Source organism: Mytilus edulis, chromosome 13, assembly GCF_963676685.1.
Source record: "Mytilus edulis chromosome 13, xbMytEdul2.2, whole genome shotgun sequence".
In the NCBI taxonomy this organism is placed as follows: domain Eukaryota; kingdom Metazoa; phylum Mollusca; class Bivalvia; order Mytilida; family Mytilidae; genus Mytilus; species Mytilus edulis.
Window position 1 is genome coordinate 23790240 of NC_092356.1, and position 72089 is coordinate 23862328.

The 72089-nt window shown below is 31.8% G+C and overlaps 3 protein-coding genes across 3 annotated transcripts; 1 reads left to right on the forward strand and 2 right to left on the reverse strand.

Annotated features, from left to right (window-relative positions):
* The first annotated feature begins 27525 nt into the window (after positions 1–27525).
* LOC139500188 (THAP domain-containing protein 2-like) lies at positions 27526–30390 on the forward strand. The gene is made up of 5 exons (XM_071288927.1): positions 27526–27726; positions 28977–29183; positions 29754–29815; positions 30100–30205; positions 30337–30390. The coding sequence occupies exons 1-5, from the start codon at positions 27526–27528 to the stop codon at positions 30388–30390; spliced, it is 630 nt and encodes a 209-aa protein (XP_071145028.1).
* Positions 30391–32039: 1649 nt separating this feature from the next.
* On the reverse strand, positions 32040–33993 carry LOC139500189 (uncharacterized). The gene is made up of 2 exons (XM_071288928.1): positions 33210–33993; positions 32040–32215 (listed from the first exon to the last, which is right to left on the reverse strand). Exons 1-2 carry the CDS (start codon positions 33814–33816, stop codon positions 32040–32042), a joined length of 783 nt encoding a protein of 260 aa, XP_071145029.1. The 5' UTR covers positions 33817–33993.
* Positions 33994–43371: 9378 nt separating this feature from the next.
* On the reverse strand, positions 43372–55407 carry LOC139500190 (acetylcholine receptor subunit alpha-type acr-16-like). Its single transcript, XM_071288929.1, has 7 exons — positions 55385–55407; positions 51956–51966; positions 50880–51031; positions 46024–46068; positions 45002–45111; positions 44200–44735; positions 43372–43463 (listed from the first exon to the last, which is right to left on the reverse strand). The coding sequence occupies exons 1-7, from the start codon at positions 55405–55407 to the stop codon at positions 43372–43374; spliced, it is 969 nt and encodes a 322-aa protein (XP_071145030.1).
* Positions 55408–72089: the final 16682 nt, after the last annotated feature.

Genomic DNA, 72089 nt, shown 5'->3' on the forward strand with positions numbered 1-72089 from the left:
ATCGGAATCAAAATAAAACCATCGTTTTGGGCAACTCAGACAGCAACTTAAATCAAGAGGTTATAAGAACAAAAATATTTCAGAAGCTTTCGATAAAGCAAAAGGAAAAGACCGAACAAACCTACTTGAATACAAAGTAAAGGCGGCCCAGACAAATAAAATCCCGTTTGTTGTTAGCTTTCATCCTGACCTGACAATTCTTTCATCCATTGCCCACAAACACTGGCGTCTAATTGAAAATGATCCTTCCTTGAAAGGGATTTTTCCATCACCTTCCGTTATGGCTTACCGCAGACCCAAAAACCTCAAAGATATTCTAGTAACATCCAAAGTATCTAAACAGGAGATATCAACAATTGGAAGTTATAAACCATGCGGAAGGGGCAATTGTAAGTGCTGCAAAGTCGCCAACATTGAAACCCAATTCATCAGCACAGTCACAAAGAAAAAAATACAGCATATTTATTACATCAAATTGGAAAACACAAAATTATGATCTAACGTGTGGAACTTTCAAATTTCTATATGTTGGTGAAACAGAAACACCATTTAACATCTGACTAAATAACCATCGTTCATTTTATACAAAAGAAAGAAACTGCCCAATTACCAGACACCTTTTAAGAGCATGACATGATTTTGAAAATCATTTATAAAAATCAAAATTGGGACACACAAGGAAGACAAAAGAGAGAGAGATTTTGGATGCACCAGTTACGAACTCTTGAACCTGATGGACTCAATGAGAGAGACGAAAAAAGATTTAAAAGCAAATCAAAACCATAATTATCTTGAAATGGTACAAATTAATTTATAGAAATTCATACAATTAATCGAACATCTATCAATCTGTTAATTTTTTATTCCATTTTTATGTAGTTGTAGCTACAAACATATTTTATTCAACATCAATAAATATGTTACACTTTTCCTCAAATTGTATATAGATTAAGGTACAAGAAAGTTTTTTTTGTCATGCATCCGATTTCACCTTGAGATATGGACACGCCTGATGAAGCTAATTTGTTTAGCGAAATATTGGGTATTTCTATTTAAAATCTAATAGAACTTTTTAGCCTGTTAATTAATTAGCGTGTTTAAGTTATATTTTTAGACATTTATATAAATTAAATTCAGTAACTGTATCAGTTTATTTTCACAAACTAATCCACGCTTACATAGATTGAATTTTGTTTGTTGCTATTTTTAGACATTATACATATATATCATGTATATATTTAAAATATTTCAAATAGTCGGTTATCAGCAGTTTTACAGTATTTACTATACCCATTCCTTAAAATAAATAGACCTGCAACACTTTGGACATTGATTACACTATAACTGTCCGACTACAGGTTGTTTTGGCCTAGAAACCTTAAAATCAAGAACAATGACAGTTGACCTTCTATTTTCATATTTATGTTTTTTAAGATATTTGTGTTACTAAATATATGTACATTGATGGTTTGTTTTTCATAGGAGTGTACTGTATTATGTATCTTTGCTTTTTAAGCCTCTATGTCTTTATGTATTTAAAGCTGTCATGAAACATCCAGATTTTAAAAGATATAAAAGCTGCATCCTCGTTAAACTTCATCTAAAACTAGGAAAAATAAACCTTCATTAGGTTAATTCCCAGGGATGAAAATCTTAAATAAAATGGAAAGTGATTATGAACATGATGAAGATATATACCAGTAATAAGTTGGTATGACAAATTAGAAAATTAAGAAACCACTAATAGACAGTGAGAATAAAAAGTTGACGAAAAAATACACAAATTCTCCGTTGATGAATACAGGTGAACATGTGATTGACACAGTAATCATAGCAAAGAACCAAATGAAGTGTGACTATTGGTGTCACCAAGACACGTTTTCATAAAATTCTAACAGATTATTTGGATAACATCTTCCTTATTTATCATGTTTATACGATACAATTTTGTGATGAAATGTTTATTAGTACTTGTTATCATAATTAAATCTAAAGAAATCAACTTTTAATAGTTTGCAAATATTTTTGAATCCTTTTAAATCGACAGTAAACATGGTAAATACACGAAAGAAACATTATTATTATGTACAAGTGAGTCCTAGAAAAAATCAATTAGGTTCGGAAGCTAGTGTAGTTTTATCCCTGTCACTATTTTTTAAAACATAAAAAATGGCATATGGCAACGATTTTATAATCTGGCTTATGACTTTCGAACAGCGGTATACTACAATTGCTTCTGTTTAATTATAAAAACGCCTGACATGAGTAATTTAGCATGTCTATAAAATACTGCAATTTTACCTAGAATTGAAGGATATTCTGTAGATGAAGGCAGTGTGTCTGCAAATAATGTCAACAAAACCACTAAAGCAAGTACCACTGTAAGAATATATCCAATTCTGACTCCGGATTTAATCGGTAGAAAAAATGTAACAAATGTTAGCAATGCAGTAAGAATGGTCGGAAACATAACGATCATTATGTAATGACCAGGAAACCTCCTTTTTAAATATAATCCGAAAACAAGCCTTGGGATCCACACGTCCTCTAGCTTTAGCGAGTATGCCTCATAACTATAGGTCCATTCAACCGTCCACTCTCCCCGCGATGAGTATATTGCTAGATTTACTGGCTTCTGTAAGAAGCTTAAGAAATACTCAAACAAATGGTGATTTAAGCTTGCTAATTCTATTTTGCAAAATTGTCCGTCAAATGGGAAGGACACGACAGTAGTGTAACATGATGTGGACAGCATTGCAATTGGGTTCCAAACTATTGTTCCGTCTTTAGTTATTTTGACTGGTCTTTCAGTACCAAGATTCTTCCCTAAGTCATGCATTCTAAATTAAAATTATAAAATTCTTAAGTAATACTTTATGCAAAAACATAAAACAAATAAGATCAATTTGTTTGTATAAATTGTTAGTGCTTAAAATGAAGATGATTAGTAAACAGTTCTAAAACGCCAAAAATATTTGAAAGATATATAGAGATCTTCAAGTATATGGTTACAGAAGACTTTGATAGGTTTCCAAAGCTCGTCAAAATATATCATGATTGAGTGCCATTTTTGTTGTGTTCATCCATAAACATTTAAGCACTATAATATAAAACCATGTATGTAAGCTTAATAACACTTTTTTTTTTACGAATTCTTATAGTGAAAACCGTTTAAAAAACATACGAATTCAGCACAACCAAGTCCGGAAGCCACACTTGATCTTCTGGTACATATATATTTTCAATGTTTCCATAATCTGTTGACCATTTCAAACGGTCGTCCTTCCATTCCTGAAATAGCATCACAATAAACATAAATGTTGGCGTCTAGTGCTTCATTCTTCACAAGACTAATCCAGAAGTGTCTTTACCGTACGTCATTGTATTGTTGCACTACTTTTGTGCATCTTTATTTTTCTCGCGGGATATTTGGGTTATGAATGTTCATTATAGGTTTTGTATAAAATACTTTTTCATTTGCTCTCTGTATGAAAGAGATATTTTTACAGAACAGGTAAGCCATTGGATTTATTATTTCTGTATCGTGCTGATGTGTTCATTGAATTAAATCTGCTAAGTGCTAATATATATGAGCATAACGCGCTAACACCTGCAATAATGACATTCTTAGTCATTTATATATGTATATAATAGTCAAAACTGCTGAAGAGACCACTGTATTAAGCAAAAAACTGTATTAAAAGACCACCCTCTGTAGTCAATTCATATAAATAAATAAAAAAGACCACCGGGCTTAAGAGGCCACTTTCTTGCTCCCCATGGCCATGAAATGGTTACTTAAAACAGGTTTGACTGTATATATGTAGGGCCTCTAAAGTGCGATGGGGACGCTAAAGTACGATGTTCACGCTAAAGTGCGATGGTCTACGCTAAAGCGCGATTCCTACATACGCTAAAGTGCGATTCCTACATACGCTAAAGTCCGATGGTCAGCGAAAGTATAGACGTTAGAAATGTATTTGGATTATGACGTTATCATTCGTTTATACAAACTAAAAATGAACACGCCGAAAGACAAATTACAAATATTTGATTAAGAACTTTTCAACCACATGTCAACGACTTAATTAATTTAACCTTACCGAGATTTGTCGGCTAAAGCAAAGGTGTTTTATTTTGGTAGCTGGAAGAAGAACTTGTATCCTGTAGTCGACCGTTTTACTTTATTACCTTTAGATACAAGTAGTATTCACATACATATCCTGAATCATGCTTTTATTGGAAGCGAACAGATTCATTATCATCATTGTTTATGTTGCAGTTTATTTTGCGGTCCCCGTTAAAATATTGTCGCTTTATTGAAAAGTAACGACAGCAAAATAAAGGTACATATTTTCATGCGTACATTAAAATTGTCGGCTAAAACATTATTAAATTGTACATTGCAGAAATATATAACATAGATATGTAGTCGCTACAAAAAAGGCGAAAATTAAGCTCGGCAAACATCGCCTTACTCTCTCATTTAAATTTAACAAATAAATGTTACATATTCCGACAATAACCGAATTTTGTATCTTTTATTTTACAAGCACGATTGTAAGGAGAGATGTTCCCATAAGCAATAGACTGTGTACGGCAAGCTACATCAATTATAACAATATTTGATACGCACGAGTTGTCAAAAATTCATTTACAAGAAATATATAGTATTCTGTGACACCTAAATTACCTTTATAGCAATTATTACGTGGTCTGTCTTTGAGAATCATGCACTTAAGAATACTGTTAAATTATAATGCCTTTAACATACATGGTATTCACCTTAGACCGTGTTCACACCAAACGCCATGAACAGTAAACTTGTTTAAAATTAGTTCAATGTACTGGACATTGGTTGCACATTAAATTTGTTCACATCTATACACCTTGTTTAATTACCTGTACATAAGATTTGTTCACACTTGTAAACTCTATGTCATTTAAATGTTCATTACGTAGAACCGAATGCAAAGTTTTCGGACAACTTTTTTAGCAGTAAGGGAACGACCATTTGACTTCAAATCGGGGGTGGGGTATCCATGGAAATATTCCGAACCCCAATTGGATAAAAAAAGGTCCTACAGATGATACAAAAATATTCTAAATCAAGAGTTTCCACATACATTATAGTGTTAAATGTTGAAAAAAAAAATTGATTACCATCATCGAAAAAAAACCCGGAATAAAACATTTGCGTTGAAAAATTTCGGGCTAAGATAAATTGACAAAATACCCCCCCCCCCCCCCCCCACCACACCTTTTTTTTTAAAGTTAAGTGGTTGCTTCTTTATGAAAACCATTTTGATGATTTGCAGTAGTTTAAAAATAATAAAGATGTCTCGATTAAGCATTAGAAAACGTAGGCTGCAGCGGCGTGCTTACAGGCGAAGAATATTTGTATTCTCATAAAGCCAATGCATTACATCGGTACAGAGATTGAAGGAATGATATATAAGGGATCACTATATTCCTATCGTTTCTGTTTGTTTTAAATGGTATTTGGCAAAGGGAGTGGGTAATGGTTTTTTTAGTTTTAAGGGTAATTTAACGGATCCGAGATACATGTACTAGACAAACAATACATTTACCTCACACTTTTTAAGTAATGCATTTATCATGTTTATGAGTGAATCGTTGTTTGAGTTTAGACAAATATTTCTGAAAAAAAACATTATTAATAATTGTTATAAATATCAATTTTATATAAAATTTTTATTTAAAATTGTTTCTTCTTTAAACATACACGGTGAATCTAATGTTTTAAATGCCTAGTTTTGTGTACACTTGATCTACACAAGGCTTACATCGAGTATCGACTGCATTTAGACAAAACATGTTTTACACTACATGTAAACATTGAATTTTATCAATGGGAACGTAATTTTGTTTAGTTTACGTGTGAGTTATACTTACACAACACCGAGTTTAGGTCAATGTGAACACGGCCTTATACTACTAGATTATACAAAAGAATTATTTTTACATCGAGTGTTCTGTAACGTTTTTTTTATAAAGCCCTCGAATCTTACCCTTTTAGTCAATCGCACTTTAGCGTGATATACCATCGTACTTTAGCGAACAAACAACCATCGAACTTTAGCATGAGACATCATCGTACTTTAGCGTGAGACATCATCGTACTTTAGCGTATACCATCGCACTTAAGCGTGACCATCACACTTTAGAGCACCATTGCACTTTATAGTCCTACATATATATACCAATGCAAAATGTTCTCATGTACAGAATAATATTTTCCAGACAAAAAAAAACCAAAACAACGAATATTCTTCCACTATCGCATTTATCAATTTGTAGACTCGGGTAACGTTGTTGGGGGTATTCATACCTTATTAGTGTTTATATTTTCGTGTTAAAACTAGTAATTTATGATAAAAAACTTGATAACCAAAATGATAACAAAGTCACAAATATATCAATATAAGGAATGTGGTATGATTTACCATAAGAAAACTATCAACCAGAGTCACAATGTGGTGAATGCAAGCAACTATAGGTTAACGCGTGGTCTTCACCTAACAAACACCAATATAGTCAATTCAGTTCTTTCAGGAAGGTCCAACTCTAAAATTATTTTTAGCTGTTTTCCTATGAAATTTACTAGAACACACACGCGAAATAGCGGGCATTCAGAGCGTAGTTTAAAGTATGTAAAGTGTTGTTGGAAGAATTTTGTAAAATATTGAATGACTGGAGAATTTCAGCAAAAGTATCATAAGTCATAAGTCAGGATATTGAGGACAGGAAAATGCCTCTTTTTTTTGTATCCCTCCTCCTTTTATATTTCCAAAATTCCAAATTTTGGTTTTCTATCAATTTCAATATGAACATACATTTAGTATGTTATGAAAATTTAAGTAAGGAGCCTGTAATTCAGTGGTTGTCGTTTGTTTATGTGTTACATATTTATTTTTCGTTCATTTTTTGTACATAAATAAGGCCGCTAGTTTTCTGGTTTGAATTGTTTCACATTGCCAGTTCGGAGCCTTTTAAAGCTGCGTATGCGGTATGGGCTTTGCTCGTTGTTGAAGGTTGTACGGTGACTTATAGTTGTTAATTTCTGTGTCATAGTGGTCTCTTGTGGAGAGTTGTCTCAACATGACAATCATACCACATCTTCTTTTTTTTGTAATCAATAAATTTTGTAAAATATTTAATAACTTGAGAATTCAGAAAAGGTATAAAAAGTTCACATGAATACTTTTAGCGCTTATCTGTATATTATGAACATTCATTAGTATATAAAATCATATAAATATAGTGAATTTACTTTCAATTCTAAGTTAACTAATCGATCCATGGTGGTCCTTGATATAGTATACAGACCCTCTCTATTTAATAAACTCTGTGACCACCTTGGATAGTAAACTTGAAAATGATAGCAGATAGAATTCTGAAAATACACTTTATTCTTTGTATATGTATGTTCAAAGTATACAGAAAAACGCAAACCGGAAGTCTAATCTGACTTAAAATTTCGTCCAATGACGGGACATTATCCGGATGCCTTTTTTCTCGTTTTTCTCCCAAAATAACTCAATCTGAATAACCATATGAATGGATGACAAATGCGACTATGCACTGTACCTATAGGACACAAAGTCGTGTTGATTAATTTATTGTGGAAAGAAGAGAAGCGACACACAAAATGAGGTCTTCTCGTTTAATAGTATAGATATTGATCACAATTAAATTCAGGATTTAAACATACACAATTATAATATTTGTCAACTCGAAACAGTTTATAAAGTGACCTTTACATCTGCTCATATGCAATGTGATAAACATAAAAACATTTACTGACCAACGTGAAAATACCTGATGTCGATAATGTCTGTGCCTTTATATCCTTAAATAAATAAAACGAATAACAGATTAACAGATCTTTTAAGTTAAAGCAGGAAAATATATAAGTTCAAACGTTACATGATACTGTCAAAAGATTAGTAGTCGCAATAGAATTATAAATTAATTGCATGAATTAAAAGATTACTACCTAGCAGGACATCAAGTGTATTCTTAAAGCAGAACACCCAATAATTTCTTATAGCAGAACGATAGATACATTGTTATAGTAAGACACAGGTACATTTTTATAACAGAACACTTGGTACATTATAAGAACAGAACAAATTGTTCATTCTTATAACAGAGCACTAAGAACATTCTTATAACAGAACAATATGAACATTCTTATCATGCTTATAGCATAGGCTTGGACTTCTCTTAAACTGAGTTTTACTGCGCGTATTGTTGTACGTTTGTTTTATTCTATATTTTCTAGAGGTATAGGGGGAGGGTTGATATATATAAAAAAAATGCTTAGCCCCGCAGCAGTCTAGCGACTGTCCGGAGTCGGGAGCCTCTTGCTTTGTTTGTCCTGTATAATTTCAATTCTAGTTTCTGAAGAACGCCTGCAGGTGCGGGCGTTTCTCGTTACATCAAAGGCCCATTGTTAGCCTTCGGCTGCTCTATCATGTCTATGGTCGGGTTGTTGTCGATTTGACATATTCTCCATTTCCATTCTCAATTGTATTATAGGTACATCCTTAAAGCAGATCACTATGTAAAATTCACAGAAAAACACTAGGTATATAATTATAGTAAGTCACGGAAAAATTCTTATAACAGAACACTAGATACCTTATTACAGCAGAACACTATGTACATTCTAATAGCAGAACGATAAGAACATTATTTTAATTGAACAACTTGTACATTTTTATAGCATAATACTATGTACATTTCTAAAATACAACACTATGCAATATTCCCAGCGAACACTAGCTACATTATTATAGTAAGAAACGGATATAACTTAGTAAAGCATAGCACTAAATACATTCTTATTTGAAGAACGAAGATAAACTCTTATAGGATAATACTAGTAACATTCTTATAACAGAACACCAGGAACATTCTTATGACAGACCAATATGCCAATTCTTATATCAGAACGCTATGCATACTCTTATAGCAGAGCAATATTTACATTTATATGCATATTTTTTACAGTTGACCACTAGGTACATTCTAACAGCAAAAACCAAATACCTTTTTATTGAAAGACACTAGATAAACCCTTATAGCAGAACAATAGATACATTTTTACAGCAGAACACTGTGCACAATCTTATAACAGAACTATAATGCACTTTATCACTTCAATGTGTGCGTACTTGAATGTTCCAACAACATAATATCATATCCAAACATTATCTATTTGTAAAACTGTATTATGCAGGCAGCCAATTTTTGTACAAATTACAGGTATACAACTATTTTTTTGATATATTTGTACTTGTACTTGTAGAAATAAAGTCTCTTATTATTCCAGCTTCATTGAGTAAACGGTTTTTTCAATGTTTTGGAATACAGTTTATTTTAGGGATATCTTCGCTGTCCGCGTTTAATATATCTTGGTTAATTTGAGAGATCATAAACAACTAATTTTTTTTTAAACAAATACAATTTTGTGTGCCGGTTGTACATTTTTAAATATAAAAAAGCAGTATGTGCATCGTCAGAAATACGAAATATCTCGCTTTGAAATAGGAGAAACGGTCGGCGAACCTCGAAGTCTGATACTTTCTGACAATATTCATATACATTGTATGCTATATATATGAGTTTGTGTAATTTGATTAAGAGGCATTGTCTCTATTTCATACGAAGGAAAATTTATTGCTTCAAATACGCATTTTGACAATAATGTAGCTTTCTCATTCATAGCTATAATTTGTTGTTTTTATGTTGCTTTACTGTTGGTTCTTTTTGGTCTGGCATCTATCCCTTTTTGACATAAAACATCACTGGATATATGCTAGATGTTGACATACAAACCCGGTGGAGTTATATTTTTATCGTAATATATAAACGGTTTTAATACCACTTGGTTTATACTATTTCCGAATGCATTTCTTTCCTCGAGAGAATGTGTAATCAAAAAGATAAACAAAACACAATACGCATGTGCAATTGATGTTCAACAATTTGCCATAAATATTTCCTTGCTTTCTTTCAAATAAATCTCACTATTTGTGTCATGCATGTTCATATGTATGTAACCAGCCTCTTTCAAAGATCTAGTTTTCTCAAGTTGAAATGATGAAATAAAGTTTCTTTATGATAAATCGATAGGAACGATTTGCTTTTAGTGCCACAACAAATTGGTAAAATAAATGCAAAAAATGTTCGTTTGAAAAACGTGTTTGTAAACAATACACTTTTGTCTGGACTTATAGCTGGTATGTATATTTTAAAACGTACTGCCGAACAGAACACAGTCCTGGATTAACCGTAGTCACTTTCAATCGGAACAGCGCCTGAATAGTTATCAAAGGTACTAGGATTATAACTTAATACACCAGACGCGCGTTTCGTCTACATAAGACTCATCAGTGACGCTCAGATCAAAATAGTTGTAAAGCCAAACAAGTACAAAGTTGGAGAGCATTGAGGATCAACATTCTAATTCTTAGATTTTCGAAAAAATTGGACAACAGGAAATTTATTAAATGACCATATAATTGATATTCATGTCAACACCCAAGTGCTGACTACTAGGCTGGTGATACCCTTGGGGACGAAACGACCACCAGCAGTTGCATCTAGCCAGTGGTTTAAATAGTTATCAAAGGTACCAAGATTATAATTTAATACGCTAGACGCCCGTTTCGTCTACATAAGACTTTTAATATATGTTAACAAAGTCTTGACGATTTTCTCTTGTAGAAAATTCATACATGTAAGATGAAGACCTGTACGATACTGTTTTTGCTTTTCCGATTTACCCAATTTTGATTATATTAGTGATATTATATAATTCAATGCTCAATTTTTTTTTAATCGCATTTTTCACTTATATATTATCTTCCAATGTAATTTTATTTGTTCTGAAGTGTACAAGAATCTTTCAAACGCCCGGTATTTACATTTGATTTTTTGTTTACGAAAACATACTTGTGACGTTATCTTGTTTCGTTGCCATGCCAAGACAATAATATTATTTCGTGGTATTTTCGTTTTATGAAATTTTACCGTGAAAAATAAAGAATATCTGGTAATATAAATAAGTTTGTCGTAACGCGGAACAGCCATTTTTATATATTACTGCGTTTGCATATATCATCATTATTTGTTTCATCCATAACTGTCATCATGTGTTCCTGGTGTTTTAAGAAGTGTGTTATTGCTAAAATAGGGACGACAGATTCCAGAGGGACAGTAAAATTCATAAATCGAAAATAAACTGACAACGTCATGGCTAAAAATCAGAAAGACAAACGAACAAATAATAGAAAACATGACACAAACATAGAAAACTAAATAATAAGCAGCACAAACCCACCAAAAACCGGGGGTGATGTCAGGTGCTCCGGAAGGGTAAGCAGATCCTGCTCCTCATGTGGCACCCGTCGTGTTACTCATGTTATAACAAATCCGATAAATAGTCTAATTCGGTAGGTCACATTCATGGAAGGGAAGGGGGTTGTAGTTACAACGAAATGAACATATCCGATATCATTTGTGAAACGGTTATTCCATAACGGTCAACCAACTCGTGATGGCTTCCGTAAAATAAACGAAGGGATGATTTCAACTTCACCATGTGGAACTCTTGGTTTAATAGCTTCCTTGTTATCAGCAACCCTCTAACCTTGAAGTTAGGTGAAAACAAAATGTAGATATACTCACCAATGAATTGACGTACTGCAAGTTGTATCGTACGTTTATTCTTATTGGGTCACCTGGTAGGACATTCTTATTGTATCTAGATTGATTAAATAACATGGCGTGAAGATTAGTTGCGTCACTTGCATTGTATGAGGCTGAACATTGGAATAAATCTAAAGAGAAAATAATTAAATATTACAAGAAGCTGCAGTACTAATCTGCACACATGTTTAAATACAACTGTTTTGAGAATACATTATGATATATTTGTACATGTATGTTACAAATGTAGTATGTACATGTTTTTGTATTTTTCTGTGTGTTAGGACACGGAAATATTGGCTTCCGTTAATGAGACAGTAAATAACTAAAAGACATCCATCTTATTAATATCAAGACATAAGTATCGAATCAAATATCAGGACTATCAAAGATCACAATTAAACACCAACAATCCAAATAAAAAAGGGAGTACTTCTAATTCTAAAAAGTACGGAAAATTAAGGTATTTACTTGTTAATAGGATAAGTCGAGTCAAAAAGCTGAAAAAGAAATTAGGCTAAACATGTTGATTTAAGGAAACATTACATTCAAAAGACATTGTCTATTAGAAATATAGCAAAAAAATATGCAGTTAAAAGATTTCTATCAGAAACGGATCCTGGTTTCATGGTCACAATGTATCTCTTGAAAAAATATCATGTGTAATGATTTTTTCAAATTAACACGATCAATAATTTCTCAATTCGTAATCAATGAATCGGAGATTGGTATACTTATTTACCACCATGTCGTCCTGCTTATTTAACAACACATTGTACTAAACAAAATTACAAATTCTTGATTTCTAGTTTTGATAATTGTCACGGATAAATGGACACGCACAGTAAACTTATTTTATATGTTTTTAATTTTGCGAGATAAAATGATCTTTTGAAATCAATTGCATTATCATCTTTTGAAGCGCTGAAAAAAAAATCAAAGCATTAAGCTGAATGGACATTTTTTTACTATATGGTTGAAAAGTAAATGTAATAGGGACTTAACTGCTAACCTACAGTGTTGGTAAACGTGGCCATAAAAAGGCCAAAACATGTCGCATGACTTTACGTTTTCATTATTGCATAAAAATACGTTTGCTTTAATGCAATATTTGTGAAACTTTTGATTTTTAAAAGTATCTTTTTGGTTGAATTTTTATGTCTTATCATTTATAATATTTATTACTTTTTATTTGTATACTAAAGTGCAGCTATTTATAAGAACCAGGCAAAGTGCCATGTACATGTGATATATGAGGGTTTCCGAATTTAATTTTAAATGGCTTCTTAGAAGCAGTAACTGATATAAATTTCAATGGGAAAATATGAGTGGTTCTCATGGTAACGGACACCCTTTTTTTCGGTTATTAAGCGTTGAAAAATCTTTCAAAATCAGCTAAATCACTACAATTCAGGAGTCGGTTTCACAAAAAAAAACTTACGACTAAGATTGATTGTAAGTCATGAACAATTCAGTATACTTAAGATCAATCTTTTTTGTGAAACCGACCCCAGAGCCTGATTATAAATAGAATCAAACTTTTTTCATTTATTTCCACATGTAACATTGATACAACTTAGTGTTATCGTTATTGTAGTTAAGATTGCATGTCAACCAAATTTTTTGTTATTCGTTTACTTTTCTACATTGGCTAGAGGTATAGGGGGAGGATTGAGATCTCACAAACATGTTTAACCCCGCCGCATTTTTGCGCCTGTCCCAAGTCAGGAGCCTCTGGCCTTTGTTAGTCTTGTATTATTTAATTTTAGTTTCTTGTGTACAATTTGGAAATTAGTATGGCGTTCATTATCACTGAACTAGTATATATTTGTTTAAGGGCAAGTTGAAGGACGCCTCCAGGTGCGGGAATTTCTCGCTACATTGAAGACCTGTTGGGGACCTTCTGCTGTTTTTGTCTATGGTTGGGTTGTTGTCTCTTTGGCACATTCCCCATTTCCATTCTCAATTTTTTTTTATGTTATTTAAAAAGCAAAAATATAAAAAAATGCATATTTTCAACTTTTTTGAATTATTGATTTTTAAAAAATTATCAAATGTTCTAGAGAGTCTTTCAGAAATCTGCAAACGTGTACAGCATAGTTATCACTGTAGTTATTTAGTTTGGATACTACAAATTTAAACAGAAAAATCCGTGGGACTCTCTTTTGTTTTATCACCATAGCAACCAATTTGTTCCTTTGAAACTGACTTAGTATTTGCAGAATATTGCAGTTTAAGAGCTTAAATGTCCTTAATTATTTCATAACCGATATACAAATACATGAAATAATTCGATAACTCTAAATTACCATCGTTAAGTGTTCCTGACTTCAATAGTTACCATGAAAACACATATTATCCATAGCAACATCAATTAAAAATGTATCAATGGAAATTAATTTAGAAAACAAATACATATATAGATGGTGTTTATATTCAAATTGGAATATGACTGCATGCTTTGCTTCATTCACAGTCTTGTTTGTTCATTTCAGAAGGTTCAACATATGTAATATATAATTTGGGGTTGGCGGTTTAGAAAAAAACAGGGGTAGGTTTATTTAAAAAAAAATCATACATGTCTTGAAAAGATTACGATTGGTAGGAATTTCGGGAATTCAATGTTTCAACTGTTTCGAAACCATTAAGAAAATACATAGACGCATATATATATATATATATATATATACTTTAACTCTAAACTACAATCGTTAAGTATTATTAACAACAGTTACAAAAATCAACCATAACAACATCCAATCAAGATATATAATATGAGTTTATGTAAAAAATTAGATATAATTATGTAAATGATGCTCAATTTTCTAGTGGGAATATAACTGCATGCTTTGTTTTCGTTCTTTCACTCTCAGTCTTGTCTTTGAGATACTACAACAAATTTAAATATATACACTGTGGCATTTTGGGGAAGAGTGGAGGTATGGTAGTTTTTGTTTGACTCTAAAGTGCGATGGTCTACACTTAAGTGCGATTGTCTCCGACGCTAAAGTGCGATGAATGTTTGTTTTGCGATGGTATGAAACGCTAAAGTGCGACGGTATATGACACGCTAAAGTTCGTTGGTTTTATACGCTAAAATGCGATGGTGACACGGGAATGGGGTTCAGGCAGTGGTTTTTGTTGTTTGCTGTGTTGATATTAGTCTTTCGTCTATTATTTATAAATCAAGCCGTTGTCTCTTTCTTTTGAATTGATGTACACGAGTCATTGCGAGGTTTATATAACTTGCTTTTCGACTAGAGCAGAAGTTATAAGGTGCGTACATCAACAACATTTTTGTGTTAGGTGAATAATTGTTTCATTGACAATTACACCACATCTTCTTATTTGTATTTTGTTTGTTTAATAAACAAATTTCTGTATAAATCGGTCAATTACTTTTCTCGTTAGGTCGTTTAACCTTTCCGTGGAAAGACCTATTGATTTTGATCTGATAATTTTTTTTTTTTTTCACCTAATTTTTTTCTTGCGTAGAATTGTTGTTTTATAAGATGTCGCATTTGGAAGATGATATCGAATAGTTTATACGCTTTTGGAACAGACAACCGCTTACCAAACACTTTATATTATAAGAGTTATCTTATCAAACACTGATTTCCTTGTGACTACTATTCCTTCGCAACCGTGAAAGATTACGATAAATTTATTTTACCAAATTACTCGTTACGTCTTTGGATATTTATTTGGACGTAGGCTTTCCGACACTCCATATGAGAGTTATTTTCTCTTGTGATGCATTTGATATAAATAATATGCATTTATAACTGGTAAACCGTAAGTGATAAAGACCTATGGTTAAAAAAAATGAAAATTAGGTCAAGGTCAAACGTTAAGGTCATATTCTAAATATTGATTTTCACTGATTTCCAAAAACCGTATAAGATATCAACCCATTATTTTACAAAATTGTTAGTTGCGACCTGTCGTAACACGTAAATTTTAATTGCAAGGGTACGTTGACAGTAAACTGGAGTTTTCTCTCTTCTTATATTTATTATTACATGTATGGTGGTATAACTCATTTACCAACTATAATAAAGACCTAGGGTAATTAGATTAAATGTCCTTTGTGTATGACCTTGAAATTAAGCTCAAGGTCAAAGTTAAATTTGACGTTCTAGATTTTGACCTTTGCTTCAACTTCATATTTGAATACAATAAAGCCATTAAGTTATCATTTGACACTGTATATGATAACTATATATATAGAATACGGTTTAAAATGTCATACACAGTGTCAAATGATAACTTAATGTAAGCTGATTTCCAAAATATAATTCCGTCTGACAAATGTCAATTCCGGTAATATATATGTTTGATTACCTCCCTTACACTTCTAGAAAATTTTGTATTAAGAAATGATGATGGTCTTGAGATGATTAGCTGTAAAAAAAAGTAGAAGTTACTAGAAATAAATATTAATTTTAACAATCATTGTATGACATATAATATTCTAATATTTCATGATGTATTTAAATGAGTAGTTATTGTTGCAAACTCCATTATAAACTCGAATTGATATTATTTTCGGAATACGAGAAAGGGTAAGTGGAAACATTTTGTGGGAGGGATACAATTTTCTCATTTCAGATTTCAGAAAAAAAACAAGAAAATTTTTTCAAATATTTTTTTTGAAGGGATTAATATTTTTAGTCAACAAATTTTTTTTAATATTTTAAACTTTTCACTTTTACTTAAGTTTTTACATGTATCAAAAATTGGAAAATCTATATAAATCATAAATTTTTCGATTCAGTTTCAGCCTTGACAACCATGTTGGTATACAGTCAGGATCATCGGATACAATTTTGAACAAGGTACGGTGAACATGATTGTAACCGGCTTTTCTCTATATTTAGAGTTTACAAATGGTTAATTAAATTTGATTTGAGCATAGAAACACAAATATCAGGAACAAAAAATCTGTCAGATAGAAAGTCAGCATGCTTCCTAGGCATAAAATGTAAACTGCTTTAAAATGCTTATTATAGCCGTAGAATGCCAAAATGGCACATTTTAACAGAATTTCTGGACCCCAAAGATGTAAATCCTTTACTTTGATTGAGTTTGACAAATTGAAACCAGCAAATCATTCAGGAAAGCTGCCAAAGTAAAAAATCTAGATTTCAGAAATCCATCTCTTAGGCCCGAGAACACAGTTATTTCGTAGTGCATTTCTTTTAGACAATAAATTCAAATTGAAAAAAATCGCACGTGCTCTTTCTCAAAAAGATTTTTACAGTGTAGTGTACTACCAGTGAGACAAATAATATCAAATTTATAGAAACTTCTACCAGCTCTAACTCAAAATATTGACAATTCTGTGTTAAGGGGGTCTAAAATTCAGTTTGACAGCTTCAGACGTGATAAAATTTGACCTTTTTGAACTGGACCAAATCACTACTTAACATAAAGATTCAGCACCCAAATTTTTTTAACATTTGAATACATCCCCCTTCTTAATATTTCATGCATTTAATATCAAGAAATGAATTGGGAAAATGTATCAAACAAAACATGCAAGTTATACACTGTTTACACTAGGGACTATATTCGAAGACAACGAAAGCCAAAGGACGATAACTGTGTCCTTGGACCTAATAGGACAGAAAGATTTGACCAATCTTTATAAAACTTTGCACAACCTAAGCTTAGGCAATTATGAGATAGTTTGCCACGTTTCATGGCCATATGGCATATATTAGAGAAGCTAGGGTCATTTTAGTATTGACATTTGGATGTTTATTTTTGACGTATAAATTAAATATCTTCAACTGTCAAGATTTTAGCCTAAAAATTTGAAATTTTGCAAAAAATTTGAAATTTTGCAAAAAATTTGCTTTTTAAATGCTCTTGAATATTATATATTAAGTATTAAAAGCATCTAAACACTCATTTTATTTATCAGATGTATTGTGATTATTCAATAGTCAAATTTATATGAGCCTATGCCTGAAAATAGAGATTTTCCAATTCAGGGAAGCCTTATATAAATATGTATTTTTCTCAGCAAATTTGAAGTTTTTAAGTTTTTAAGCCTAAATTATTCTTTCATATATATTAAAAGTACTTTACATGTATAGAAAAGTTACAAAAAGCATACCGCATGAGTATAAAATGGTATTGGGCTATGTACATGTAGTACTTAGAATTATTTAGAGTCGATTTAGGCGGTAGCCCATATTGGCATATAAAAATGTACACAGAAGCTATCAGAAATAAATTGTGTTACTTTTTGCTCATTTCTATGCTTAGGTGTAATGATACAAGAAGTCTAATTGCAAAAGGACTCTTGCATTTAAATTTTTTGAAAGACAATATGGTCTGATGGCCATTTTTTTTCACTTTTTAATGGAAAACTTGCATTTAGTTTTAGTCTCAAAAGGCATAAATTTGGACCACTTTCTATCATACAGGAAAAAAAATATGGTAGCCTATGCAAAGAGTAAGGTGTACTGAATATAGTAAAGTGCTTTTTTTGTACAGATTTAGTGAAATATTTGTGATAGACTACAGATTTAATGTACAAAGCTCTTCACATTTTACATACATCAATTAGGCTGTTTAACCAGGGCCATCAATACAGAATATGCTGCACTTTTTTTCTGTGATAATCTACTTTTCTCTATATTCAGAGTTCACACATGGTTCATTAAATTTGATTTAAGCATAGAAACACAAATATCAGGAACAAAAGAGCTGTCAGATAGATAGTCAGCATGCTTCCTAGGCATAAAATGTAAACTGCTTTAAAATGCTTATTATAGCCGTAGAATGCCAAAATGGCACATTTTAACAGAATTTCTGGACCCCAAAGATGTAAATCCTTTACTTTGATTGAGTTTGACAAATTGAAACCAGCAAATCATTCAGGAAAGTTGCCAAAGTAAAAAATCTAGATTTCAGGAATCCATCTCTTAGTCCCGAGAACACAGTTATTTCGTAGTGCATTTCTTTTAGACAATAAATTCAAATTAAAAAATCGCACCTGCTCTTTGTCAAAAAGATTTTTACAGTGTAGTGTACTACAAATGGTGACACATATATAGACAAATAATATCAAAATTATAGAAACTTCTACCAGCTCTAACTCAAAATATTGACAATTCTGTGTTAAGGGGGTGTTAAATTCAGTTTGACAGCTTCAGACGTGATAAAATTTGACCTTTTTGAACTGGACCAAATCACTACTTAACATAAAGATTCAGCACCCAAATTTGTTTAACATGTTTTAATACATCCCCCTACTTAATATTTCATGCATTTAATATCAAGAAATAAATTGGGAAAGTGTATCAAATAAAACATGCAAGTTATACAATGTTTACACTAGGGACTATATTCGTAGACAACGAAAGCCAAAGGACGATAACTGTGTCCTTGGACCTACTGATATCATGAAATGAATCTTCTAATAATTTACTGCTTGGATTATGATCAATGTTGTCTGCATCAGACGAAGTTTATATATTGTGTAGTAGATGGTAAGGGCAAACAATACCTTTCTGGATATAATTACGACAATAAGTCTCAGTTGTCATTAAAGTAGACAGGGTAACACTCTGTCGTAAGAAACAGATAGTGCAAGTTTGACGAATTTCTTTAAATCATTACATTTTTCTAGTCTTACAGTGGATCATGATTCCCATATAAGCACCCATTGGGATAAATGATCTTCAACATGACGGTGAGATTGGTTTCTCAAAGTTATATTACCAGACTTGAAGTCAGCAATGACACAATTGTATTTGCCGTTCACACGAGAACACAATGATAAAAACTATTTTCCCCCAGGAAGTGTATATTACCTTATTTATTTTTGACTTAACCTTTTGGAAATTCAGTTCATAAGGCTATTTGATTTTTGTATTTGATTTAGCTATCTCAACTGTTTTTGAACAAAACTTACATCACCGTTATCAAGTACAGCTTGCTATCTTTGGTGTGTTTTTACAACAACGAGATCGAATCCACTGCTTGTGATTATTTTGTCCCTATTAAAGTAGTCAGCACATGTTTCTGATATAGATAATTATTGATGAGTATGTGCCTTTAAGTTTTCTGTAAATTTCCTGTTTATGAAATGCAAATTATTCAAACCTGTACTACTTTATAAGTCCAATATATCGACCACTTCGGTGTAAAACATGCAACTTTGTACATTGCTAGTAAGGGTGTTAATGAAAACTTTTCAATCTGAAGCCATTTTAATCCTTGAAGGTCGGCATTTTAAAACAGTCAAGAGTCGTATTCCAATACATTGGTATAGTTGACCTCTTTAAAGTAAAAGCATGACATTTTCTCCAAAGTTAGTTATGGTAATAATGAACATTTAAGTATATGTGGACATTTATGAAAATCCCTAAGTTGCTGTATCCAAGTAACTGCTTTCTATGGAAAACAATGTTTGGTCAGACTAATTCAGTTTTTACTCAACATTCAGGATCATTCTTATTCTTACTCGAACTATTGGCGGCCATTTTGAATGTTTTAAAAGATGGGTACATTTCCAAATATGTTTATAAGCATCATAATTACCCCTTTTCAAAGATGTATGCTTTTGTATAGTTCAGTAAAATATGTATCCTGTTTTTTCAGGTGAGACAAATGTGCAAAAGAAACTTGCTTAACTCTATAATTTAAAAGAGACGCCTCAAAATAAAATATATATACTTAACACTAGTAAGCTAAACAGTACTCTTGTTTTATGCTTGTTTATTACAATGTATCGATCATAAATTGTATCAGTACATTCAAAATCTAATAATATGTGGCCATTTATTTTGGTTTGATAAAGCTCCCAACAAAGTCGTACGTTATTTTTGTTCTGTGATGTTATATAAGTCTTCCAATAAATTTAATACTTCCCAACCTTTATGAACTCATGTCAAGGACTTTTTATTTATTTTTCAACAAACATTGATCGCACAAATTTATTTTTATATCAATTATTTCTTTTTAATTCAAAGAAAGCAGCATTTACATCTTCATATTCAATAAACCATGTATACAGAACATAATATAACTCACGATTGATAATAAAAAAAAAAACATTTTGTAGAAACGTTCTTACTGATCGTCTGTTAGGTTCACTCCTGTTTTCTTTAGACTTTAAAAGTGTTAGTTCAATAAGGAATTGCTTGGCAATTATACTAGTCAACAAAAGAAACGATACACGACTTTGGAATACAATTTAAAAAAGTATTAAGTATAAAACAAAATGAGATACAATTTTGTTTTAAGTTTTCATTTGCAATGTATGCACATATGATAATGAAAATCAAAACCTGTCGGAAAGTAACTAAATTCCGTGTAAACGATCATAGGGTGCACATTATTTTTGCGGAAAGTTGGATAAAAAATCGACACACAATTTTTTAAGTACTGAACGAATTTTCAAATTTGTTTAAAAATATTCAATATGCTAAACAAGTTGTGTTACTGTTGTAACCAATGTGTCAAAATATAATGTTTTTTTTTAATTTTTGGTTAAAAAAAAAGTGCAATCTTTAAATCTCAAAAAATGCCAAAAAAAAAATTAGTTTCGTCTCAAATCAATGCTTTAGATATGAAAGCAACACACTGTCAATTTGGAACCTTTCTGATTAGTTTTAAGATTGTAACCGTATTTTTAATTTCACTTTACACATACTGTCTTTGCTTTAAAAATAATTAAAGAAACTGTATTATTTAAAAAATAAAAGACTTGATGACAAACATTGTCTTTACCTTGAAATGAGAGCTTGACATCATTAGTTGGAACATCTGTTTTTAAAATGTCGTTTTATGTAATTTTTGTCAAAAAAAAATAAAGTTCGCCAAATGACGTCATGAAAGCAATTATTTTTTTTTTAAACGGATTTATATTTCAATGGTCATTAAATATTACTACCTTCAGTATTGGTCCTATAAACAGAAAACTTCATCTTTAATTTGAAAAGAAGTCATGCACCGTTTCTTTTGTTGACAAGTATATTAATGTGATACGTGTATCAAGTCAATATGTGTATAAAAAAGATGTGGTATGATTGCCAATGAGACAACTGTACACAAGAGACCAAAATGACACAGATATTAACAACTATAGGTCATCGTACGGCCTTAAACAATGAGCAAAGCCCATACCGCATAGTCAGCTATAAAAGGCCCCGATATTAAAATGTAAAACAATTCAAACGAGAAAACTATCGGCCTTATTTGTATAAAAAAATGAACGAAAAAAAAAATATGTAACGCATAAACTAACGACATCCACTGAATTACAGGCTCCTGACTTGGGACAGGCACATGCATAAATAATGCGGCTGGGTTAAACATGTTAGAGGAATCCAAACCCTCCTCCTAACATTGGACAATGGATCTTGTTTTGCAGATCATTGTTACTGTTGAGAGTTACATTTCGACATTAGTTTTTGTCAAAAATTGCATAAATATGTCGAAATTATAATTTTTGAAGATCAACATTTTAATAATCTATCTTAATTATTTATAGTTCACTTACGATTAGAATAATTTGGTCTAGTATTTGTAGAGGCAAACATATTTGTAAAGTTCACAACGAACGAAAGTCATGTTATAAAAACGTTCACACTTATTATATATGTCTCCTGAGCTTATGGATTACACATGAACTGTAAAAGTAGCACCCTCTACACTTACCTATAAAAATTAGCAAAAATATTAGTCCTCTTGTGCAGTATCTTTTAGGCATTATTTTCCAAATACGTATGTAGCCAGTTGAGTGATTAGTTCTTGTGATATTTCGATAGAAGTTTAGCAATAAATAGAAGTAGCTCTATATTATATCATCTCTATCATGTAAGTCTGTTTTATGCAAAGTATAAATCAGATCATATGAATCGAACTGTGTTCATAATTACAACAAACGCCTGCAATAATCAACAGATGATATTTAAATGATAAATCTAGAGCCCTAGGCTTTTATATAGCTTGCCTGGTTAAATAACATTGATTTAGCTCGAAATCATGTTATCAAAACACCATTTTATTAATCTATATTTTATTAATATATATCTCCTCAGAGAAATAGTATAAAAAATTCTATTTCGTTCTGATTATCTTGTTTATAGTAATAAAATGCTTTAATTCAATTTAATTACAAAAGAAAAACAGAAGTTTAAATATATTTTTAAATTCCTTACAATAACATGTTTATTAATTTGCATTTAGGTGTTATTTTATTCTATGAGCAGTTACCCACAGGACGAATCATTATGGAATTCATTTGATGCTAGATATCGTTTTTGAAAGAACATTTCAAATATTTTATTTCAGTTTCCTGTTTCTATTTACTTGATAACAAACAACTTGTAAAGTTAATTACCCGAATCGAACGTGACAAATTAAACCAGTCTCAAATTTATAAGGGTTTTTATTTCACGTATAATAATTAGCTTATGAATTTATATTCTAAAAAAAAAACAAAGTCGGTTAGTCGGTTAGTCGGTTAGTCAATCCCCACACTCCTACTCAGTTTACATAGTTACAAACAAACAAAAACATTTTGTTTTTGTTTTCATGAGTATTTCATTTATGGTTTGCTGTGTGTTAGTTTTCTGTTCTGTGGTCGGGTATTTGTCTGTTTGGTGCATTCCCCTTTTATATTCTTCATTATATTAAGAAAGATTTGTCAAACGCTGATAGTTCAGGTAGCAAAATAGGAAATTGTGCATCCCCCTTTTACTTGGTTGAATATATTTTTATTCAATTTCTGGGGTTAAATTAATCAAAACAAAACCAGGGATAGACCAAAGTGTCTCCGATTCGTTAGCATTATGTGCTCAATGTGTGAAACCCGTTGTGTTATCTTTGTTATTCTACGTAATATCCGGGGAGTTGGCATTAGTCAATGAAAGCAATCGATATATTCAGACTTAGAGGAACACACTTTGAAACATGTAAAATGCCGAATGTCAGTTGTATCCGATTGAAACAAATTAACGAAATAGTAACAAAACCGTCAAGGACAACAAATTGTATCAAAAAATATTTGTCGATTTATCTTCTGTTAAATAGATATAAAATGTAGTATGAGTGACAACTCTCCTTCCAAGTCGCAATTTGTAAAAGTAAACCATTATAGGTCCAATTACGGTCTTCAACACGGAGCCTTGGTTCACATCGAACAGCTAGCTATTAATGGCCTCAAAATGACTAGTGTCAAACTGGAAAATTACTGGTCTGATCTATATAACAATCAGGACCACACCAACAAACGACAACTATCAGGTGTGATACATGCATGTAAAAGTGTTTGGTCCATGCAGTAAATTATAAACTTAAGGAATTTCGCTACTAAGTTTCAAAATAACAAGCTTCTCATAACATTAGTACATGTATATACTAAAAGGGTATTAATAAAGGAACAAAAAAAGCAAAAAAAAAATAAAAAATATAGGTCAATGTGCTTGTTTTCGAAAAATAAGCCATTGGAATTTTAGCTGGAAAATGTTCTCTCTCTTAATTTTTCATTGCTTTATTATTTCCATGTTTAAGTTCTCATCAATAAAAACGATATTATAAGACTTTTACAGATTGCTTTTCATTATACATGTAAAAGATTTATAAAAAAATGGGGGCCATTTGGAAAATCTTTTTTTAAAGGCAAAGTAAGGGATAAAACTAGAGGATTCCGAAAATCTGATAAAAATTCCAAAACACGACAAGCGAACTTACAAAGTCAAGTATGCGTATCAATTGATTATTTAATGTTGATGTAAACGATACGATTATCTGCAAATATATAACTTATATATCATAAATAAGAGTAAAACTGAATTCAAATAATCATAAATAAACTCGTCATAGATACCAGGACTAAAATTGTACACTTACGCCAGACGCGTGTTTCCTCTACAAAATACTCATCAGTGACGCACGAAACAAAAAAAAATTAAAAGGCCAAAATAAAATACGAAATTGAAGAGCATTGAGGACCAAAAAGATAAAACACTGTATTAATTACTTCTAATAAAAGCAAACGAAACATGTTTACCAATAAAATACAAAATATTAAATCAAATCATTTTATTTACGGAACATTGTATCCATTCATGTTAAAGAAATAATGTTTAAGTCAGATCAAAGATATTCTTACCAATTATACTCTCATATAAATCATCTTGCGTGTCCAAATACTAAAATTGCCGTAAATAAATTGAAATAAAATCATAATAAAAAAACGACATAAATACAGGCGGCAAAGATAGCAAAAAAGGTAAGCGCCGTAAATGTCAATTTTTGTAAACAAAAGTCTCACCAATGAATACAATAGTCAATAACTGTATAGAAAATTGTAGCTTTTACAAAAAGCTTGCCTATCAATTAACTAGTGGCAGCTGAGTGATAAAGTAGTATACCTTGTTAGTGTTTAGATAAATGCATCTTCTTACTTGTAAGTGGCAATCGCCGAAATATAATCATTACTCAGACAGAGATAATTTGACGGGTCAAACCAATGCGTATCAGAAACAAACAAAGGTAGTAAAATTCACCTATTAATCCGGAGAGTGAAGGTGTGCATATCATGATTTACGTGATAGAGGATTGATGCACACAAGGAAGCTTTTAAACCAAGAGTTCCAAAAAGTTGAAATCCTTTCTACGAAAATTTTACGGTCGCCATAACGACAATCCACCTTCCTTTTTACCCCGAATGTGACTTACCGACTATTTAGCGGGTTTGTAATACAATGTGCATTACGATTGATGCCACATAGGAAGAAACGGTTGCTTTGTTGGCAATCATTATGATCATACCAGATCTCATTTTTTTTTATTGTTTTATTTATAGGCTGTTCCCGCGTATCGACAAATTATACGCTGACAACATCAGACGTAAATGTAGACAATAATACTCCTTTAACAAGAAACTGTGAGTGATCGAAGTTTAGATATGATCCATATGGCCATGTTTTTACGGTGGACCTCAAATCGTCCAGGACAAACAGGATGTCAACCTTTAAACAAAAAGTCTAAAATATCCATCTATATTTTCTTAATTACAAAAAATATTTGATTTAGACGATGGTTGATTTTTACTTATAATCGGGAGTGCGTGGTTTTAATATTTGTTGACGGTATTACCTTTAAATCACAAAAAGGTGTAGCCAAAATAAAACACGTGTACAAACTAATAGTTTATATATTTTAACATTGTATATATCTTTATTCATATTCATAAATATATTCCCCCCACACAGAGAAATAATACAAAATATCTATATCCTGTTTAAACTATTATTTTTCTTTAGCATTGAACCTTAATTCTTAAAATTTGGATCACAACATTATTCGGTCAAGGATGTGAAATGCATCCAATATATATATATATATAAATTTGTAAATTTATGATGTCATTCCTTTCAATCATTTCAATTTGGAACTATTTGGCATTATGCCTTCAACTTGATCTGTTTTTATGAATATTTGCCCTCACAGAGATATACAATTCAATGTATATATCCTTCTAGAAACCGATTGAAAGAACTGAAGTATACTGCTTTGTAATCGATCATAAAAACAATTTTGAATATTAAATTTCTGTTTCCTGTTTCTTTCTTATTGATTACAAAGACTTTTAAGACGTAAGTTTGATCTGACAAAAATTTCAGTTTATAAATTTAGTTTTATGTCTCACAAGTAATTATTTTGAATAAATATGTAGGTAACCAATTGCTACAAATTTTACCTACTATCGTTAACGGTAAAAGAGACACAACAATGATATTTTCTAATTTAGGTATTAACCAGCTAACAATTTGGTCAAACTATTTGGTCGGGTTGTTGTATCTTTGACCCATTCTGCATTTTCATTCTCAATTTTAACAATTGAATGCATTACTGTTAAGCTTTTCATTTACAAAATTTGAGCTTTGGGTAAAGTTGCCATTCATAAACCAAAAATTGATATGAACAGTAAAATCAAAACAATACTGAACTCTGAGGAAAATCTAAAAAGGAAAGATCAAACACTTCAAACGAATGGATAACAACTGTCATATTCCTGACTTGGTACAGGTATTTTCTTATGCAGACAGAACGCCGTAACGTGATTTGAATTAACTAAATTCTTTACAGTCGTTAATGCAATATATTGAAATGGCCGTCGACAAACTTATATTAAACCAAGAGTTCTAAATAGTAAAGCTGAAATCATCTTTCATAAATTTTACGGACGCCATCACGAGTTGTTTAAGGTTATGGAATATTCGTTTCACAGGTTATATATGATATGTTTATTTTCTAACTACAACCTCGTTCCCTTTTCACAAATGTGACCTACCGAATTAGACTTATTACCGGGTTTTTACTTACCGTAGCAACATGACGGGTGCCACATGTTAATCAGGATCTGCTTACCCTTCAGGAGTATCTGACATCATCCCCAGTATTTGGTGGGGTTCGTGTTGCTGAGCCTGTTTTTTCATAGTTGTTTTTCTTTTCTTTTTTTGTGCCAAGCCATGGCATTGTCAATTTATTTTATATTTATATTGAACGTCACTCTAGTATCTTTCACCCCTCTTTAATAATGGTTAAGTATTGAAATGTAACCAATCATTCAAATGTTATGCTCAAATATTCACTGAAGCGACTAGTAGTGTGTTTTCGCATCAGTTTTGCTGACGCAATACAATTTCATTTACATGTTCCTTATAGACAATACTTCTTTCTTAACGAATATTCATAAATCCCGCTAAAAAATTCAGAACGAGGCTATATTCGGTAAACATTTCAACAAGCATGGCCGCCACGAGTGACGACGAGAAAGAGTTCCTTGTAATATCTAAGATTGGCAAAGGTAGTGACCAACATTGTTGCGTCCCTAGCTGTAACAGCAATGGTCGTCGCCATCAAGTTTCATTCCACAGATTTCCTCAGGCTGGTGCAAGGAGAAACTCGTGGATTCAGGCAATCAGAAGAGACCCTGGACCACTATTCAATGTAAGTATACTTGATTGATGACAACTAGTTTATTAAATCATCGTTGTTTAACCAACAGAATCTTCAAAACTATTTGTTACCGATATATCACCACATACACGGTGTTTTTTCTTCCTCATTAAATAAAAAACAAGAAAGGATTGATATAAATATTGTTATTTTTTTGTGGACAGAAGTTGTAACTTGTACTCGTTTGTTGACATATTTTCGTCCTACGTTTACATGTACTTTTATTTCATCTATTTTTATCGCACATCTGGTTTCAATTTTAACACATATTAGTATACCAGTATTCTCATTTTCCTTAACAATTAGATATAAGATATTTGATTTATATATTTTTTATTTTAATTTATCATAATAAGAATTATTATTATTATTAATAATGCAACTTTAATACTTTTTGAGGATTGCCATTTTACCCATCAGCAGTTTACAATTTATAGATGCTGGATCATCACCTTACCCGGCCCAGCCTTGTGACGATTGATGCTGGAACATCTTAATAAAAATACAAAAATTATTCTCAAAATGGTTTTTGTTTGTCAAACTTTTGCCAATATTGCTGGTTAATATTGACATTAAATATGAGTTTGCAATCAAAGATCACTTTGGATAATTTGAAAGACAACTTCATGCAGCTGGACTGTTTGATGTGGAAATTGATCAAGCCTGTACTGTAGGTCCAGTCAACAATATCTCATGTATAAAATAGTAATGTATATATATGTATGCAGTCATATTGCTTTTAAAACATTTTTATTTTATTTATATGTATTGCATTTTATAACTAATTATTTACATTGAATGGATTTTATGAAGATTAATTTGAATTAATTATTATTTTTGTATAGACGATGCAGAGTTTCCCCAACTGATTTATTTATTCAATTATCTTTTTTTGTTGAATTATATTTTCATCGCAATCAAACGATGACAGCACATAATTCAGAATTATATGTCTCAATGCTCAATATTTATTTTGTGATAATCAGCATCCTTGTTTTTTTTCTGTGGTTTGTCACACTCATCGATATCGTGCTCCTTATTTAATTACCCAAATTTGAGTACCGACTTTATTAAATGTGGATCATCATATTTTTTTTTAAACATGAAAACAATCTTTCACATACATCTGCATGTATGTAATATAAATGAAATTGGATGTGGGAAGGTGATAACAACCAGTCATTTGTCCCTAAACAAATACATGTTTATTTTATATACTAAAAGCAACTGTTCATTTTTAGATCAATGCATCCACATTTGTGTGTTCCTTGCACTTTACAAAAGAGGACTTCAAGTGGACACCAGTTAGGAAAACTCTGACAGCAGATGCTGTACCAACAGTGTTTAGTTGGACAAGAGATTTCACCCCAAGAAGAGCTCTTTTTAAACACATCACACCAAACAAGAAGACTAAGCTGCAGTCAGAGCATGAGATGATGGATAGTATTGTAAGTGAACTTGTTATACATTTTATACAATGTATAAGTTATAATTTGTAAAGACATAAAATAAAAAGTACATGAAATGAGCAATAGAAATTTTTATACTGTCACACATACATATTCCGGTACATGTATTTCAGTTGCTTTTACTTAAACATGTTTTAAACTTTACATGCTCCAGGATACACTATTAGTGTATCTTGGATTGCGAGTTGTCTCATTGACACTCATATCATATCTTTTTACTTGTATATAAATGTATATCATTATGTACTAAAACATAGCATTGACTAAATATATATAGGAAGCATGAACATGTACTTCATAGTCAAATGTAAATCAGTACTTAAATCTTGAATTTATAAATTTTATTTCAGCAAATATGTATAATATGTATTCCATTGTTAATAAAGTCATTTTACAAATCATACAATATTTTGAATTTCTCATCTGGATGAATAATACGGCAAGCTATAAGTACAATGTATAACTGATGTTTGTACTGTTTACTAATTATAAGACCAGACAGCCAGTTGTATGTAGATTGTTAATTTCAGTCATTAATTCTTATTTCAGTCAGAGGAGGTTAACCAGGAAGAATATATTGAAGAATCTGAAGAACATTTGGGGGATACTAGGTATGATTAATCAATTAATTAGAGCCCTACCATCAATAGTAGTGCCTAGAGCAATATAAATGTATCTGACATTTCAGTTACATAATTTCTAATATTGACATTAGGACTATTTGTATAATTTTAAAATTGCAAAGGAACTTGAATGTTTTTAACCAAATTTAAGAATCGGTGCAATTTTTTTTCTGTAGTATTTGGTTTTAATACACAATTGTAAATATCAGCTCTGGGTTTTCTCATATTTTGCTGTTGCATTGATTAAATAATTTGAATAATGTAAATTTCAGTGGTGTGGTAGCTGAAAACATAGAGAAAGAACTAGAGAGAAAGTTGAAAGAGAGAGATGAAGAGATTAAACAGTTAAAGGAGAAGTTAAGAATAGAACGTTTTGGGGTGTGCAGATTTTCTAATGATAATTCAATGATTATGTTTTTTACTGGTTTTTCCACTTATACTTTGTTCTTGGCTTTCTTTAATTACATTCAACCAGCTGCTAATTCTATGACCTGCGACTTTTGTTACAGAAAGCACAACATATTGATAGTGATTCAGCAGCGATAGGTAGCAATACACAGTAAGGAAAAAAACTTAAAATTGACACTCATAATTTTTAAACACCCTCTTTCCCCTTCTGTTTTACAAATAATGCTTAATATTTGTGTTATGGATGCATATATTTATAGAAAGAGAATCTTCCATGTGAACATGTCACAAAAGTCTCCAAAATTTGGTCCACAGGAAAATTTTCAATCAATTACAGTGATACCTTTCCGGAAACCATAGGTTTTTATCTATCAAGTGGTTCAAAAAAAATCATGCATTTCTGTTCGTTTTTCCATAAAATTGAATTGAAAAGATCGAGCGTAAAATCCAGTAATAAACACTACAATAATTTAGGGACCTATGGGCGGTATGGAAAGGAAAATACGGACTACCAAACAGATAAATGGCCTTTAAAACATGCTAAAAAACTATATAAATGTTCATACAAACCCACTAAGAAGGATATATTATTCTTCAATCATCTAAAAACCTATTTTATTATACAAAAACTTTCACATTTAAAAAATTCACCATGGCCATAATGCGAAACTTAACTTCTAACTGTGTATTGCTACCTTAACTAACATGCCCATTGTCCTTTATCTAATTTTCAAGGTTCAGTGACTACTTGAAAATCAAGTTGAGATTTTGTGTATAAATGTTAATTTCTCTCTTATTATGAGTAATAGGATAACTATATTTGGTATGTTCGTAGCTTGCGATGTCCTCATGCTGGTCAGACAGTTTTCACTTGACTTTAACCTCAATCTATGGATCAGTGAACAAGGTTAAGTTAAGGTGGTCAAGTCCATACATTAGATACTATAAGCAATAGGTCTAGTATATTTGGTGTATGGAAGGACTGTAAGCCTTAAGGTGTACATGTCCAACTGGCAAGTGTCATCTGACCCTCACCTCATTTTCATGGTTCAGTGGTCATAAATTAGTTTTTGAGTTTTGGTCTTTTTTTTGGGCACTACATGCAAAAATTGGAATAGGTAAACTATACTTGGTGTAAAGAAATATTTTATGATGTGCGTGTTAGTCTCACAGGTTTTATTATACGACCGCAAAAATTGAAAATTTTTTAGTCGTATATTGGTATAATGTTGGAGTCGTCGTCATCCGAATACTTTTAGTTTTCACACTCTAACTTAAGTAAATATGAATAGATTCTTAATTTTTGGTCTCGTTTTTAAATTGGTCTACATTATGGTCCAAAGGGTCCAAAATTAAACTTAGTTTGATTTTAACAAAAATTGAATCCTTGGGGTTCTTTGATATGCGGAATATAAAAATGTACTTATATTTTTGATTTTTGGCCCAGTTTTCAAGTTGGTCCAAATCAGGGTCCAAAATTAAACTTTGTTTGATTTCATCAAAAATTGAATAATTGGGGTTCTTTGATATGCCAAATTTAACTGTGTATGTAGATTCTTAATTTTTGGTCCCGTTTTGTAATTGGTCTACATTAAACTCCAAAGGGTCCAAAATTAAACTAAGTTTGATTTTAACAAAAATTGAATTCTTGGGCTCCTTTGATATGCCGAATCTAAACATGTACTTAGATTGGTTCATTGGTCAGCGTTTAGTTTTCATGGTTAAATCTGTTTCTTAGAAACTATAAGAAATATAGGTAAACTGTATATAGTGTATTAAATGATTGTAAGGTATTTTAGGATAATCAACATAATATAAATGGTAAATAAAGAAGGTGAGACATTTCAGTGTGTGCACTCTTGTATACCCTTACTTTGGCATAAGAATCTGCAGCCACTGCCTCAAACGTCAACCCATGACGCATACTCTCTGTCACCACTTTTCTTGTTGTTTTTAGTCTTGCTACTAACGGTTCATTATCTGGAGAGAAAAAATGATAATAAAATATGGATACATGTATATCTTAAATGGACTGACTAAAAGGGTAATTAATTTTTACATGAAATAATATTACTAGTACACAAATACATGCATACTGTAGTTTGGTAATTTTCAAATTGCTAAATCAAATGGTTTCAATCTACCTTAAGGTGGTACCTAACACTACAGGGAGATAACTCTGTAAAATCAGCTAAACGTTTTAATTACAGTGTGTTGTTAAGGGGATATTAAACTTCTCAATGATCAAAATAAGTGTTTATCAAACTTCTATATAACCAGTGTAATTTTTCTGATAATTTTGTTGGTTCAAATATTTTGAAATTTTGGTCAAAGGGTCAGAGTAAATACTTTGTTAAAATTTTATGAAAATTAAACGAGCCAAATAAATTTTTTGTGAAGGTGTTGGGTACCACCTTAAAGAGATTGTATGTTTTTATTTATAATGCATTAATAATTTGGTCATTTGAAGTTATATTATTGTTTGTTAATTTTTAGTAGATAACAACCATTCATGTACATTTATCTTAGTTTAACTATTGTTCTAGTTAATAAAATTATCTTATATTTTTCAATTGTCTGTCTTTTATAGGATATAAACATGATAAATGGATATGGAGTTGATGTACATCATAATGTCACAAAATGCAATGAAAAAAACTGAAATGATCAATGACAACGGTTTATATTTCTGTTGAGTTCTTTATTTTAACAGTTGATGTAGAGTCTTCAACAATGAACTTATTTGTTAATGAGCTCCTTTAAATAGGTCAAAAGCAATGAAATTATGTGCAGTCTTTAAATATTTTTTTTATGTATAGCTATACAATTATGTCAAATAAGACTAGTATTCTTATTTCACCTCATTGTTAAATTAAATCTATTTTCACAGACAGATGGAGACTATTTATGAAAGTATTATCACAAGTACGATGCATAGAATTGAATAACACATATAATTTGGAAGAAAACAAACCAGCTCTCCTCTTGACTATGTCACCAGCAACTGATGCTGTCAACCTGTCTCTACGAACAGCATGCCACCTAGGGTCATTACTCTGGAGTCTTGTCATCACTTCTATGGTCCTTGTCTCATCCATACTGACTTGAATTGCATTGAAGCTAGTAGTTTTATTCCTGTCTAAGGCAACTTGTAGAGTGTTTAGCATGACGTTATCTACTGGCAGTATTGGGAAGTCCTCATCTAGGATATTTAATATATAATGGGATGACAGCTTTTGTTGGTAACTTATTGCAGACCCTGTAGGAAATTTACCAAATTTTGTGTCTGTGGTTTGTTGGCTAGTACTGTTGCAGACCGAAAGCATTAAGATACTGCTATCAACTTTGGCAACTGCTTCACATAATTCTGTTACAGGTGAAAAATCTATTTTTGACGGATTGTATAGAGTTGATCGGAGACCACGGGGTTGCCTATACGGAGATTTGGAATTGTATCCACAAACAACAACATCGTCAACTGGGCTGCCTTTCAGTTTCTCACCTCTTGGTATATGCCATGTCTGAGGCAAAGAAGTCTTCAAGATGTCGGATGGAATTGATTTCAGATTAGAAACTTTCATATGTGCCAATGTGTAAAGAAGACCAGTAACATGGCCACATGTACCTGATTTTCCTATTGCACAGGAACAATTGCTGGACTCTAAAGCAGGTCCTTCCACTAAGGATATCTACAAAATGAGAATAAGACACAAATCGTCAATGATAAATGTTCATTTTTTTCTTAAAATAAAAAAGAAGATGAGGTATGATTGCCAATTAGACAACTGTCCACAAAAAACCCAAATGACACAGACATTAACAACTATAGGCACTGTACGGCCTTCAACAATGAGCAAAGCCCATACCGCATATTGAGCTATAAAAGACCACGATATGACAATGTAAAACAATTCAAACAAGAAAACAGTTTTCTTTGTTCATCCATTATATGCATAAAATACCAAAAATGTGTATGTAATATTAAAGATACAACATGAACATGTATACCTATACACAAAGACTTCATCACCATTTATTTATTGATAATGTCAAATGATAAGTACAAGGTATAAGTAAATCTAAATTCTATATCTTGTGCTTATATGCCTTCTGTCATTTGGGCTTGTTAGAATAACAAATCAAAATCAGGTAAAAAATATAAGGGATATATGGAGTAATTGCTGTTTTAATAAACTTTATGTGGGATGATACAAATTGTACATAGAAAAATGACAATTACACAATGAGAAGCAGGGGCGGATGCAGGAATTTTCGAAAGGGGGGGAGCTAACCCATGCTAACCCAGGGCAAAGGGGGGTGCAAAACATATGTCCCGATACAAATGCATTGATCGGCAAAAATAAAGGGGGGGGGGCACACCCCCGGAACCCCCCCCCCCCCGGATCCGCCACTGAGAAGGGCTTTAAATTCTGTTCATCATCTTATCTAATTTGAACTCGTGTTCTTTAGAACTAGAAGGGTGATATTTTCAACAAATTAAAAACCTAAAGGTCACTCATTGATAAATGAACAGAAGTGATGACAAGCAGAAGTCTGATATTCAGTTAACGTATATAACTAACAAGTAGATGATTATATATTTTTTTTTGGACCAATAATTAAAACAAAAAAAATCAAACTGTCAACACAATAAATGCACATCTATATACTCCCCGTTGAGGACTTGAACCTCAATCTCTTACCAGTGGTAAGTGTAATACATTATACTAACAAGGTTTGTAAATATAGATTATGCAGCATTGAACAGTTTAAGAGATGTGATCGCCTTCCTTCAAAGTATCAGTACACATAATGAACCTAACACAAAACATAACAATAGGACCTTATATATCATGTATACAGCAGTAAATAGCTTGCTCTTTTGGAAGAGTTAAGTTCTACATTGAGACTATACCACACTGCAGCTTATTGTTATTAAACTACATTGTCTTTGATAGAGAATTTTCTCATTGGTGCTCATGCCACTTCTTTATAAAGAATATTGTGGTAGCCTACATGAAAAAAATACACCTTTCAAATGATTCTGTTTTTAAACCTATTTTTGTTTTATTTTAAGACACATTATATATGGTAACAGGGATTCTAATTGTTTACCTCTACTTCATGTGGACTTTCATTCTTTTTTTGGGATCTGTGACATCTTGCTGTTACCATACAACCATTATCCAATTTATGAACTAAACAAATTTAAACAGTTTATGAAATAAACAAAAGCATACAAATACAAATGTAACTGAAACTGATGCCACAGTGACCCTCAAGAGTAAACAAATAGTGCTTTAAGATTAACACATAATTGATTGATGTCTGCATTATGTCAAATTGCATAGTTAAATTAAAGATTAAACAACACTATATCAAAAATGGAATTTAATAAATCAGTTTTAATGCACTAAATATTTTTCATAGAAAGGAGTGACTGAAAAATGAAATACAAAGTATGGATGGTACAGTGTATCTTATGCCAGACCCTTAGGCCACAAAGGAAATTGATTTTTTAATCAATTCACAATATTTACGGACACATGTGCTTCATGCTTATAAAGGGTTAAAAAAAAAGAAGAGACAAATAATTATATACTGTACATGTACATCTGCATAAAAAATGGTGGTTGATTCCTGATCTAATGTCATATCAAGACTGCACTCTGTCTCAAGGATTAGCATGATTTGCTCATTGTTGAAGGCCTTACCGTGACCTATAGTTATGAAATTCTGTGTCATTTTGATCTCTTATGGAGAGTTGACTTATTGGCAATCGTACGGTCACTATTTGAGGGATGATTTCCCCAATGGATGATCCAAAAGTCAAATTCTGAATGAGCAGTTTTAAACAAAACAATTAATTTTACAATGACATGAGGCTTATAAAATAATGAAGAAGCCAAAACCAACATTAACATGTATTTAAAGGCCCCTTGATGGGTTTTTAGGACTATAATGACGGCCATATTGCACGCAAAACCCCCATTGGCATTTTGAAAAATTTGCAGGTACATGTATGATTACATCTGCTTTTTTTAATATGTAGGTGATTTCAAGAAGCTGATGCATATACATGTATATATTTGGAGACAATAATATATGAAAAGAATATTCATCATTCTAGTGAAATTTGAGTTAACATATTGATAATTGATGATAAAACGTGAAGTAAATTGTCGTATTGCCCCTACTTTGCTCTGGTACGTACTAAGTGTCGCATTTGATAACATCACAGTGGATTTTGACAAGGACATTTAAATAGTTAGTTTACTAAAAAAAAATACAGGGACCCAACGTGCCTACGTAGACAAACAGATCGTTCATTATTTTAAAATTTAGTGTATACTATATTGAAACAACATGAAATTAAGAAGGGTTAAAAATGAGGAATCGGCGCCAAAAGTGTAGAACAAATACCTGAAATATTAAATACGTATTTCTCGCTGAAATACTTATATCCCTTTGATAATTCTTTGTCTCCCTGACTCCTACTTCCCGATTTTACGATAGACTCAACAAAGCCAAAATTGATGGCCGGTAAACAAGTCAAATCCTTCGTTGAAGTATGGTCCGTTAGTTTCTCGCTGTCATTTGCCGCCATATTGTTTACTTTAGTGACCGAATATAGCCTCGTTCTGAACATGTTATGAATATTTATGAGCATCTCATTAAGAACGGAGTATGTCTCATCAAACTTGTCCCTGTCTATATAAAAAAGAAGAGACCAAAATGACACCTAATTTAACAACTATAGTTCACCGTACAGTCTTCAATAATGAGCAAACCCAAAACTCATAGTCAGCTATATTTTTGGGTTATCGTTTGTTGGTTGTAGAGTTAGATAAGTAGTGTGATGTCCTCTTCTGATTCATATCACACGTTTCCTGCGTTTAGGAGATGTTGTATGATTGTTAATAGTATGGCCTTCTAAATCTAAAATAAAATAAAGAAGTCGGCTTTAACAGGCATTGACATGACAAATATGAAAAATTCAATTAAGAAAACTAACGATTTATATTAAACAAAACACATTACAAAAAAAAAATGACTGACATGGACCAATGATGAACATTATACAACAACTACCGCAGAAAAGTGCACAGACGCCTCACGTGTTATATACAATACAAAAGTAACCAAAACACAGGCCGGTACCAACCGCAGCTGGATAGTGAACAGGTAATCAGGCCAAGGTCCGAAACGATATATTTTTCGTTTTGTTGGTTAGTATACTTATGTACTATTTTTTGTCTGTTTTTCCTTTTGTTTTTAACCATTGCGTTGTCAGTTTATTTTCAATCTACGAGTTTGACTGTCCCTCTTGTATCTTTCTTCCCATTTCTACATAATTGGAAACTAAACAAATTTCCTTAATAAAAACCTATATATCTACGTTTCATATATTAATTGTCAGGAATGAAATTCAAAATGTATAGATTGCTATTATTATTAAATCAATGTCACCTCTTGGTTTAAAAAAGATCGTTGTGATTACTTCGAAAGAATGTTTTATAAATGGGTTCAATAGGAAATGATTCCCAAACTTTAAACCTGTCTTGAGGCGAAGGTTGGTAAAGAAATATCGGTCAGATTTTGATTTCTAAATAACAAAATTTATCTTTAAAGAGATTTAGGTCAGCCTTTTTGTGATTCAACCAAGAAGATGCTATCGTCAATTTATTTAAAATCCATGTATGTTTTGTTCATGATTAAAACATTATATATTGAATAGGATAAATGTTAGTCGTAATTTAAAAGACGAAAAAACAAAACACAAACTTATTTGACTTTGATGTTTTGTTGTGTTTATAAATAGTTAAGGGGGCTCTCAGGTTTAAATCGATTTCTGCTTTTCTTCTATCAATGCTCATTATCATACATGCCATATACTTAATAGAAAAATGAAATAAAAAGATGGGGTCACCGTTCATTACTCACCATCTGCCTTCGAAAGAAGCATGCATTTATATTAAGGTATTTTTTTCTGTTGAACTAATAGGAGAAATTCAGGTAAAATCGAAAAAAAAAAAAAAAAAAAAATTCAGAAATCCCCTAAATGTTACAATTGTTTAGTTTGAATACAGTTTATCGGAAAATAGTGATGAAAAATACAGGTCACCGATGAGTTAAAGACGATCTTTCAATTTTAATGCAATAAAATGGCAGTATATACCAAGGGAGTATCGGTGGAATGTCATACTGAATAATTTTCTCGATCTTAAATAAACTTGGCCCTTTCGTTTCAGAGCAAAATATTTTGTAAAAATTTACCAAAAATTACCAAATTTATTTAATGAAAATCGTTAAAAATTGACTATAAAGGGCAATAACTCCTCAAGGGGTCAACTGACCATTTTGGTCATGTGACTTTTTTGTAGATCTTAATTTGCTAAACAATATAGCTGTTTACAGTTTATCTCTATCTATAATAGTATTCAAGATAAAAACCAAAAATGGCAAAATTTCTTTCAAAATTACCAATTGGGGGACCTCAACCCAACAACCAGTTGTCCAATTCATCTGAACATTTCAGGGCAGATAAATATTAACTTGATAAACAATTAAAATGCTTGTCAGATTTGCTTTAAATGCTTTGGTTTCAAAGTTATAAGCCAAAAACTACATTTTACCCCTATGTTCTATTTTTAGCCATGACGGCCATCTTGGTTGGTTGGCCGGGTCACCGCACAAGATACCCTAATAATGATTGTGGCTAAGTTTGATCAAATTTGGCACAGTAGTTTCAGAAGAGAAGATTTTTGTAGATTTTTGTAGAAGATTACAAAAATTTACGAAAAAATTGGTAAAAAATAACTATAAAGTGCAATAACTCCTTAAGGGGTCAACTGACCATTTTGGTCATGTTGACTTATTTGTAGATCTTAATTTGCTAAACATTATGATGTTTACAGTTTATCTCTATCTATAACAATATTTAAAATAATAACCAAAAGCTGCAAAATTTTCTTAAAATTACCAATTTAGTGGCAGTAACCCAACAACAGGTTCTCCGATTCATCTGAAAATTTTAGGGCAGATAGATCTCGACCTGATAAACAATTTTACTAACGTTAGATTTGCTCTCAATATTTTGGTTTCAGAGATATAAGCCAAAATCTACATTTACCCCTATGTTCTATTTTTAGCCATGGCGGCCATCTTGGTTGGTTGGCCGGATCACCGGACACATTCTTTAAACTAGATACCACAATGATGATTGTGGCCAAGTTTGATTAAATTTGACCCAGCAGTTTCAGAGGAGAAGATTTTGTAAAAGTTTACAGACGACGACGCCGACGACGGACGCCGGACGACGGACGCAAAGTGATGAGAAAAGCTGACTTGGCCCTTCGGGCCAGGTGAGCTAATAAAGGTAAAATAAACCTTATTTTTTCGCTTACACTTGTATGTCTGTGTAGACAGATTCTCTAAGTTAACAGTATTATGTGAACAGCGTGATATATTATGGAGTATACCTAGGCTAAGACGCATAAACTTAGTGTAAATTGTTTCCATTTGTGTATGTTATTCCTCTATGTAAAGTGATTTATTGTAAAATTCTATTTTCAATGAATTTTCAAAAGGTGTTGGTGATTTTATATCAAACTAAGGGGACGCCAATGGGATATTTTTCAAAACCTATGGTATAATAAGTGTAAAATAGACAGCAGGCCAAACGACATGACTGGTACATATTTAACTACACTCGATGTGCATTTACGCAATTAAAGTCTCTATATTGATGCCGTAGACAACAATACTTGAAAGTCAAAAACCTAATCCTATTATGTTCGCCTTTTTTTCTTATACTACAAATACATATTCAATCAACTAATGGCACTTATAGCGCACTTATAGAGCAGAAAGGGTTTTATGTTTCCTGATACCAAATTAAGGTCCTTTTGTACTACAACACCACTATCTTACGATCACATGTATAACTACGCCACATTCTGTATGTATCTGTTCAAAATCTGAAGCATCTAAATCAGTGGTTATTGTTTGATGCTGTATATTATATTTGTATTTCGTTCATTGTTTTTTTATATAAATCAGCCCGTTAGTTTTCTTGTTTACATAGTTATACATTTGACATTTACGGGCCTTTTATATCCGACTATGCAGAAATGGTTTTGCTCATCGACGAAGACCTACGTTGCCATATTGATTTTGTATATTAAACATATAACAGGGATTTTTCGTAAATGCCTAATAATCTTCAGTATATACTAAACATTTGACCTGCCGTCCCTTTTTGGGGACTTTTCTTGACTAGTACTTTTTTCTTCTTTCGGAAACACCTTAATCTATGATATATCACCAACGTCTTATTATCTGTATTTAATTCATCCTGTTTTAGTCAACCCCTTTGGCGGTCTCGTCGTCGCGTGCCGAGTGCAAACGGTTGTGAATTGAATCAAAGAACCGAAGACCTTTATAGTTATATTTTTTTTCTGTTCCCAGCTATGGATGGGGAAAATCAAAAGTAAGCACCTCTTCTGGATTTAAAGATTGGTTTGTTAGGAGGCAAAACAATGTGTCCTGGTAGGGAGACATGGTTTCCTGTGGACTATAACCTACGAATTAGTACATAATACAGTTCAACATGTTGATCTTGTGTGAATAATGGAAATAATGTTTGCAAAATCCAAAGGGCCTTTAGTTTACGTTGTTATGGTTAACAACTTACAATATCATAGCTAATGTTTGCAAACTAAATTGGGCGTTCGTACACTTCAAAATATGACATCAGATTGTATACACTATCAGAACACGTGCATGATCGACCTTCGAAGAGCAAGAAGTATAATGATAACACTTAGAAAATATGAGAATTGATTTCTGCGTTATACTAAAATATATCATATATTTCCGATGTGTCCTCAGCATTTATATAATGTAAATGCACATGTCAATGCAGTTGCTTTTTTTCTTCTTTATAGGATAATATCATTTCTGCACGAAAACCATCATGAAATTGATATATAGCTGAAAATGTGCATCCTACACTTTCAGTTTCAACTGAAGATGGTTTAATTGCAAAACGAATGCCAGAAGAAAATACTTATACATCTTATATAAGGTATATATGTTGAGTCGAAACAAACAATTACAATTTCAGGAATAATAGAATGGAGGTCGGAAAATTTAATGCACATCCATACACTGTTTTACATTGTTATTCTTATAATTTCCGTATCAACACGAAAATCCACATAAAGGTGTATCACATCTAATACAATGTTTTTTTGCCATTGATGTTTTCTTATCTAGGTAGTACGTTTTCCGGATCGACTTAGACGGTTCAAAATCAAAAAAGAAAGTAAAAAAAAATCGTGGTCAACGCATTTTATTTCAGCTAAAAGATACAAACTGAAAATGGTAATTAATAAAACAATAAAATATTAATGTTGTACAAATGTAACACCCTTGCTTTTCCTTTGCCTTCTAGTGTCGGGAAAGTCAGCGGTTTCCTTTCCTTCCATCTAAACCTGTGTTTTTCCAAATACAAATCACGTGTTTGGATTGTTCTAGACTGTTTCAATGTGTATCTAATATCATAGTTATACTATCTACTGAGTCTGCTGCAGTTTGACGTTTGACCTTGGTATGATATCTATCATAGCCAAAAATTTATTTTCTATTTGATCAATGTTAAATATTTTATCATAAGATAAAATAAATCACAAAAATACTGAACTTCGAGAAAAACTCAAAACGGAAAGTCCATAATCACATGTCAAAATCAAATGACAAAAGACATCAAACGTATGGACAACAACTGTCATATTTCAGACTTAGTACATGCATTTACAACTTTATTTTATAGCGCTAAACCTCTTACTTGCTTGACAGTCGTATCACAGTCCATTATATTTACAACGAAGCGTGAACAAAACAGACATAATAGGTAAAATTGTAAAAATAGGGGCACAGCAGTGATCACCGTGTCACAATCTCAATTAAAACAAAAACAAACAAATATATAGCAAAGAAGCCCAACAAAGCATCTATAGAATTTAACTACCACATTAATTGCTTACCTAGTATATAAATTATGTATTTTAAATCAATCCATAAGGATTGAAAGATTTGAAGTCATGTGACTGAATGGAAATCATTTAAAAAAAAAATAGAATATAACAAATTGAAAAACCAAAAATTAACAATTCAACAACTGGCTGCGAATTCATATATCGTGTCTAGCATATTATCCCGAAGTATAAGATTTGACAATAACATCAGCATAAACATAAATAGTAGTATGAGTGTAAGTACTAGGAAAATGTCTGTTAGAGTTTTTACGAGAATGTAAATATTCATAAAGCCTTCAAAGTTCAACAATTAGCAAAGTATGTACCTTGTAATAAGATATCAAAAGTTTGGTAGACCAAAAAAACAATAAACGGTACCAATTTAATAGCGCTAGAAGCACATTTTGGCCAATTAATATCTCTTCACTGATACTGTAGACTAACACATTTGAACAATATTACAAAAAACAAGAATACAAAAGAAGACTTAATTTTCTTAACAAGTATTGAGGAACTAAGGTTTCAACTCCCTCAGGCAAAGTTTACTTAAGATGAATTTGGCTATTTATTTTAGGTATTTTCTGTCATATAGCTCTTAAACGGGTTAGGTACTTATACATCTTCGGATTTCAAATGTTTGGCTATGAGCGTTCCTGATGAAGGTAAATCTAGAAAAGCGCTTCGAACGCATTAAATTATTAAACGTGTTGTTTTCCATTTTTTAATACTTAATAATGAATGTTTCTGTTACATTCTTTCGATGGCGGGCTGTACACTTTAGGAAGTTATATTCGTCCTGCTCGTAGAGAGATAACTATTTAAAATATTGAAGAACCAATAATATACACGTATGTATGTACACAAATCTGTTAAAAATTTACGAATTGATACTTAATACACATGATTAATGGTGATGTAAATTATACAATAACCCAAGATAGTTGAATTATATAAAAAGAAATATAATTTGTTGACTGAAAAACGAAGTTAAGGACGTTGAAAGTAAAGAAAAAAATGTGAGATAACGACCTAGTTTTTAGTTGGATTTGGAATTTTCTACCCAAATGGCCGCTACTACTGGGGCACTTGAAAGAATCAATATATATAAAACTGTAAAATTCTCATGACAAATATCATAATAATAATCAAAAGAAAGGCCATTCCTAATGTTACCGTAAATACTGCCACTGAAAAATAAAATCATAAATAATCATGATTTTATGAATGAACATTCAACATTTTACTTTAACTTAAAAAATATGTTATCTGCATTGTTCGGAAGGTATTAAGATAGAACATCAATATTCAACAGCTTTCAAATAATCAGTCATCAACCCTCTAAATAAAGATTCTTACAGTTGAGATCAGTGGATTATCGGATGTACTCAATCGAGATAGTTAAAGTTTACAATTTAATTATCGAGATTGAATAGATCTGATAATCAACACGTAACTATGTAAGATCTGTGTCCATAATGATTGAAAATAAATTTATATTTTGTGTTAAACGAAAATCTTCTTTGAGTGCCTTCCACATTCCATAAAGGTATCAATTTCACTAACACCTGTAAGCATATTTTGATTCATTTAGTAAGCTGATAAAGGGTATGATCCAAAAAATCATCCAATCATCTCATGAGATCACCGATAACTACATGTTAATTATCTTTTTTTATACAATTGGTTCAAAAAGGATAAAATTGCCAGAGAATTAGAGATAAGTATTTATCTGACACAACAATAAATATTTTTTTAAATAAATATCGGAAACATTGTTATTATGTATAAGTTAGTCATCGATTCTTTCTACTAGATCACAAAGCCTGTACATTACTCTTGCGTTCTTTGTCACAATTCGTAAAAGCATCAAAAGAATGATACAAACCAATGATTGATTATTAATAAAAACAAAAGAAACTTTACCTAGAATTGAAGGAAATTTTGCAGCAGAAGGTATTTTGTCTACAAATAATGTCAATAAAACCACTAAAGTTAGTACAACTGTAACAATATATCCAAGTCTTGTTCCAGATTTCAGCGGCAGAAAAAATGCAATAAATGTTAATACTGTAGTAAGAATCGTCGGTACTATAACAATTAAAATGTAATGAAGAGGAAGCCTTTTAACAGTAATTCCGAACTTAAGTACCGGATACGCAACTCCATCATCATCAAATATATAAGAATAATCTTGTAACGTTTCTACAAGCTCCCAATCTGCTTGTGTTTCATGTAATCTTGTATCTACTGCAGTGGATTTAAATATCAAATATACTTCGTAATAAGGATGATCCATGCTAGCTAATTTTATGAAACATCTTTGTCTATCAAATGGAAACCACGCAAGAACCATTGCACATGCCGTGGACAACACTGCGATTGGTTCCCATCGTAATTGTCCAGCATTTGATATTCGGATTGTTCTTCCAGCACCCAATTTGTTCTCTAATTCGATAATGCTAAATTAAAATTTTAAGATTATTAAGTAAGTTTGTTATGCGAGGAAGTACACGAAAAATAAACTTTAAAACTTTTTATATAGATATGAGTTGTGTTATGAGTGCTAATGAGACAACTCTCCATCCAAATAACAATTTATAAAAGTAAACCATTATAGGTCAAGGTACGGCCTATGTATGCATTGTAGGTGTTTATAGCCGAAGACGTAAAAGAAGATATTTCAAATGTTTAATGATAATAAAGAAACTTTGTTGAAAATACGTACGAATTCAGCACAACCAGGTCAGGGTGCCAAACTAAGTCTTCTGGTACGTATATATATTCAATGCCTCCGTACATTGATTTATCCCAGACCAATCGGCTATCATTCCAAAACTGAAAATGTACGATAAATGTTAAACTTGATGATTGTGTAATGAGGCTTTAATACAGGCCATGCAAATAATAATTCGTCCGTTCTAAAAATGTCATACCAAACCGAGTATCCCTTCTCTTGCGCTTTCAACCTTACTAGAACACACCCGCGAAATCACGGGCTTTAAGAGCTTGGTTGAAAAGATGATTTTTTGTAAAAGATTACATGCAGAGGCGAATATTAATAGTTTTTTTTCGCCCCTCCTCCCCCCACACACACACTTTGTGGTGGAAAAATTGTTGATTATATAGGGAATCAATGATGCATGACAGTGTCAGTGCCCTCCTTTCTTATAAACATTTCTGGATCTGCCACTGCTATGTCTGGAGAATTTCAGAAAAGGTATCAAAGGTAAGATAAATGCGACTATGAAAGGTACCTATAGGACACAAAGGCATAATGATTTATTTATTTTGGAAGGAAGAGAAGCGACACACAAAATGAAGTCTTCTTTTAATAGTATAGATACGGATGATGGCACTGTTGTTAAGAAAAGTCATATGTCATATGTTCTATATTGAAGCTTAAATCCATTTATAGTATGCACATCTGCTTTCTTAAATGAAGATAAAGTCATCAATCTTGAAATACGAGTTAGATATGATTGCCAGTTACACAACTATGCACAGCAGTCGAAATGACATACAGAACAATAACGTTAGATCAATGCACGACTTTCAAAGAACTCATTTTATCAATTCTTTAGGGAATATTCAACGCCAAAAAAGTTTTAGCTGTCTCCTATCGAAATCTATATTGACCATATACAATTGGTTTTTGTTGTTTTGTTATCTTGAAGACATTTCTTTGGTAATGCAAAATAATTTCTAAAATGATCTTCACTTTTGATCAATTTAAATATAATTATTTACCACGCTAAACAATCCTGTTGTTGATACTGTCTGTTCCTTTATATCCTAAAATAAATAAATTGAAAAAAATGATGAACATATCAACAGTGTGTGACACAGCTATGGGACAACCTAAACAAAAAATCTACACGATCCTGGCACTAAATCATCAATAAATAACACAATTAAAAACATATTCTCTCTTAATAAGATATTTTTGGTTAAATTGGGCCGTGACACCTTCAATTGCTTAGTTGGTTGTTTGGTGTTTAGTGCTTCTTTTCGGACGGGTTTGGAACTCACAGTGTTAGTGTTTGACGGGTCAATTATTAAGTAGTCTGACCTGTTTGGTCAATCGGCGACTGAGGCACATTGTGACATTAATAGGACTGATTTGCCTTTACCAAATATATGTTGGGTCTTAACGTACACAAAAGGGTCATTTTCATGTTTTAAATTGTAATTTTTAATGTTCTTGCATCTCCTCTGACACTTTTTTAAGATAGATATAATAATATTTGGAATTGAAATGGGGAATGTGTCAAAGAGACAATAACCCGACCATAGAGAAGACAGCAGCAGAAGGTCACTAACAGGTCTTCAATGCAGCGACAAATTCCCGCACCTGGAGGCGTCCTTTCGCTGGCCCCATAACAAATATATATACAAGTTCAGTGATAGTGAACGCCATACTGAACTCCAAATTGTACACAAGAAACTAAAATCAAAAATAATACAAGACGAACAAAGGCCAGAGGCTCCTGACTTGGCGCACAAATACGGCGGGTTAAACATGTTCATGAGAACTCAACCCTCCCCCTATACATCTAGCTAATGCAGAAAAGTAAACGCATAACAATACACACATTAAAATTCAGTCCAAGAGAAGTCCGAGTCTGATGTCAGAAGATGTAACCAAAGAAAATAAACGAAATGACAATAATACATAAATAACATCAGATTACTAGCAGTTAACTAACGTTTCAGCTCTAGACTTCAATTACACTAATTGAAAGGTTATGTCTTCATCATATGAATATCAGGCACAATCATTCCCATGAGGGGTTTAGTATCATACCATCATAACATATATGAAAAGAACATAACCCGTGTCATGCCAACAACTGGTTTTTAAATAAATGTGTTTAGTTCCGATGCAAAGACTCTATCAGTGAATCAAAATTAACGCCAAAATCTGCAATCTTTAATGACCTGACAACAGTATCGTAACTATATCCCTTCTTAATAAGTCCATTTAAAGGTTTTGTTAGCTTCTGAGGTGAATACTGACATTTTTGTGCTTTATAAAGAATATTTCCAAAAAATATTGGATGTGAAGTACCTGAACGTATAAGAATTTTCATTTTGATCTATATTTACGAATGGTGTCCTTATACCGATGTAAAATGTTTTGACTACTTTGTGATATCGAAAACCCTGATGTAATAATAAGTAAAACCAAAAAAATACTGAACTTTGAGGAGAATCCAATCGGAAAGTCAATAACCATACGGTAAAATCAAACAACAAAACGTATCAAAAACGAATGGACAATAACTATCATATTCCTGACTTGGTACAGGCATTTTCAAATGTAGAAAATGGTGATTAAACCTGGTATTAAAGCGCTAAACCTCTCACTTTGATGACTGTCTCATCAAATTCCGTTATATTTACAATGAAGCGTGAACTAAACAGACAAAACAAAGAAATTAGTCAAAATATTGGTACAGCAGTCATCATCGTGTAACAATTTTAAAAGGAACAATTCAACAGAACACAAAACACATCTATCTACAAACATATTCATTGATTTGCGTGTCTGACGTCAGAAACTATTATACGTCACATAAATTTGTCGTTCAATGTATATACAAACAATATAAGAAATGTTCACATGGGCAATGTTAGCATAGAAGGTTAAAAAATCAAAGTATGTAAGAATTTATATCAGAAATAGACCGAGTTTTAAAATAGTCTAAAAGTTATATAAGAATCCACAATCAGTTCATTCTACTACGCAATTGAATAATTTTGATGTTTGTGGTTCAACGTATTTTCTAATTCATAATAGAAATATATCATAATGACATATGATACAATATCATATTGACGGGATCTTTTAATGTACAGAGTCACGTTATAAGAACAAAATGCAGAGAAACACAAAATGTCGCATATACAAAACACACCAGCAAAAAAATGAAAGATAATACAAACACATTGACGGGATGTTTAAGTACCGAGCCACGTTGAATGGATATTACATAAAAAAATACAACAGCAAAAGTAATATCAAAAATAGAACAAAGACAAATGAAAGAACAATATTACACGTTGTTAAGATGATAAACAACATCAGTACACAGAATCAATACAAGGTCTTGGTATCTTCCAATGAGCCTTTTTACATTGTTTTAGAAAAAGGACGAGACGTTCTTTGACATACACCTGGTTCATCAACTTTCTACTAAGACACTGATGACGTTTTACAAAGTCTGAGTAGGAGCTACAAGCTCTTGAATATCGAATAAGTTGGGAAATATATATCACATATGCAGTTGAAGTTGGTATATTGCTACTAAGGTGGGGGAAAAATATAATTTCAAAATTAAAATCGTCTCGTTTGTCATAGATTCTGGTACTGAGATGACTGTGTATGTCAAATTCGAGATATATGTTTAAAAATGAGGCGGATGAAGCCGTGTCTGTTGTTTTTTTTTAATTTCTAGTTCTTGGGGATATATTAATGGAACCCAATCAGAAAAGTTCGGATTGTTTATGGAAAGAACATCATCAATAAATCTAAGTGAAATTAAATAATCTGGCTTCTTTGATCCTCTTGTTTTTTACAAGTATCTGAAGGAACTCCGATTCAGATGAAAATAAGAAAAGGTCGACAAGAAGCTTAAGAGGCACACAGTTTGTTCCCATAGGAATGCCGTAAATTTGTTGGAAAAGTTTTTCTCCAAACTCAACAAATATGTTGTCGATGAGAAACTCCAGCATACTGACCACTTGTTCTTTTGTGTAGCATGTTTTACCTTTTTGTTTCTTACTATTAACGAAATATGCCTTATCATACCCCAAAGTAATAAATTTATAGCGTATGCTACCATTCTTATGTTGAAAGGCATTGTGGATTATATCTTTTAGGCGATTGTTTAATTTCAAATAGGGAATGGTGGTATACAGGGTTGAAAAATCAAAAGTTTTGATAGAACTAATTTCAGAAAAAGACCGCGATTTAAAATTGTGTAGAAGTTCTTTGGAACTTTTAAGAATCCATATATGGTTAATTACACGACGCGAGTAAACAGTTTCACAGTATTTCTGAAGACCCTCTTTGACTGCGGACAGAATTTTTGTCAATCTAATGGACAATTCTTTAGTGGAACATGAAGATGGGCCAGCAATATACCGTTGTTTGTACGGAATTCTATGATTTTTTTCAGTAATACATAAATTTCTCTCGTTAAAATCTAAAACATTGATACATACACGAGCTAATCGTACAAGTTGAGATATATAAACAACGTAAGATGGTCACAAAGAAACGTCACCATCTAAAAATGGATAATTAACGATAGGAAATGAGAAATTATCTCTTTTATCATAAATTTTAGTATTAAGCTTTCCGTTAATGATATAGATATCAAGATCGAGAAAAGGGCAGTTGTCATTGTTAGTATTAGCTTTATTTAAAGTAAGTTCAACAGGATACATTTCTTTAGTATACATACTGAAAGTCGTCACTATTGAAAGCCAAAGTAATCATCCAAATATCTAAAAGTAATATCTAATTTGTGTATCAGATGATGTTTCGATGGGGCTTTGCTGATTTTTGTCAAAAATTTTAACTCATAGCAATACAAATAAACAGGTGGGTAATAAGTGGTGCACAGTTATTCCCCATTGGAATTCCGATAACTTGGTGATATACGAAATCTCCGAAGCGAACGAAAATGTTATCTAGTAAACATTGAAGGGCAGATATAGAATCAAAACATGTCCAATTGACATAGTTTTTTGGTTTATTACTGCTTACAAATGACCTAAAAGAGATTGAACATAACACAACTTGTGCAAGATATTGTTTTTATTGTGATGATACACTTGCTCTGAAACAATCGGATCCAATGACATCTTTAAGGAGTTATTGCCCCTGAAAAGATTTGATGTGATTTTAATTGAATTATAGTTCAATATAAAATATGATTTGCAAATCAAATATGTTTTCAATCAGCATCGATTATCCAATCATTTAAGACCGAAATAACCTTATACAAACAGTTAAACATGTAACACCATAGCAGGTGTAAACAACACTCTGACAACTGCAGGATAAGTGTGACATTTTACCGGATTCAGACAAATATTTCATATTACATTCCACGTACTTGTATTTAACTCGCCTCTTTTCTGTGTGTGCAGCAACATTCCATATTTTCAGTGTTTGATGGTAAGTGCTTTCTGTAATCGATCTATATTTCTAACTCATTGTTCTTAATTGTGTTGCAAAAAGTATAACCTTTTTAACGTTTGTTATGTTTTTTTTTGCTCTTAATGATTGTCTATACGAAATAAGTTTTGGTCATGTAATGTAATTATTGAGGATGTTTCTGTTTTTTTTTTATGTCTGTTTCAATTGGATACTGTTGGCATTGTTGTCTTATTGACAATTATACCACATCGATTTATTTTAAGTTAAGCATATAACAAATACTCCTAATAAAACACCACTGTTCGAATCTATTAATAAATGTCTTTATCATGTTTATATGTTGTTGATGCTCGATTTTGCTTGGCATTCAAGTTATGTTTTATTGATAACCTTAGCTTTAAAAAAGAAGAAATCATAATATGATAAAACTCACCACTGCAATGACATACTGCAATTTGTATTTTATTTCTACAGTAACTGTGTTTTCTGGCCGGAAAATCTTATTGTAGTTAGTTTCATTAAATAACTCTTCTTGAAGATTTCTTCGGAAACTCACTGTGTACGATGTTGACGATTTCAAAAAATCTTTAAAAAAAATCAAAATTATGAGACAACAGTTATTTCGCTTGGAAGCGGGTTTTTTGGGGGAATGTTCAAGATATTGATTGCTTCATAATGCAGCATGTTAGTAGCGTCGTAAACTTTTGTGGAGAACATTTTGCTCAAGTCGGCGATAAATAAACTCATCATAGATACCAGGACTAGTTTTTGTATATACGCGAGACGCGCGTTTCGTCTACATAAGATCCACCAGTGACGCTCAAATAAAAAAAAAGTTAAAAGGCCAAATAAAGTACGAAGTTTAAGAGCATTGTGAACCAAAATTCCTAAAAGTTTTGTCAAATACAGCTAAGGTAATCTATGCCTGAGATAGAAAAGCCTTAGTAATCGTCATGTGATATGTTTTCGTATGTCATATGTTTTCGTGTCAATCATATTTCGTCGGTTTCGACGGCATACGCGTACATTGTGGTGTGTTTTGCGGTTTCTATATTTGGAACAACAACGACACTCCAACGTGACAAATGTGTGAAATATTCAAAGTCGCTTTTAAAAACGTAAGAACTAAATTAATTGAATTAAACTTGCCTGTTCGGCCACTTTTATTTAATGTAAAAAATACACATCACTAGAATAGTTGTTGAGGAAAAGTCTGAGGGGTAACATGAAGTATAGCCATATCGTCTGCCTATCCGACATCAGATCTTCAAGAAATGTGACTGTCATGTGGTTTTTTTTGGTAATTTTTTATTACAAACTAGGGAGTTAAAGTTATCATGGTTCCTATATGTAATGGCTGTTCAAATCTATTTATTCAATGTTTTATTGACAATTCTTTTTATACAACCTTGATACATGAAGATGAAAACAGTCTTAACTTTTTATATTTAATCCTAAATTTTGAAAACTGCATTTTATTTTAAAACAATTGATGTATTTTGTACAAACCAGGTGCCAATCTGAAATTAATAAAAATCTAACAATTTCAGCACATGAAAAACCAACCTAGAACTATTTACTAGTAATTTTTAGTTCCAAAATGTATTAAATAACTTGTTTATGATTCAGGCGATCACCAGAACCACGACTTTAGAAAATTCTATTTTCCGGATTTTATAGTCATTCCGGTATGCGTACTGATCCAATTTTTATTTCATACGAAAACAGATGACAAAAATCGTAAAGTAATCGGAAACAGTGAAACATCCTAGTAAACCTTGACAAAAAACTAGATACCTAAAATCAATCTACAGGACATGCTTTTTGAATTTGAGTCAACACCTGAATAAAAACTCAACAGTGACAACCGTTAGTAGTGAACATTGTTATTAGTACGAAAGCACATCACACGATGATATTTTAACATTAGAGGTCGTTCCGATTAGAGAATTGAACGCAACAAATATGTCTGTTAAGGAACATATGAAGCAGTTACCATATTCACCGAGTCTATTTGTTTTTTTAGGATCGTCAAAAAAATTAATTCCAGATCTTTATCTAATTTATATACAAACAGTATTAGTGACTTGGTATACCGCATTGAAACATCAGAATCAGCAAAACAAGAGTTGTTCATCATAACAAACTAAGATTATTATGGAGACTTTTCACAATTGTCTAAATAAAACTGTAATTAAAAAATAAACCGAGTCTCACGCTACCGCAAAATTAATATAAAACAACATTGAGTCTGACATTGAGTTGAGTAGAAATAAACAGTGCGATATGTGTAGTTTTCTTTTTGACAGTATTGAGTAGAATCGCGGACATTGTATAAAGCGTCCACCTAACAGATTTGGACCTTAATAGAACTTTTCTTGAAGTTTTAAAACCATGACCATTAAACTAAATATTATCTTGAAGATTGCATGCCTGTATAATGATTGTTTTTGTTTATTTGTGCCAGAGTGTGAATTTGTATTGTATACATTTTGATTTTTCCATGTACATTTTGCATTTTGTGTGTTTTTTGCTTGATCTGAGACACGTGTTTTGTTTTAAAGAGAGAGACATTGGAAGAAAAATAAAAAAAAATAAATGTGTGGCGCTAATACGCTTCCGTAGAAGGACGCCTCTGGGTGCGGGAGTTTCTCGCTGGACTGAAGACCTATTGGTGATCTTCTGCTGTTGTCTCGGTTCTATGGTCGGGTTGTTGAACTTTTGACTAGGCACCTAGATTATCAGTATTTTTATCAGTTAACTACCCAGTCAACATACTAACAGTGGGCCAACGTTGGCAAATTGTCGGCCCGTTGGTCGACCGTTGGTGTTGGCTGCACAACATTGGCCCAACGTTGGCAAATTGTCTGTCCGTTGGTCGCAAGTTTATGTTGGCTGCACAACATTGGCCCAACGATGGCAAATTGTCGGTTCGTTGGTCGCACGTTGGTGTTGGCTGCATAACATTTGCCCAACGTTGGTCTTTTGTTGTAAATCCATATTATTATCTCATGCTGGTTATAAAAAATCGGGCAAATGTTGGCATTATGTTAGTAGCAACATAGGGCCGATATGAAATTTTGTTAATAAGAATTGATTATGAAATATTTTTCGCTTTATTTCTCTTGGGAGACGGATAATTTCGATTGCTGCATGCTTTATGAAAAGTAAATGTTATACCGAAAGTGTTTATCAACTGAAATTGCATTTACAACTCTATATATGTTGAGCCAATGCTGGACCAACGTTGATCATATAATTATATACTCTATATATAAGCCTGGTAAAAATTATACTGGAATATCATTACTGTAATAAAAAAAAATGTGTATCGTAAACATAGATTGCCTGGTTAAAAGTTTCAATTTATTGCAATCATTATTTATAACATAGATGTAATACCCATTACATCTATGTTTATAATAACTTTATTCATTAAACTTTGTAAAACATAATAATTTAGCATTATATGCAGAGTGATATTTGATACAGCCAGTCTGTTAATCGAGCACATTCTGATAAGGTTGACCATATGTTCGACTTTCAAAGATAGTTGCTATGGTAATTAAGTTTATAAGAAATCTTAATGTAATGGGATGGTCACTTTTGTGGCTATTTCCTGTTGTGTATTTGTAAGAAAGCAGTAAAACGAAGAAAACAATTATAGAGAAAATCATATCATCTGATGTTCAAAGAGAAAGAAAGAAACATGTAAGTTGTAACTTTAAAAAATCTGATATATATATATACGATTAAGAATGACAAATACAATATAAGTTTTTAATCTGAGGGATGTTATTAAACATTAAAACATATATTACTTTCTATCATTTTATAATGTTGATCTTGAAGTTCATACGTTTTGGGCGAACTATTTTCTAGATTTTAAACCATTTCAATCCTAATAATCATAATGAAATATTTGCCAATGAACATTAGTATCTTCAAACAAATTGTAAATTACCAATATTTTAGTAGTTTTTTTCTAAAATCTATAACGAAAACATTTATGACCATTACTGAAGTTAATGGAAAGAACCTGTCTTAAGATGTACCCTATTCCGTAATGTTTCAGAAATAAGGTATAATGATTTCTACTTCATTGAAATATAAATGAATTTGTAAGTTTTATTGTATTTCTAAATCGCATGCATATTAACATATACGATATATTTGTGAAACCTAATCATATACACACTTGCATGTGTTACAGTGTATTAGATATCAAACAGAGTATTTATTTTTTAATCTTATTTAAAAATCTTATCTAAATTCATTGCAAGAATATGTTGTTATTTGTATAAAATTATACGGACTCGGCTGAATTTAGTTTTTGTTCTCGGCAAAACTTTTGCAAAACAAAACCAATGGTTGAATAGTGTGTAGGAGTAAATGTCAGTCACAAGAAGCTGACTCTTGAAATATATAAAATAGGGCGAGCGGGGGGAACACACAGACGGATATTTATAAAAGAAAAAGACTATAAATTAGTGTCTGAATTACTTGAAGTAGCTTTTCTTTTTAATATACAATTTTACATTTTAATATTAATTTATAGGTCAGGTATTTGAGTACAACAGAAGACAAAATAAATCAGAGTGCAAAAGGAAAAAAGAGAATTAGGAATAATAAGAATTATTGACAACATCCTTGCTAGAAAATGCATGGTAATGGAGATGGGAAAAAATGCATTCTACCATTTGATAGCCCAGAACTAATAACTTTAAGAAAGTAAGTTAATAGCCATCCTTTATGCTACATCGGATTCGAATTTCACAGACGTATGTGCATAACATGTTAAATACTACCGTTAATGCTAGTGTATTTAGATTTGACTTTGTATTTTTTTTTCAACTAGTTTTATTTATTTACTTAGAACATTTTTTTGACAAAGTTTCCTGTAACCATTTCTACACTCAATTGTCCTACTTAACCTACCTAGCTTGGTAATGTCTAACCATTATGATGGTAAAGCATGCAATATGCTGTTTGCCTTGCCGGGCCTGTATAGGCTAAGGAAAATATAAAAAAAGAGGATTTTTTCTAACTATTGTACAAAAATGTAATGTGCCAGGACACCAGAAACAATGTATTTTTCTTTTTAATTTTTTAAAATTTTTTTAGAAGGATTTAATATATTCAAAATATACATACATTGAATATACTCATTTATTTATTACTTTATTACAGAGTCAGTGAAAAAACTTTTATGACGATATGCTTAATTGGATAAAGGATTTAACATAAGACGGAGCCAGAAATTATTGACAAAACAAAGTGTAGCAGAAAACAAAAGGAATACTCTTGTGAATAAAAACCATGTTGGAATACAGAACTAAAAAAATAGCTGTATAAAATGAATTATCAATGCCTTCATACAGAGCTCGGATATTTCTACATAAACTGTAATGATATTATGCAAACGGGATAAATGAATTATCTGTTTTCATTCTAGATCTGATTTAGCAACGCATAGATACAATACAGATTTTTCAAAACTTTGCTGGTTGTCTAGCTAATAATATAAATAAATTATATTTAATCATACCTTTGTATTTACATTATTTAAGAAAATTGGGTAACATGGATATTTTGATTGCATTCATTAAAATTTGGGTAAAATTCAGAAGTATAATTCCTGGAGAGAATTGGTTGTTGGTTACTGAAACGTCCATTGGCAAATATTTCATGCATGTTCAGGAAGATCGAGAGAAAGTGGCAAAATACAAAATTTTCGGGTAGTATGTAAGACAAAACATGGTATAGTGGATATGAAAAACGCAATAATTGCAACATCTAAAAAAGTAATAGTTTCGCCATTTTGAACTGATGTTAGAACCAGGAGTTATTGCAGTTGTTGCCTAGAAGAGATTTTAGTATCCTTCATATGGATAAAAAGGTTTATAGATTGAACCAACGGAGTTCCAACGTTTGTTAACAGTTTGTATAACTACGTTGGCCTAACGTTTGTTCAACATCAGCAAGTATTATTCCATCATTGGACCAACGTTGGGCCAATGTATTGTATAAAACCTTACAACGTTGTGTCAACGTTTAGCCATCACGTTGGGCCAACATAGGGCCACTTTGCACTTATACATTGGGCCAACGTTTAAAAATAACGTTGGGCCAATGCATGTAGATACGTTGGACCAACTTTGTGCCAACGTACCAATGTTGTCTGGGTACATAACTTCAAATTAATATGTCATTTATATTAACCCCATGCTGTTAGATACACAGCATCATTCAATGTTTAACCTCTAGTCAATTTGGCTTTATTACTGTTCATTTGTGTATAGAGGTAATCAATGACGCAAAAGTTATTATACATTTGGCTAGTTTTATTATTTGAAGTTAAAGTTTAACTGTCATATGTATCTAAGTAGTTATCAAAGGTACTAGGATTATAGTTTAGTACACGAGACGCGCGTTTCGTCTACACAAGACTCATCAGTGACGGTCATATCAAAATATTAATTAGGTCAAACAAATAGAAAGTTGAAGAGCATTGGGGATTCAAAATTCCAAAATAACCAATTCGTTGGGCATAGTGTAATAGCATTTAGTTATGCCTATATGTTTTGTATGATAAGAGTGAATATTTTATTTGGAAATAGCTGTTGTTTTTTCAAGCAGATAATCAAAAAAAAAAAAAAGATAATCAAAAAGTGTAAATCAGTAGCATGCATATTCGGTTTTTGCTTTTTATTAATGTCTTATTAAGTAAAAACAACAAATATTGTATTGTCCTAAGATATACTTTATAACACATTGACTGTTCCATAACCTTTAAATGGGAGTTTATAAAATGAAAATGGTAATTTCATGCACGTAATTAAGAGTTTGAAATGTCCGTCAATAATATGGGCTTTATTGTGGGAAACGATCTAATTTCTTTGGAACATGCAATTAAAAGTAATTGAAATGCAATCTTATTCACTTTTAGAGAGTTATCGATTGTAGTAGATAACATTCAAAAATCAATTAATTACCGATTAAAACAATTCATCAATCATTAATCAATTGCTTTTCAAAGTTATCGTACCGATGATGTACAAGCACATAACACAGTAACTCTAGACTTGTCATACTTAAATTATTTGCTGATTGCATGATAAATTACAATAAAACTTTCCCCTGGAGTATTACCCTCAAACTTACCTAAACAAATGAGTAGAACATAAACTCCTCTGTGAATGCATAATCCTTTACACATTATTTTATCTTTAATTTGTTAACCCTGAACAATTACAGCTATTGGTCTATTAATTTAACATTTCGATAAGTTTTTACTTCAACGAAAGCAACGGTTTGTTATATTTTATCTACCGATAGTTTCTGTCTTTTACATCTAGTCTATCTATTGATAAAATAACACTGACGTCATATAATGCATTTTTTGTCGCAATCAAAACCAACGTTTTCAATGGCGATATAAGATATTTTAATAGTTAATAAAGAAAGCATTGCTTATATATAGGTTGACATTGTAACCGAATTGACTGAATTCCAAAATCGGCTGAGCCAAAAAAAAAAAAAGATTTATCTCAACTGACACATAATATTTAATGACATATCCGGCTAGATATCAAATTTAAAACCTATTAACAATGGCTTTAAATCAAATGATCAAGAAGAAATACGTTAATCAAATCCACTGTTTGTAAGATGTCCATGTATATTAGCATACGTCGACCTTTTGTCTTTTTTTCTGTTTATCATCCGGACACGCTATGTTTTTGTTAATTTTGGAATGTAACGTCATCCTATTATGACAGAGTATTACCTCTTCTTGGAAGATTAACACAAAAAAAAAATGAACTAAAAGATACAAACGGGAAATACTTCTTTAAATTGGTAAATTATAAGGCATAACGCATTAATCTGATTTTCATTATCTATTATGAGTGAACTTCCAATTAGAAATAATATACGCTTACATATCCGACTAGATACAATCTTTTGGAAACTTTAACATTCGACCTTCTAATTGATCACAACCAAGGTGGTTTAATCTTCCATTCCTTTGAATAAATTGTATAATTATTTTAAGTTACAAATCCAATCTTTTGAATATTCCTTGAGTTCTTTTTACAGCATTGACTGAACAGTTAAACCTCATTATATGACTGAACATCCCGATTACTGTCTACTGTTATTCAGGTCTTCCTGAAAATAAATTTAATTCCAACTTTAACGCTGATTTCGATCATTCATCTTTCAACTGCCTTTTTCATTGATAACTTACTGCTTGAGATAAGATTCAAAGTATAATCCTAAATATTTTTAAATATAAAATATGTTCACAGTATTCTCATATGTTTTTATATTTACTTTGATTGGCTACTATAATTCGATGTTTATATATTAAAGAGATATAATAATTTGGCATGTTTGTCGAGGAATTCAATTAACCAAAAAATATGTCTACTTTGGTCTTTTACATTATTTTAGTGGGTTTGTCACGTTACCAACAGTTTAAGTTCATGACTTTGCTCAGATTAATTAATTATTTGTCTTGGCAGGTGCGATTTACAGGTAATGTTGACGTGCCTTTTTGATTTTCGAGGATTTGGTTTAAGATATTTCTCTTTGTCAGTTCCAGCGGATACCCATTTGATATTAAACATACAAGAAACAGAGAAGATAATAAAGCAAAATCGATATATTTGAATTGATTACAACTTTTGTATTGGCTTTAAAGGTTTAATTAGGTGCTAAAATTAGGATATTAGGCATCTAATGTACATATTTTTCTTTAATTATAGTGTGGAGCTTTAATATTGTTTGAAACTTATACATTTAAGATAAATTTAAAGAAATAAACAGTCGATTGTGATCGGTGCAAATGCAAATAGATCTTGTTTGTTTATAAGCATAAATTCCACTGAAAGATAATAGATTGATCTTCTTTAAGCAGAAGATTGCATCTCTGTCCCCCACTCCCATAGGCGACAGTAAGTACAAACAATGATAAAAATAAGCAATAATGTCATTAAAATGCATGAAATAAAAAGACCATAAGGTTTCCTGTATCACAGTTAATTAGCTGAAATAATAGTAGTATATAAAATAAATAACTCTCATAATATGCACAAGGTCACTTCAGATTGATGTGGTCAACATTATTCTCAATATGTTTGAGATTATTTCAAAACAAAATTTGTCAGTTTCTTATACGATTACGAAGGGGAATCGAAAACAAGAACAGTTGGTTTCGTGTTCTCTGGTATGTATCTACAGCTGAGTAGCACTTCGGTGGTGAGATGAATATCATTTGTATGGCCATTTTTATAAATTTTCTTTTCGCATAAGTCTGAATTATTCGAAAAAACTATGAATGTTCTTATGACAGGCACAGATAACCTTATCCGTATTTGGCACAACTTTTTTGAATTTTGGGTCGTCAATGCTCTTCAACTTTGTTCTTGTTTGGCTTTCTTACTTTTTGGACATGAGCATCACTGGTGAGTCTATTGTTAGGGAAACGAGCGTCCAGCGTATTAAACAATAAGCCTGGTACCTATAATGACTAGTTGCGTTCATTACACTACACACATGTTTTCTATTTATAAAACACAATATCTGCTTCGGTATCTTTGGAAACTCACTACAATACCACAAAAGAAAGATCATATTGGCCTAATTTGGAGCACTATAGCTAGTTCAGAGAAAAATATTTGGACAACCTGAAAGACTTTTAAATATAAATTGAGTTTAATGTATCTTATATGGACTTTTAAAACATTTTTTGCGAGAAACAATCATGAAATATAACTGTTCCTTTTCTATATACTCCTATGTTTGACTATTTTCTTGCAATATGTCAACGAAGATCAATATTTTAATAATAAATCAAACGATATTATACAATAATTGTTTTTCGTATATTGCTTTATGCATAAATCGGGCAGTTTGTTTTCTCGATTTACATTATATTTTCATAGTGAGGCAATTTATTTAGATTCTGTTCATAGCTACATATTATGATTATTAACTTCTATGTGATTTGGTACATTTTGGAGATCATGTCTCATTTCTATTATTTTTTTGCACTATAAGTGTGCACAAGGCAGACCTAATATTTAAGACTTCATCACACACCTGTTAAGATATTTGACAAGAAAGACTCTTTCATTCCATATACAATTTACTGACCGAAAATATATTGTATTAGGTTACTATCCTAGTACAATTACAATTAAGTAAGTAATCTGTCTACCAAAACCAGTAACAACATACGAATTACAGGTAACTATTACGATGTGTAACTAAAATATCAGATCAGATATCATATATATCTAATTGTATTCACAATATTTAAAATTTAAATATAGTTCTTATTTTGTATGTCATATCCTTAATCTCCCTATATATGCATTATTTATATTTAACAAAGCAACAATTGTGTTGAATGAAATAGAGCAAAATAATCTACGAATGAATATCCTGGTTACAAAGATAACAGTAAATATGTATTTGGTATTTTAAATTGAATGTCAGAGTAAACAAACAAATACATCCGGTGTTTTATAACATTTAGATATAGTTGACACCAATGAATGGAAAACTATTGTTATAGTGCATTACTTGTGTACTATGTAATCCAAATGTACCGTCGCCTATCAACCTCAAATTTATTTTGGAGATTTCAAAAAGCAACAATTAATTGCACAACATATTCCAAAGGAAGCTACCTTCGAATATCCTGGTGAAGATGTAAACAGTTCATGTATATCACACATCCGAGTTCTGATCATCTTATATGTAATTGCATATCATGTTAAACAAAAATTAGATCTGCTGTTTACAATGAAGAAATCACTTCAAAGGAAAATCATAATTGCAGTGCAAATCATTTGTGTTCTCCAATTCCGTGTGTCATATCCCATGTCAACTTGTAATCCAACTTTCACATACATATAAATAAAGTTACAGATTAAAAATATCAAATAACAAATATTTAAGTGACAGATCAAACATTTATACGATCAGACATGTAACAAATATTAAACTATGTAAACCAGATCAACATGTCAAGTAAAAGTGTGATCACATATAACTAATATATTCCTCGGATTTCATATTCAATAAAATAACATGCCACACAGCTAGATTATGTTTTGTTTGTGGATGTACTGGTGATAATTTCTATAGGTTTTCCCTTGGGAACCAATTGGGCCCCTCTTCTCGTCGACTTGTCCCTTTATGAAGTTGACTTCATACAGGAACCTCTTAGGAAGAAATATAAGAAGTTAGCAATATCCTCTATTTTTTGGTAAAACACAAAACTTTACGATAAAAGAGATGATTTCAGCTCCCGAACTATTAATTTGTTTGTAGCAAAAAGTTAAATAACAAATCACAAAACACATCAAATGAATGAAAAACAAACATTCCGGCAGCTCCTGCATACGGAGTATATATCTCCCAATTGATACGATATTTCCGGGCTTCTATTTCCTATCATAACTTCTGTGATAGAGGGTTGCTGCTCACAATGAAGCTATTAAAACGATAAGTCCAAATGCATTTGAAATCATACCTTCGTAAATTTTACGACGCCATCACTTGTTGGTTAACCGTTTTGGAAATCCATTCACAGATTATATTGGATTGTTCCTAATATCATAACTACAATCCTGTTCTCTTTTTTCACCAATGTGACGTACCGAATTAGACTATTTACAGGGTTTGTAATAAGAAGAGCAACATGAGATCATCCTAAGTTGTTGTTTGAATTCATGTTTCTTAGTCTTTGGTGTTCTATGTTGTGTCTCAAGTACTATTGTTTGAATTGCAGATCATCGACGACCAAATTGAAAAAAAAAAACCATCTTGAAATTATTGTTTTGCAGTGCATAGGCCATTTAGAATCAATACATCAAAATATATTTCAATTACCCTCCCTTAAAATACGCTTGTTTTAATACAATGTCCGCCTTGTTAGATTTAGCCGGAAGAAGGGTTTTGAAAGTCATTTGATCTATAAAATATATTCAAAAGTAGCACATAACAAATGTTTGTGCCGAATATAATGACAGTAGCATGATTATAACACCTTTTCACATATCATATTTCGATATTGGGCTGATTTAAGTATAAGGTCCGCCATATTGAATTTTACCGTAAGTGGTGCACTTTTTCAGATTACCTCCCTATCTGAAATCAAAAAGTATTAATAGATGAAGCTTTGTGTCAAGTTTCATGCTTGTAGCAGGATGTGCACATTTTTTTACGAAGCCGCCATACTATCAGAACAAAGTCTGGTCAAATCATTTGTATCCATGTAGAGAGACATGTGTTCCTGTCGACGGTAATTTTGTGAATTAGAACATACAAATGCAGTCCAACGTGTTTCGTGTGTTTGTCTTTTGCAAACACTGCACACTAGTTTAGCCAAGTCCATTATGCAGTTTTAAGTATGTGTGTAAAAGCATTGCAATTAATCTATAAAACTCATTTAGAGTAGCATCAGATATTATACACTACCGTACGTTACAATGAGCGACCTCTTTCTAGAACAAGGACGCATAATAATCAACGTTTGGTGCTATGACACCCGTCGTGTGTGTTGAACCATACAACTCACGTATTTTCGTTGTACTTTTCAAGTTTAGGTCATGTATATCCGAATATTTTAACAAACACTCAAACACAATTACACATATTCTTACTCTGAAAATTTCTATTTCAGAACGAAAACCAACTTGGAAGTGCAATACATTTGATATTTATTATTTATGTTTTAAAGCTGCATCGTACGCTTGCAATGCCGACCGAAAATGGCAGAAAGAAATCTGTCTACCATGAACTTTATTATATAAATAACATAGCTGTATCTGACTAGCCAAAACAAAAAGAATTAACCTTTAATTTTTTATTAAATAAACGCGGCACAACTCTGCGATATGTTTCTGATTCAGCATGAATCATAGTGTGTCAATTAATATGTTCATAGCTAGTGTTAAATATAATTATAAGAAGTTAAATGTCTGATAACCTATTTAGATTCTTTACGATACACATTTGCTTGATTACATCGTTTGATCTTTACATATGTCTCTTTTGTCTTCAATATTTTTATAGATGAGTGTTTCTGATCTTTATCATACGAAATTTTTATTGAAAAATTTAATGTTAGTGACCATTGATATACATATTGACACATAGATATATTATGAAAATGAGGATTAATAAGGAGGACGTTTTCAGATCTATTTTAATGAAGGGAAACAGCGTAATATTGTTATCTAAGGTACAAAGAATTATAATTTAGTACGCCAGACGCGCCATTCGTCTACATAAAACTCATCAGTGACTTTCATAGTTGAAGAGCATTGAGAATCCAAAATTTCAAAAAGTTGTGCCAACACGGCTAAGGTTATCTGGGCCTTTTTCAAAAAATGTGGATTTTCTTGTACAATCAATATTTCTAAAAAAGTGTAAATATTTTCATCCAATTTTTCGATACACCATTTAGTTTTTGGTGTGTGTAACAAGTTCCAGCAAATTGAATATGAAATTTAGCTACAGAAATTGCTTCCAGTGGGTTTCAAAGGGTCCAAAAACCCCAAAATTGCTTGTACGAAATTGAAAAACTAGTATTTTTTAAATGCTGGTTTTAATACCAAGCGGAAATTATTATTTTTCTTTTGTTATTATAAATATATAGGTATCACTGCAGGTATGTATACACAAATACAGGGAATTATTAGATTTTATTAGCATTTTTTTTTTACTTTTCATTTCGTACTTAAAAAAAATGTCAACTACATAACACAAATGAAATAATGTTGCCAATAAACAACTGATTATATCCCTTGTAACTAAGGAAGTGTTCTCTACTTACTCTTCATCCTCTGATGACGTGCTTAAAGTTACAGGATGACATCATTGATTCATTTCATTATAGATTAGTTTTGGTGAGTACAAATTACTCCGTAATTTTATTCTATGTCAACTTTGTAACGGCAAAAACATTGATAAATTTTGGCATAATTATTTTTTTTTACATAAATCATTCAAAGACTATAATACTGACTCTAATTCAATAAAAACCATTTATCTGGTAGTATTAGGGTTAAGAAAAACATCCAAAAACCACAAATAGGTCAACTACATAACGGTCAACTACATAACGCAGTGAATCGTTATGTAGTTGACAAAAAGCGGTATGTAGTTGACAATGCTGAATTAAATTCACTTTAAAATATGTTTCTAAAAAGTGTTATTTTAACCATGTTAACTGTTTTGAAAAAAGTGTGATGATTTTTATGGAAATATATATCAAGCAAAATGTAAATATTATTAAAAAAAAAATAGGGACCGAAACTAAATCCGTTATATAGTTGACATATGTCCCATACTTGTTCCTATGTTATTTTTTAAAATATTTTTGTAGTAGCACTTAAGATTGCATATTTTTATTTCAGGTTGTATTGTTGTTAAACTATTCAATTTCATATATTAAAGTTGAAAATTGAATATTTTTTTGTATTGTTATTTCACAACTGAAATATCCACATTTTTTGAAAATGACCCATCTATGACTGGAATAAGAAAATCCTTAGTGTTTCGAACAAATCTAATTTTTCTAAACAGGACATTTATAAGAATGACACACTATTGAAAGTTGTTTATATACAAGATATGCAAAAGACTATAAAATAAATCCTGAAAGGTAAGCCTAGCAAAACACATGCACAGAAATAGATATCAAACGAAACGTAGTTGACACGGATTGTGACGCCAAATACCCTGAACCGAAAGGAATCACAAAAGCATCTGGTAAGAATGTCAACTAAAGTCTGGTAAATTTTACCAAGTCGTCTACTATGCCTAGATCGAATGTAGACATATACAACCTTTTTTTATTTATCAAAGCTGACCAAGACTCTATAAGAACTAATTAGAACAATGCATGACAAATAAGGAGAAAGCATTTGCGAAAGAAATTTAAGACAACTTTGGAAAGCTGCAGAAATAATCTAGAGCTTATTTACATCCTGAAAAATTATGGTCAAGGTCTTTTACGCTTTATTGAATTAGAAATTGATATCATAAAAGTTAACCGGATCAGTACTAGTATATACAACATCGGGAAAGCAAATTTGTACGCTGAACAACGACCAAAAACGCATATCGTATCAAATAGGAATAAAACACAGCGTGATAGCGTTTGGAAAAACCAATTAAAATTGAATACAATTACAGTGTACGTATAAAAATAACTACATCGAACGAGACTGATCGGGAATGCTTCAATGGTGGTATTTTAGATGATAATCGTGATGATATTTTATAAGTACCCATTTTTGTCACCCACACTTTTAAAAGCCCTTACATAATCATCGCCTAATTTGAACTTTTTACATACCAGCCAAAAATCGGACTAAGATAATTGATACAATTGACCTCAAAATACAATGCAGAACACTGTACTGTGTTGTGTGCAATTTGCAGCACGAACGATCTAAATTTCAATGACAGTCTATTATCTCAAATGTACTAATATAGCAACGGAAACTCGAGATATGTTTGCGGTGAATTCAACGAAAGAGTAGGCTCATTCCAGTATTTCGACGACACAATATATTGTATACCAAAAAGGGAGATTGTTGATGAAAAAAAATTGGGAACACATAATTAATTTTCTAAAAGATACTAAATGCAGCATGCTTAACAGATGGGTGAAATGGTCAAACACAATTTCACATCAGTTTTAAGAAAGTCCGTCGTTGACTACAGGATTGTACCTTATAACGAGCTACTTATTACATACATGTAAATATATAGATTCCACAACTGCAACAACTGTGTTACGATATGTCTCCACTCGAAACAGTTAAATTTCAATATTTAAAGCGCGAGGCTTTGCCGAGCATTTCAAATAGTTAAAATTTAACTGTAGAGAGTGGAGAAATATCATAATACACGAGTTATAGTGGTGAAATCTGTTTATCTAATGATTTGTTATCTTTCTTTTTCAAATATTTGAAGAAAGTTGTGTACTTTTTATGTGTTGTCATCAGGCATGGTCGTCTTTTTTCATGACGTCACAATCAGAAAATTCAGAAGAAACAAAGAAAATTTAACGTCACAATAAAATTTCGACCAATCATTTTTACTAGAGATTTGGAAGATTTTTCTCACAATGGTTAGGAAATGTGAAAATAGCATGAAAATTAGAGAAATAGAAATTAAACTTTTTTCATATGATATATTATAATAAAATAAAACAATAGACTTTCTCCCAGTAATACTTTTCCGGACAACTCAGTGTTGATGTACTCCGTTCAATTATCAAGTTACGGTAATATAGTACAACAACAGTTTCAAGATAATGCATGCACTTACTAAACCCAAAGCATTTCACAAACTATTTTCACAAGTGAGCGATGTAATATGCTCCTTTTAGAAATCATAGACTCATTACTAAAACTGGAGTGTGCACACAAGGAAGTAAATACCATATACAAAAACTGATAATTACGCTTCCCACGGAGATGTCTGAGAATTTACAACATGATGACTCACAACACAAAATGAGAATGCAAACAAAGCAAAGAAAAAAAGAGTACTGGAATAACAAACTTCAACTGTTACTAGTATTCAAAATTGCTAGAGATGCTGAAAACAATATTTACAATGCAAAAGTAACTGACGAGCAAAGGAAACTCTGAAATGCGCTTTAAAAACTGCAAGAACAACATTTGATAAAAGTTTGCTAAGGAAGAACGTACATCTACCGCAGAACTCCTAAGGCATGTTGACGTCAAATAAAGATACTGAATCCGGAAGGAACAAATACTGAAATTTATAGTATAATTTAAGAGGATGGGGCCGTCTCATATGATTCGAACGTCATATTGTCGAGATGGAAAGGAGAATACTCGAAACTCTTGTCATGGAACAGCGAGGTAACTAGCTGCGAATATATCAACAACTCAAACTTTAAATAACTAGTAGGAGGGTGAACTTTGTGTAGCAGAATCAGGCGCTGACAACATTCAACACACATCAGATATGCATGAATCAACCAAAGAGGACGTGAGAAAAATGAAAATGCTGTAGGAATTGACAATATTCCAAACACAGTTTAGCATTTATTTAACTGTTGTACTTCACGAATTGTTTAAGGCATGTTTGCTGTACAGTTACGTGTCGGAGGTTAATAGAAAAGCATCATTCATCCCTTGCTGAAAAAAAGAACTAATGTTTGGGACCGGCTTGGATACCGTTGCATAAGTCTTATTTCTATCACTTCAAAGTTATACAGTAACATATTGAATTCAAATCTACATACTAAGCTAGTGGATAATTATATTCTTTTTGAAAAGCAGACTTTCGTACTTTGCGCTCCTATCAGGATCATATTTAGCCTTTGTACTGTAACAAATACTAATGAATAAAGATACATATCTGTGCTTTATCGACTTCCGTTAAGATTTTGATTCTGTGGATCACACAATACTTTTTCATAAGTTATTGTCAACTGAAAAACGTGGTAATAAATAGAGGGCAATTAAAGCAACACATTTAAAATTACAAGCAGTAGCTATAGAGACTGGTTTAAGACAAAGTGATAATTCTGCTCATACTTTGTTTAAAGTTTTATTTATGACTAAGTTCCAGAAATTAATAGTCTAGGCTGAAAATCTGGTATAGGGAGTTGGTGTCTGAGTTGTCTTCTCTTTGGGGACGATATAGTTCTTCTTTATGATAGTATCGAAGGACTGCAAACGCAGATAAACCGCTTACATGTGTTAGTAAATTAAGTAAAACATGCAACCTTAAAGTCAATACGGACAAGTTATGCAAGTATGAAAACTTCAAAAGCAGAAAGTTATTTCAAATTCTATTTCGATGATAGGGTCCTTGAAATTGTTCGAAAATACAAATATCTAATTATTAACACATAACCTAAATTTAGAAAAGTACATTGATAACCTGGTATCAGCAGGGAGCAGGTCACCTGTTTCACTTACTTCGAAATACAAATACACTATGAAATGGACGATATGGACTATGCTACGTATAGGAAAGTGTGTTTTTTATTCGACAGATTCTCCATAATAGAATGCGCATCCGTTGTATGGGGATGTAAACGACATGATTCGAGAAACCCTGTTCTTAAAAATATTAATATACCAGAGTACCTTGTTTATTTAAAGCTGTAACAATAAGGTAATTGTGACAGCTTTAGTACGCGCGTCTGGTAACTATTTAGACAAGTAAATCAATATTCATAGTCTGTAAAAAAACACGAGATGATTCGTTTAATACCATTTACTATCGTGCGATATGAACTCTTTTAGGGTTAGTATGAATACATTCCTACCGGTTATGGAGGGAGAGATGGGATGGTATCTGGTTTTCCTTAGTATACAATGCAATGTTAATCGGCTACTGTACAAATTGATCAGAATACTCCCTTTGTGTCACTTAGTTATTTAATGGGACAACGATATTTTTAAACAATGAAAGAATATCTTGTTCAACAACGTCAACCGACTTCCAGTTATAAAAATCACTAGAACACGCCCGCGAAATCGCGGGCACATACAGCTTGTGAACTGTTGTAGGATAATTTTTTGTATAAGATATTATCTATGGAGAATTTCATAAAAGGTATCAAAAGCCCCCTCCCTTTTTACAAAGTCTGATATTTGTTTCCTTTCTGTTAAATTCAATTATTTCAGGTCTCAGACCACAATTATTCTTCTCTTTTGCTACAATGCTTCTTTTGGTATAAGTCAAATCAAGTTAAAAATTTACACCGTTTCAAACATCAAATAAATGTAACTGTTTATATATAGACCATTATAAGTCTAATAAAATATGCTTCAAGGTCAATGAATCTGTTTTTTTTTCTTTTAAAAGCCTTACTTAAGACCGACTGAGGCTAATTTGAAGGGTGGTCGGAGGGATCCTGATCCCGAAATCCCGAGATGCAGAATTTAAAGAAATTCATATTCCGAAATCCCAAAATCGAAAAATATATTCCCGGATGCCGTAATGATCAGTCCCCAAATCCCGAGCTACAAAACACCCGATCCCGACGCCCCGAAAAAGGTCCTGCCTCCCTCTAATCTCTACCTAAATTTCATTTTTGCTAAATCACTATTTTCACTTTCAACAATAAATTGTTATGCCCCATCTAGTCTGTGCATCCGTGCGTTCGTTAGTTCGGTCGTACATCTGTCCCGCTTCAGGTTTTTGGTCGAGGTAGTTTTAGATGAAGTTGAGCATGTTTTACTTATTTTAATATTTATGCGTATCAAAAATAAGTGGTATGACCTCTTAAATAGTAAGCATTCCAAAGAAAAACAGTAGACAGAATCAGGGATTTTCTATACTAACATAGAAATTCCCTGACAGAAAACAGAGTCTCTATATATTAAAGTAGTATAATCGTAGTTTACATGTAGATAAACGCGAACAATAGTTGTCTTCTCTAAGGAGGTATAATAGTTGTGGTTCTTGCGATCTTTACACCATAAAATGAAACGCGAAAAATAATTGTCCTCTCTAAGGAGGTATAATAGTTGTTATTTTTGCTATCTAAACACCATGATATGGAGAACGCTCTGAATGGCTTACTTTTTTATTTTTCATTTTTGTTATCTATCATACGATTGGTTTTTTTAAAAATGTGTCACATGTTTTTCTTATTTTAATATATGCAGCTGGTATGACCCCTTAAATAGTAAACAACTGAAAGAAAACAGTAGACAGAATACAGAGAGTCTCTATATATTAAAGTAGTATAATCGTACTTTACATGTAGATAAACGCGAACAATAATTGTCCACTATAAGGACGTATAATAGTTGTGGTTCTTGCGATCTAAACACCATGATATAGAAAACGATTTGATTGGCTTATTTATTTTTCATTTTTTGTTATCTATCATACGATTGGTTGTGTTTGTGAATGTTTCAAACCGGAAGTCTTATCTATGACTAAAAGTCAGTCTGATGACGTAATCATATCCGGACTCATTTTTTGTCGTTTTTCTCCCAAAATAACCCAATCTGAATAATCATAAGAATGGATGACAAATGCGACTATGCATGTTACCTATAGGACACAGAGGCACGATGATTGATTTATTGTGGAAGGAAGAGAAGCGACACACAAAATGAGGTCTTCTCGTTTAATAGTATAGATATGGACTTAATTACATCATTACACACTCTTGTGTTGAGAAAGAACGTCACCATTTGTCGTGCACTGATAGTGTTCATAATATGCCAATATTAAACACATACAAACGTATGCAATAAAATGTCACAACATTATAATATATCTGAAATTTCTCACCAGAAACCAAAGATCAGCATTGTCGATATTGCGATTTGGAACATGTTCCCTAGAACTTAAAAAGTGGCGTAGCAGAAACATTGCCATTGAATAAAGAATGTTCAAAATGTGTGACAGTGGCGAAGTTGAAGAAGACCTCCACCACATGATTTATTGTACATTGCATAACAAAATTCGTAACGAAGTCCTTCGAAAGCATGACTAGGACTTTCTGGTTCTTTCATTTATGGATAATTTAGTGAGAGGTTCAGCTTGCTATAAATCCAGTTTCAATCCACCATTATTCGAGCTTCACTGGTGAGTCTTTTGTAGACAAAACGCGCGTCTGACGTCAATACAAAATGTAATCCTGGCATTAAAGATGAGTTTATTTACAACCACTGGGTTGATGCCACTGCTTGTGGAGTTTTATTTCCCCGAGGGTATCACCAGCCCAATAGTCAGCACTTTGGTGTTGCTATGAAATATCATTGATAATTATGGTCATATGTATACGTTAACTGTTTACAAAACTTCTGAATTTTAGAAATACCAAGGCTTTTATACCTCAGGAGTAGATTACCTTAGCTGTATTTGGCCACACTTTTAGAATGTTGGTCCTCAATACTCTTCAACTTCGAACTTTATTTGGCCTTTTTTTCTAGCTTTTTGGGATTCGAGCGTCACTGATGACAACTGTTCAATTGTGAATGATCAATTCCCGTAATGTGTATATAAACTACAAAACCTATCTTATAACATCTGTTCAAGATGTAAATGTTAATTTTTCTTTCATATTAGTACTAAACTAAAATTTTGATTTCGCAAATCATGATTCAGAAAAGACTATTATTGTTACAAGCAAGTGCATCATTAGCCTATTTGGCTGACCGATTAGTTTGTATTTTATAACATAATACATATTGTTTCTTCTATAGAGTAACACAATTTAAAAAAAAAACATATACTATCTAATACGCATTATCAAGGACTGCAAGTTTATACATTATGTTTAGCAATTATCCCGAAAAATTAGACCGGGCAATTAAATTTACATATACATAAGTAGTAGTATGATGTGTTGTTTGGTTTTATATAGTATCAATGTACCAACACGTATTAATGATATGATGCAACTGTTTATTGTTAGACACACTGTACAAACCAGATCGCTTCAATACATGTGTGTATTGATAGTTGATCATCGAAACAAAACTCAAGGGGGACTATTGTTAAAGTTAAGGAAAACAGTGTGATGACGCCCTCTTCTTTCTTAGAGTTATATAGATCTAGGAAGATGTGGTTTGAGTGACGATGCAACAACTATCCATCT

Bases quoted from the DNA above. Each gene is read 5' to 3' on its own strand.
- LOC139500188 (XM_071288927.1), top strand. From the start codon at position 27,526: ATGGCCGCCACGAGTGACGACGAGAAAGAGTTCCTTGTAATATCTAAG. The intron at 29,816-30,099 runs GTATGATTAATC...TGTAAATTTCAG, and splicing joins GAACATTTGGGGGATACTAG to TGGTGTGGTAGCTGAAAACA. The intron at 30,206-30,336 runs GTGTGCAGATTT...CTTTTGTTACAG, and splicing joins TAAGAATAGAACGTTTTGGG to AAAGCACAACATATTGATAG.
- LOC139500189 (XM_071288928.1), bottom strand. From the start codon at position 33,816: ATGAAAGTTTCTAATCTGAAATCAATTCCATCCGACATCTTGAAGACT. The intron at 32,216-33,209 runs GTTTGTTTTCTT...TTTTCTCTCCAG, and splicing joins CATAGTCAAGAGGAGAGCTG to ATAATGAACCGTTAGTAGCA.
- LOC139500190 (XM_071288929.1), bottom strand. From the start codon at position 55,407: ATGGTTAGACATTACCAAGCTAG. The intron at 46,069-50,879 runs GTGAGTTTTATC...TATTTATTTTAG, and splicing joins TGCAGTATGTCATTGCAGTG to GATATAAAGGAACAGACAGT. The intron at 45,112-46,023 runs GTAAATAATTAT...GTACATTTTCAG, and splicing joins CAACAGGATTGTTTAGCGTG to TTTTGGAATGATAGCCGATT.